Source organism: Mesoplodon mirus (genome assembly GCF_964341445.2).
Source record: "Mesoplodon mirus genome assembly, contig: HAP1_SCAFFOLD_901, whole genome shotgun sequence".
In the NCBI taxonomy this organism is placed as follows: Eukaryota; Metazoa; Chordata; class Mammalia; order Artiodactyla; family Ziphiidae; genus Mesoplodon; species Mesoplodon mirus.
Genome location: NW_028295141.1, coordinates 125,884 through 197,972, shown reverse-complemented (window position 1 = coordinate 197,972; position 72,089 = coordinate 125,884). Strand labels below are relative to the sequence as shown.

The following is a 72,089-nucleotide window of genomic DNA, read 5'->3' as shown; positions in this document are numbered from 1 at the left end:
CTTGCATTTTCAATTTTCTAAAAGTTCAAATCCATGGTGGTTGAAAAAAGAAGAGTAATGTCATATGTTTTCTTGTCCTGGGTAAATGGATTGTGCTTGGTTGAGTGTCTTTTTTTTGTTTTGCCAAAATTTCTTTTTTATTATTTTTATATCTACTATTACTTATTTGAATTCTACTCACTGTTTTTTGTTTTTTCATCTTTATTGGAATACAATTGCTTTACAATGGTGTGTTAGCTTCTGCTTTATAACAAAGTCAATCAGTTATACATATACATATGTTCCCATATCTCTTCCCTCTTGTGTCTACCTCCCTCCCACTCTCCTTTTCCCACCCCTCTAGGTGGTCACAAAGCACCGAGCTGATCTCCCTGTGCTATGTGGCTGCTTCCCACTAGCTATCTATTTTACGTTTGGTAGTGTATATATGTCCATGCCACTCTCTCAGTTTGTCACAGCTTCCTCTTCCCCCTCCCCATATCCTCAAGTCCATTCTCTAGTAGGTCTGTGTCTTTATTCCCATCTTACCCCTAGGTTCTCCATGACCTTTTTTTTTTTTCTTAGATTCCATGTATATGTGTTAGCATACGGTATTTGTCTTTCTCTTTCTGACTTACTGGTTGAGTGTCTTGAACTGCTCAAACTTTAAGGTCCATCATCTCTAATTTCCACCTTACCAAAACCTCAGACAAGAAACAGGAGAAAGGGTAGTGCCATCCGTAATTCATTCCCACCACACCTACAAAAATAATCACAAGGAACTTGTGTAGAATACCAATTCTTTTGTATTAGGAAGGCAGTTTTCAAAATTAAATGGTATTGGTTCATTTGGTTGTTTAATAAATATCTTGCAGAGGCCTATCATAAAGCCAAATACCAAACTGACCATTTAAGTTGCAGGAATTTGTACGGTCTTGATATTTTACTATTTTAAAGTAACAGTTTACATTTGAGTGCTTACCACAATATGTAATACCAATGAGCTCCCTAGAAATCTAAACATTTATAAAATACACCAGATGCTACTGTCTCATGCCTTGCTTTGCAATCCTGGATTGCTTTCTCCTATGGAGATGATGTAAGAAATATAAGCTAGATATCTCTTCTATGGGATCACCAGCCATGTCTCAACTAACTTTTATCAGTGGAGACTCTCAGTACATACATATTTATTTATTATAAAACTCTTCGGTACTGATCATTAGGTAATTCCGGTAAATGTGGGCACGTAATAATAGTTAAGAATGTCAGCCCCATTTCATTTCAGCTTGATCCACTGCAGGAAAGCACAAATTAGATGAAAGCAATTTCCCCAAGAACAACTCACTTCCTTGAGATGAGACATAAACTTGGGTGAACAATGATTTGTCACAATTTATTTTTGAGGGTAGTGGTTTAAAAAAAGTGCTAATGTAATCTTTTCAGAATGAATCCTTTTAAAAATGCATTAATTCTCCAGTGAATATAGCTTATAATTAAAAACCTATACATGTAATTTTACTTTTCTAAATTTTTACATATGACCATATATAATAAATATGGAAATCTTAAAATCTTCATTATCTTTAAAATTTGATGGCCTTTAAATCTGAATTTGGATTTGGTGAGTCTGACGGATTATTCTTAGTGACTCTATTGGGTACCACCAATTCAGATTCAACATTATTTCTGCAAGTCTCAGAAGCATTAAGTTTTGTGAATGGATAGAGGGTATTAACATCCTGGTGGTTTTTCACTACATTGAGATGACCAGAGAACCTGAGTGTGAAAGATCATGGAGAGGAGTGTAACAAATGGCACTAAAGGTATCACTGACTTCTCTCTGTTTACTCAGACTCTGCAGTATATACAACAGAAGGAACAAAGCAGGTTGTGTTGCTGCTACTGTTGCAATGACCAAGGATCCTCAGTCTCATAGCCACTGCAGTCCATTGTTTAAGATGTGAGCTTGTTGTTGCTTATTCAGGCAAAAGTCAGAATGCTTATTTGTTTTATGTCTGTTTTTTAATGAGGGTTTGATTAGACAGCAATAAAGACAAAAGTAAATAGGAGAAATGTTTATTAATAGGTCCCTCCATCCCTATCAACCAAAGAAAAGGCATACCTTAAAATATTGTAGTGAAATGTCTAGGGTGTGTCTGTCTGTGTTCTTGCCACCCTTCACCTTTAAGTAGCTTTTCAAAAATATGTTATAAACAGGTTGCTTCATCCTTGCCCTTTTAGCCTGTTAATGTCTAATTTAAGTAAAGCAGGATGCAATCCCCAGCAAGTTATCTGTTTCTCCTTTCTTGGACCATGCAAATCAAAACAGTCTTCTTCTAAGGAGGGTAGTGAAAAGTTGTGCCAATTGTGTTCATACTTCAGCTATTCCAACGTCCTTTAGTTTATCTTAAATGAGACATTCTCATCTTTGGGCTTTAATTATTCTGTTTAAAAATAAATTTTCAAAGATACTCTGAAGAGAAACTAAGAAAAAAAACAACAAAATAAAAGATTTACCATAATGCAGGTACATAAATATGAACTAAAAATACTTTTAAATTAAAAATTAATCTTTTTTATTTTAAAAATTAATCTAATTAAAATTACAGATTAGGCTGGATAGAATTGATCCATTGCTGAAGCTTAAAAACAAACTAGCTATAAATGTTACTAGTTTTCTACACTGTTGTTACAAGACTTGACTGACATCCGTGATGTACTCTGCAATATTTTTGAAATGATGAAATGTGTGATCCAGAGACTTGAAATATTTCAATACTTGTGTATAGGAATTTTCTTCCATGAACTAGAAATGAAAAAAGTGAGAATGTTTCCTTGCTCAAATCACATTAAGTGGATTCCCTTACATTACTTGCATTCATTTTTAGGATAGTCATAAATGGTTACATAAAATACAGGAATATTATCTGTTGAAGAAGCTGATGGTTTTTATAGTCAATGTATGTATTCAAATGATAAATGTTTCTGCATAATCTCTGACCCAACAATACCATTCCATGCCACTCCAAGAATTCTTCCATCAAAAGTAAAAGCTCCAGGACATAAAGACATGAACCTCTATGCCCATTACCACATTTCTTGAAATCATAAAACTGTTTGGAACTTAATAAATGTTTATCAATGGGTTTTGACTGAATGAAATTATGGCTCACTCATAGTACACATTACTGGGCATCTACTAAAGGTAATATGGTAGTGATATATGCTAGATATCATTAATATAATAGAAACACAATGTACTAAAAGTGTTTTGCAACTAAAAATCACTATACATTGTATGGCTTTAAAAAGGAATGAAATGCTGCTACATGCTATAACATGGATAAACTTTGAAAACATTATGTTAAGTGAAAGAAGCCAGACACAAAAGGACAACTATTATATGATTCCACTTATATGAGGTAGTTAGAATAGGCAAATTATAAACCCAGAAAATAGAATAGAGTTAACCAGAGGCTAAGGGGAGGGGAGAAATAAGGGGTTATTGTTTAGTGCGTACAGTTTCTGTTTGGGATAACAAGAAAGGTCTTAAAATGGATAATGGTAATGGTTGCTCAACATTGTGAATGTACTTAATACCAATAAATGATACACTTAAAAATGGTTAAAATGGTAAATTTTACATTATGGGACATTTTACCAAAATAAAAAATAAAAATATACTATAAAATAAAGTACAAATTTACCTCATACTAGGCATACTATGAAGTTTGCATAAAATTGCACTTATTTTAGGAGCTTATATGGTTATTATCATATTTGGGGACATGTAAAGAAAGCAACAGCTTAAGTAGTCCTCTTGAGTTCTTTCTCTCCATCTTTCCAACCTGGTGTTTTCTAGATTAATGGTTTTGTCACGCCTCTCTTTGAATACTAGCATCAGTAGGAATGCTAGCTAGTACTGGTTTCCTTAAGTATCAGCTAAAAAGTTTAATGTATTTTTATGCTGGTAATTGTTTTAGAACCTGGGAGGGATGTCATTGTTTTCTTAACTTGCCAAAAGCAAATATAGTACTGTAGACAGCATTACTAGAAAGAAATAGTAACTTTGAAGTAGACATATGTCCATCCTAAGCAAACTGAATATATTTCAAAGCAGACCACACCACTCAACTGCTGGCAATGTTCTTCCACATACTTGGCAGTATACTACTCGAAGTCTGAGAACTGTTTCTTTTTTGTAAAAATGATTTTGATTGGAAAACCCTGAATAAATCCTTTGGAATGTGTAACGTTTAGAGCTCCTTCTGGGATTCCTTTTCCATGAATCAAGGTTCTTTGATTCACTATCCTCCTTGGCACTTGCTTCCTAGTCATCTCAGCAGCCTTTGTGCCAGTGCTAATGAAGAGCTCCCAGTTTAGGTCCTAAAGCAGGGAGAACAATAAAAGGAGAACCTCATTTCAAGTACCAGAAATGTCTGGGCTATAAAGGACACACATATTGTCAAAGTAAGCCCAGAGTGGGGTGACATCACCAAGGTCATTCCTGGCTCCACGTCCCCCACAGGAGGAACAACTAACAATTATTTGGAAACAGGACACTATTTGAGAGAATCCTAGAACATGGAGGTGAGGCTGAAGCACCCCCGGGCACCACAGAGACCAAGACAGACTGCATTAGAAGGGTGAGAAAAGGAGCTACACGTTGACCACACTGCCCCTCCCCCAAGCCAGTGGAGCACCATGGGTGAGGTCTCCCCTGAACCTCTGGTTCCTCCAGTAGGAGAAGAGAACTGGGGGACAGCAAGCACCACCACTAGCATTGGGGTTGCTTTGTGGGAGCCACTGCTCTAACCTGCTCCACTGGGATTGCAGGGGAATCTGCAGGGTTTGACCACTAAAAGTTGGACTGTGATGAAGGGGGAAGGGGCATGCAACAGCCAGCACATGGATTGCGACCGATGGAATTCATACCTGCAGTGCCCAAGTAGTGATCACAACTGGCACCTTTGCTTATCTACAGAGCCAGGTTGGTGGGACACTACAACCGGGGAACTCAGCAGGGTACAGATCCACCTGATACGCATCTGGCCCTTGAACCTGGTTTGCCCATACCCAGGGAAAGAGCAGAGTCACAGCCCACCCACTGTGGAGAGTGTCTTCTGGCCATCTGACCAAAAGGGCTGGCAATAAATCCTGGAAGCCATTTGGCCCAGTCGTGCTCCAGCCAAGAGGCAGGCAGCCAGAGCTCATCACTGGCTCTGGTACAAAGCAGAGCCAGTATCAGGTGTGGAGGGATCCTGTACCATGCACAGGCAGGGAGATTAATTCATATCCAAGGCTGAGAGGAGCTCCCAGCTCCTCCCAACTGGGGAGCCTGTTTGAGAAATTAAGAGTCGCCTGGAGTGGTCCCTCCTCATCCCACCCAGGCAAAGGAACTGGGACTAGCCCCATCCCATCTGCTGTGGAGAGTGTCTTCCTGGCCCATCTGACTAGAAGGATTGGTGACAACTCCTAGAAACTGTGCGGCCAAGCAGTGCTCAAGCCTAGAGAAGGGTAGACAGAGCTGATAGTCTGCAAAGCAAAGCCAGTGGCCTTGTTCAGCCACAGAACGTGGAGTGTGGATCAGCTTGAGTTAAGACAACAAAGAGCTTTACTGGCTTTAGAGTTGCTTCTCCTGCTGCACCCAGGCAGGAAATCTAATTCATAGCCCTACTCATCGCTGAATACAGCCTTCAGCACGTCCAACTGGGGAACCTAACCAGAGAACATGGGAAGCTGTACAGCCCATTAAACAGCCCTAGATACAGTGGCACTTGAACAGACAGCACAGCCTGTGGCCTCCCCCTTCTGCAGGGCAAAACCAGTGCCCTCACCTGACCAGGGAATTAAGTGCACACTCTGGCCTGATTTGGGTTCCCAAACAATGAACTATCCAGGCTCTGGGTCCTGTCCAGAGCCAGGTCCTATACAAGCTCTGATTCTCTGCCAGGAAACTAATTCATAGCCCCATGTACTACTACTACTGAATATAATACCCAGTTAAGTCTGGAGGAAGAGCCCAATTATTCAGATATGCAGATACCAATGTAAGGAATCAAGGATCACAAAAATTAGGCAAATAGGACACCACCAAAGGAAAGTAATAAAACTCCAATAACTGACCTTAAAAAAATGAAGATCTGGGCTTCCCTGGTGGCGCAGTGGTTGAGAGTCCGCCTGCCGATGCAGGGGATGCGGGTTCGTGCCCCGGTCCGGGAGGATCCCACATGCCGCAGAGCGGGCTGGGCCCATGAGCCATGGCTGCTGAGCCTGCACGTCCGGAGCCTGTGCTCCTCAATGGGAGAGGCCACAACAGTGAGAGGCCCACACACCACAAAAAAAAAAAAAAAAGAATATCTATGAACTGTCAAAGATTTCAGAATAATCCTCCTAAGGAAGTTTAGTGAACTACAAGAAAACACAGACAGCTAAGTGAAATTAGGAAAACAATGCTTGAACAAGACAAGAAGTTTGACAAGGAAGTAGCAACATCAAAGAAACAGGAACACTAGATTTTAAAAATACAATAACTGAACTGAAGAATTCAATAGAAAGTTTCAAAGGTAGATTCGACCATGCAGAAGAAAGAATCAGCAAACTGGAGGACAGGACTTTAGAAATTACCCAGTGAAAGGAACAAAAAGGAAAAGAATAAAAAGAGTGAAGAAAGCCTATGGAAATTATGGGACACAATAAAGTAAACAATGTTCATGTATGGGAATCCCAGAAGAAGAAAAGAGAGAGAGAAAGGGAAAAAAAGTATATTTAAAGCAATAGTGGATGAAACCTTCCCAAACCTAGGATGAGAAATGGACATCCATATCCATGAAGTCCAAACAAGCCCAAATAGGTTGAACTCAAATAGGGCTACTCTGAGACACATTGCAATTAAATCATCAAAAGTCAAAAACAAAGAAAGAATTTTAAGACCAGCAAGAGAAAAGAGAGAAGTTACATACAAGGGAACCCTGGGATAATTGGATATTCACATGTAAAAGAATGAAATTGGACCAATATCTTATACCACTCACAAAACTAACTTGAATTGGATTAAAGACTCAAATGTAAGACCTGAAACTATGCAACTGCCAGAAGAAAACATAGGAATAAAGCTCATTACATGGGTTTGGTAATGACTTTTTGGATATGACACTGAAAACACAAACGACAAAATAAAAAATAAACAAATGGAACTACATCAAACTAAAAAGCTTCTGCACAGCAAACGAAAACAAAAACAAATCAACAAAGTGATTGAAAAGACAACCTATAGAATGCGAAAAACATATTTGTAAACCATATATCTGATAAGGGTTAATATCCAAAATAAATTAAAAATTCATACAAATCAATAGCAAAAAAAAATTACCCAATTAAAAAAAATGAGCAAAGGACCCGATTAGACATTCCTCCAAAGAAGACACACGAAAAGCCAACAGGTACATGAAAAGATGCTCAATACCACTAGTCATTAGGGAAATGCACATTAAAACCACATTGAGATATTACCTCACACCTGTTAGAACAGTCATCCTCAAAAATGTCAAGAGATAACAAATGCTCGTGAGGATGTGGAGAAAAGGGAAGCCTTGTGCTGTTGGTGGGATTGTAGATTGGTAAAGCCAGTATGGAAAACAGTATGGAGGATCCTCAAAAATTAAGACTAGAACTCCATATATCTAGCAACTCCACTTCTGGGAATATATCCAAAGAAAATGAAAACACTAACTCAAAAAGATATCTGCACCCCCATGTTCATAGCAGCATTATTTATAATAGCCAAGACAGGGAAACAATCTAAGTGCCCATTGATGGACAAATGGGTAAAGAGGTTGTTTTATATATTTATAGATATATACGTATGATATGTATATACACACACACACACTGAAATATTATTCATCTGTAAGAAAACAAAGAAATGCTACCATTTGAGACAACAGAAATGGACCTTGAAGGCTTTATGCTAAGTTAAATAAGTCAGAGAAAGAAAGGCAAACACTATATGATCTCACTTATATGTGGAACCTAAAAAAAAAGAAAACAATCATAGAAAAAGAGATCAGACCTGTGGTTACAGGAGACAGAGGGTCAGGGGAGGGGAAATTGGAGGAAGATGGTCAAAGGTACAAGCTTCCAATTGTAAGATAAATACATACTATGGACATAATGTACAACATGATGACTATAGCTAACACTGATGTGTGATATATAGAAAAATCGTTAAGAATAAATTCTAAGCATTCTCTTCACAGGAAAGTATTATTTGATCTCATTTATATAAATTTGTGTGTTTGTGTGAGAGAGAAGGACAGAATACAAAAATGCAAAAAGAAAAGTTGTAAAGTACGAAGCTGCTTAGGTTTATATCTCAACTATAACAGATAACAATGTGTTTAATTTTAATAGGTACAAATATAAATATTAAGCATAGAACAAGCAAAACGAAAAACTGAGCCCAGCGTAGATGTCCTTAAAGCATTTGCAAAGGAGGGCTTTATTAGGCCCGCGAACACCTGCAATTACAGGCAAAATTCTATGTGTGTGTGTTGTGTATGTACTTGGGGAGTGGACGCATAGCCTTTATTGAATTATTAAAGGGGATGTTAAGACCCAAAAGTTTAAAAAGCACTGGAAAGCCTGACCACAAAACCATTTTAAACTACTCTGATTATGTTTTTATAGTTTTCCTTCACTCGTTAACACTTCAAAGAACAGCATGTGAATGTGGAAAGAATCTCTGCCATTTAGGTAAGATCTCTGAGTCTCAGTGTAAAATTAGCATATAGTAGAAGGATGAAATTATACACCATAGATGAAAGTACCTAGCAGAGCGCTTTAAGACTAGTACTTATTTATGCAAGACATCTTCCCCTGCTTACTTGTTTTCCGTAGAATGAAAGCATACTGAAAGCTGGTACAATGTCTTCTTTAAAGTTTTCTTTTGTAATGCTTACTATGCTTTTTGATACGGATGAGCCAATATCCACTTAAGGGCATGTAAGCTCACAATAACTTTTGTTGAATATAACTGTTTGAATGTACTTTCACTATATTATTATATAGGGATTTTAAACTAAAATGTACCTGCACACACTATTTAGAGCCTAACTTGGATATTAGAGTAGCTGGATATACACCCCTGGAAAATAATAGCTAATTTCTTCACTAAAATCAAATTGCTGAACGTCTACTTTGCATATACATAGCTGGGCACTGTATTATGAGTTTCAGGTAATAAAAAGTTGTTAGTCAAAGACTCTGCTCCCTAGGGTTATTTTACAACAGCAAATCATTTTCAAACTAAAGGATAGACCAAAATAGAAAGTGCCACAGGCATTTAGACAAGGGAGAAACACATCTGAAATGAGAAGGAAGGTGGGTATGGGGAAGGGTTCATGGAAGAGGCAGTGTATGCTGTGAGCAAGGTTTCAACGTGTAGCAGGGTGAGTGAAAGGAACAAATGAAGACATATAGTCGTGATATCATGAGGCACAAACTAGAAATAAACAGCACTTGTTCTAGGCTGGTCATGAGGTAATTTAAGGGGATTAGTGAGAAACTAGATAAAGAGATATCTCTTTATGTATTACTTATTAATAATACTTTTGAACACAAGTATTTAATTTAAAAAAAAGAACAATATAGGGATAGGAGACTAGGAGGTACAAACTATTATTATAAAATGAGCTATAAGGATATACTGCATAGCACAGAAAATATAGCCAATATTTTATAACTATAAATGGAGTATAACCTTTAAGAATTGTGAGTCACTATATTTTACACCTGTAACTTATATAATATTACACATCAACTATACTTCAATTAAAAATGCTATTTTAGTGAATAAAACACTAAGCAGTAAAATTTTTAAAAAAGAACTTAGAAGAGAACTTAAAAATAAAGGCATAAAGAGCAGGTTGAAACAGCGCAGAAATCTGGCAATTAAGAGGCCATTGATAACTTTCAAAATAGCACTTTTTCTACCCATTCTCAGTGGAGGCAAAGCCTTATGAATCCTACTATTTCTTTTTCTGTTTTTCAAAATCTCAGGATAAGTCTATTTCAATTGTAGCTAATGGCAGTAATGCAGCACCAGAAAATGCCTTTTGTAAAGAGAGGGCAACTTTGTGAATCCTAAGTGGGTACTCAAGTCTTAAATTACTGATAACACTGACCACCCACCAGACTACATGTTTTTTTTTTACGTGATTGGAAAGCAACAGATTGATTTCAATTCTATCTTGTCATATCTACAAAAAAGTTCCTACAGTTCATTTAGCAACTAATAGAATACATCCTTCTATTTGGTATTACTCCTCCTTAACACGGGGCAATTAATTTTTCCTTTCTCTGGGAAACGTTTTTAACAAAGGCAATAGAGTCATAAATTAGTTTCGGTTAGGAAATCATACAACTATTTCTACCTAGGGCTTTGAATTTAGAAACTTTCCTCAGAAATTGTTTAAATATAACGAAGTCCAAATTCAGAAATACCTTAAATTTAATTATCTTAGTTGCACTAAAATAACAAATTCTATTTTCTATCTTGTTTTCTTTCTTCCCCAGAAGGCTTCTCCAACCCTAATCCATAACTTAATGCATTCATCTCACCTATACAATCACTGGCAGGTATGATGCCGGCTTTGGCGGCTCCAGTCCCCTAATCCTGACCCATTTCTTGCCAAAGAACTCAGTTTCTTCAGAAACCAAGTAACAGACATTTCAATTTCTAACCATCATTAGCATATTTTCATGTACTAATACTCAACATAAAAACACCTTTCAAAATTACAGAAATTTGTACTGTACTTAAGATCAATTGCACTAACCTGTATTTCATAAACCTTGGGCTACTTTCTAAAAAATGAATTATTATTTTAATATGTTTTTCACTTATTATTCAGAATAATTATTCATATAATTAAATATTTTACAATTAGGTAAGAAAGGTGGAAAATAGTTTTGCTATTCTTGTTCTTTGTTCTCTCTTCTAGTTGGTGTGCCTGAGTCAAAATTTTAGAATATTGAAAATTTACTATTTCAAACCCAAACCACATTTAAAGATAATAATAACAACCAGCCAAAACAATATCGGTCCAGAGGTTTGCATGGTCCGGGGAACAGTTCTCTGAGGGGGCCATTTGGAGTGGGATTTGCCCACCCCCCTCCACTCCTTCTGCCTCATATACTGAAGATAGAGACAAAGAAACCAACTCAACTCTTTCCAAAGTGTATCTATAAATAGAGAATTTGTAATCAGAAAAACAATAACGATATATAATAGAAGTAACATGATTTTTCAGAACCAGTATCTTGTTCTAAAGCAATATTTATAAAAGAAGGTAAGAAGGTTAGCTATAAACCCTGGACCTCTTTTTCATTGGTCTCCTATTTTAATTTGTTAAAATAAAACCCATGGCCTTTTGAGTCAAACTGTCTCTTTAATTTCAGATTTAAAGATAACAAATCTCTTTTTAAATGGAATATTGGCACACAGACACCACACAGTCTGGCTTATTGCAACTGTTCTCTGTTGGTGAAGTGGCACATTTGTAATCCCCACCATAGCAATCTTCACCATTTCACAGAATATCATTCAATTGTACATCCCTAGGTGGGCAACAAGAATGGGCACTTGAGCTCAGCAGCAAAGCGTTTGTGGGGAAATCCTAGGTCAGAACCCCCAAAAGGGGAGACTAACTTGAGGATGCCCAAATAACCTGAGGTTTACCTTGGCCACCTCCCCTGGCTTTCTGACTGCCTGTGGGAAAAGCCTCTCTGGAATCTCTTTTGAGGTTATTGGGGGAATCCTAGGACAAACACACTGCTTGCTTTTGCAGGAGGACTTGCCCCATACCCTACCCAGCTAGGTGTCTCACAACCTAGCTGGACTAAAAAAGCTTCAAGAAAAACGGGACAGACTGACATTTGCATTTCTACTTCCACCTAGTCTTATGCACGTGGAGCAAAATATGTAGGTATAGCCCTCTTTCTCACACCCCAACAGATTCTGCTGTCCTCGAAACCCATCTGGTAGCTGCAGTGACTACAACGAAGGGAGTTATCGGAAACCATGTTGGTACTGGGTTTAAAGGATTTTTCATGCCATGCATTTTGGGGAAGGACACAGATAATAGTCCAAGCATGGTATAAGGCAATGTCCTTTCTGGGTCCTTGAAAAATCAGTCACGGAACAGAGGTGGTGGACAGGAGCTGACAAGAGCTGGCTTGTTAATGAGCACAGCATCCCCGGGGTGGGGGGTGGGGGAATCAATGAAATGATTGACAAGAGAAGATGGTAAATGAAGGGAGAAGTGGGGACAAGTGCTGCTCAACCCAAGCTGAACTCCAGGAGGTAAGTTTCTCCTCTAATTTGAGATTCTTTCTAAAGGTTCAGTATTGAAGGGGGTGTTTGACGTTGAAATGTGCAGACCCATTCTAATAACTGGAAAGGGAGAAGACTGAGGAAGGCAAAAGGAGAGGGAAGATTTCCGATTACTTCTCTAGGCTGCTGACAAGAACCTGCTGCTCGCAAACCAGAAATTAACCAAGCGAAGGTTGAAGGTAGCAACGTAAAAGTGAAACTCAAATTATTTTCCATTCTGAATCCTCTTCAATATCGAAGCGAGTGTGGCACAGCAATGGTTGATTATCTTAAGATTACAGAGGCTGACCGCCTTCTTTGTTTGCCCAGTAACACCGCTCCTCCAATCATCTCAAGCACTTGGCTGATTAATATTTCAATTCCAGTTGCTGCTCCTTTTCCCATTGCAGAAGGCGGCAGGGATATTCCCCTTCTTCCCTCTGTATTACAAACCCCATTACTAACCAAGCAGAAAGCACCGCGCAGTGTGGCCGAGGCTAATAATAGCCGGGCTGCTTACCTTCTCCGGAGGGATCGAATCAGCGCATGTCCCCGCGCCGGCTGCCCCGGGGCCGCAGTGCCGCCGCGCCGGGTCTGTGCTTGGTCAGTTCGGCCGGCCCCCACCCCACCTGCCAGCTGCAGCAGCTGCTCCCGCCGCTCCCGCCGCCGAGCTCCGGCCGCAGGAAGTCATCCCCCGCGCCGGGCCGGATCGCCACATTCCGCGCCAGCCGCGGGGGGAGAGGGGCCTCTCCCTGCTGCGGGGACCGGCTCCTGGAAACTGCGCTCAAAGATCGCTACCCTTCCCGGTTGTAGGGTTATTTTCTAGGAATGCTTTTACAGAAGAAGCGTCGCCGGCTGGTGGACCGAGAGAGAAGAGCCAGAGTGACTTTCTCTGCAGAGCGCCTTACCTCTGAGTGCTCCCCTGTCACTCCCGCGGCATGGACAGCTCCATTCCGCTGTGTGGGTTTTCCACCCTCTTCATCTTCCTTATCTGTATTGTTCATTTCGCTGAATTTGAGAGTGGGATTAGCTTTGAAGATATCATTCAAACACTCCGAAAATATTTTAAATTGGCGACTAGTTTTTCTAAGCCCCTGTAGCAAGCTCCACTTTCCCTCAACACACACACACACACACACACACAGTTACTCGCACGAACACACCCAGCCAAACCACTCACAATTAGGAAAGCTGGGACCTCTCGCCCTCTTGCCTACGTAATGGAACAGGAAACTCCCAAAGGAGTGGGGAAGTAGGACCGGCTAGCGAAAGCACTCGAGGAAAGAGAGAGGGGTCGCCCCAAGATTTTGTTGCTGTTCAGTAGTGTCCTTAGTGGACAGATGTTCCCCCTCTAACCCCCTGGCCCCGCCCCAAGTGGAATGGCTGGTCTGGTGACCGCTGTAACATTTGGAAACAAAGAAGCTGAAGCCACATTAACAGGTGGCTGCATCTCTTTCTTTCCCGAAGGATTTATCAGAATTGGCTTTAGGAATAATATTAGCATATACGTATATAATAAACCCTTTCCTTCTCTCTTTAAATTGGCACCAGCTATTAACAGGTTTCTCTCTCTCTCTCATTTTCCTCCCTCCCTCCTTCCCTCCCTCCCTCTCCTAAGCTGACCAGATCATCAGTTTCCGGACTTAAGGGGGAAAAAAGGCCAAGGATGTGCTCTCTTTACAGCTGAACCAGGGCTTATTTTCCCGGTGTTCAGCCATTCCCAAGTAGAGAGGCTTTTTGACACTAGGGTTCTCTGTGAGTGAACTTCTCACATTCAGCTTGCTTTTGGAATTGCCCATCACTAGGTCCAGGCCAGTTTTATCCTTGGATTTGTCCAGCAACCTAAACAGTATAATTGCACAAGGCCAAGGCAGTACTTTTAATCTAGGAAGAGTTCCCAGCTCTCTGTTTAGCAGTTCCAAAATTAGGAGGTAGTGTAGCAAACAGTTTCAACAAGGCTCAGTAAGAATTCTTGACCCTAGAATGCGGGCTTTTTAAAAGCTGGAACAACCTAATTCATCTCTCTGAGTTTCACTTTCATAAAATTAGACCTCACCAAAGAGCAGGGGATTCTTAATATGTATCAAAGTGTATGTGGAATCTGGATGGGAATATTACATCTTTAATTTCACTAACCTCTAGCTGCAATTTAGTATTTAGCATGTCCTTTAAATCTAAATGCAGACAACAAACCACAATAATATTAGGAGTACCCGTGACTATATCCCCAGCAGATACCACAGACAATTTCCTAAGGCAGTTTTTATAGTTATCTCAAAGTATCACTAGTCTGATGTTACAATCAAATCATCATTACCTTTTTTTGTTTTATCTAATAGACTATATCTATTTTAGAATGGTTTTAGATATACAGAAAAATTAAGGGGATAATACAGAGTTCTTATATATCTCATTCCCAATTTCCTCGATTATTGACACCGTACACTAGTGTGGTACCTTTTTTACAATTAACGAGCCAATATTAATACAATAATATTAACCAGAGTCTGTACTTTATTCAGATTTCCTTGGCTTTTGCCTAGTGTCCTTAATTCCATTTCAGGCTTCCATCCAAGACACCACATTACATTTAGTTATCAAGCCCCCTTAGGCTCCTCTGAGCTGTGGTAGTTTCTCAGGCTTTTCTTGTTTTTGATAACCTTGACAGTTTCTTTTTTAAATGTATTTATTTAATTTATTTATTTTTGGCTGTGTTGGGTGTTCGTTGCTGCGCGTGGGCTTTCTCTAGTTGCGGAAAACAGGGGCTACTCTTGGTTGCAGTGCGCAGGCCTCTCATTTCAGTGGCCTCTCTCGTTGTGGAGCACGGGCTGTAGGCACGTGGGCCTCCGTAGTTGCAGCACATGGGCTCAGTAGTTGTGGTTCACGGTCTCTAGAGCGCAGGCTCAGTACTTGTGGCGCACGGGTTTAGTTGCTCCCTGGCATGTGGGATCTGCCCAGGCCAGGGCTCGAACCCGTGTCCCCTGCATTGGCAGGCGGACTCTCAACCACTGCGCCACCAGGGAAGCCCCAACCTTGACGGTTGTGAGGAGCAGTGATCAAGTGTTTTGTAGCATACCTCACTAATGTAAACTGTCCAATGCTTTTCTCATGGTAAGACTGGGATTATGGTTTATTGGGAGGACAACCAGATAAAGTGCCTTTTTTATAACATCTTATCAAGGGTACATGCTATCAACGTGATTTGCCTGTTGATGTTGACCTTGATAACCTGGCTGAGGTCGTGTCTCAGATTTCTCCACTGTAAAGTTACTCCTCCACCCCTTCCACACTACACTTGTTGGAAGGAAGTCACTATGTGAAGCACAAACCCAAAGAGTGGAGAGTTATGATCCACCTCCTTGAGGACAGAGTATGTACATAAAGTATTTGGAATTCTTCCACACAGATTTGTCTATTTTCCCCTAAACATTAATTTATTCAATTATTGATATTTATTTATATCAGTATAGACTCATGGATATCTATTTTATCCTTTGGGTTATAATCCAATACTACTTTATTTTGTTGTTTGAATTGTTCCAGCTTTGGCCATTGGGAGCGTTTGCTTTTGGCGCCTGTGCTCCTTTGACATACTCCCTTTGGGGTGTGTGAGTTTGTGTGTGTGTGTGTGTATCTGTGTTTAGCATGCATGTTTGTGTGTGTGTTTAACACTTCCTGACTTTCTGGTACCACAAGATGCTCCAGGCTCATTTTGTGTATTTCCTGCCCCAGTCCTAGAATCAGTCATTTCTCTGAGGAGCCCTGATTCCTTTAATTGGAGAGTAGTAATAGAAACCAAGATCTGGGCTCTAGATGTGCTGTTGCTAATGGGCTATTATTTGATTAGGCTCTCTTGACTGAGAGAACAAAGAAATATATATGTACACTAACCCATGTATATACACATATCAGTAAATATTTCTATATATAACTATCTATATCTATATTGAGCTGAGTGTATACTGATGTCTGCAACTATAATGCATTAACGCTGAGATTAGTTTAGCCTCCTCCTCTTGTTTATCTGTAAATTCATACTTCAATATTGAGAAATGTGGCTACCACCATCCACCATCTATTTATTTAATTGTTCAATTTCAGTACACATGTATCAGAGTTGTGAACCCATCTCCCCAACATCACTATTTTTAAGTATAGTAGTTAATAGAGTCTCTGTTGTATCTCGTTATTTAATGAGTTTAAATACCCATTCGTTTCTATATCACAAATTTGGTTTTTAAAATATTCTAATGACTGCACTTAAAGCATAGTAACTAGTTTCTTTTGAGATTCTATGTATTATATTTTATGAATTTAAAAGTGTTATTTTAAGACTCTTTAAATGGGCCACTCCATATTGTCAAAGGGATCCACAGTAAAAAGAAGGTTAGGACCCCAACCTCACAAAGATTATTGTCAGTTTATAATGAGATGATGTGAAATTGTCTGGTGCAAATGTTGAGAGCTCATGCTTGATAAGTGTTAGCTTTGTCCACTTGGGCAGGCTTCTTTCTCCTTTAAAGTTCTAAATACCTTGGAAGAGAGAACATGCTAAACCTTATGGTTAATAATTTATAATGTAGTGGAAGGATTTGCTAGGTATCAGGGTTGGAGGTAAAGGTCCATATAAGGTTGACGGAGGATGAGTGATTCCACTGCAGAAGTTTGTACTTGATATAAATTAATATAAGTGCAAGCAATGTATTTTAAGTTCATTCTAGAGGAGTAGTTCAGAATAGCTTCACAGAGGAGAAGACCTGAGCTATCTTGGGAGATGTTTAAACAGATGAGGAGTGGAGCCGGAGTTGGGAAGGCAAAGGCAGTGTAGCCTTAGAATGCAAATGTTCACAGACATGATCTTGTGGCTTATTCACCATCCTTACCAACCTAATAAGGACACCTGCTGGTAGCTGCATCATCATCATCATCACCATCAACATCATCACCATCATGTTAATAAAGAATGGATATATTTGCCAGGTAGTCAAACAAGCTCTTTGCACGTAGCACCTAGATGTTTTCTACGATCCGCCTTATGAGTTCAATCATTGTAATTATTCTCATTTTTCACATACAAAAATGAAGACTTAGAGAGATTAAGTAATTTGTTCAAATCTTGGTGTGTGCCCTCTCAACTCCATGCTCTTTACCTCTGTGCTTAACAGGCTAGGATGATTTGCCCATATTAAGGGCTCAAATATTGGTTGATAAGTATAATAATCTCATAAAAGGAAAAGTGAAGTAATCTACTTTGATGTTTATGATGCAGTTTGGTGAATGCACTTAAGTGCCAATAGATGAATAATAAAAGTTAGAAACACACAAACATAGAGAAGAAAAATTCATATGTGTATGTCTGCTGGGAACAAAAAATCCTCCTGAATGTCTAACTTCTTAGTAAATATCAGGATATCACATACACATCATTAGGCAGCATCAATGGAGGATCCTCTGTACCCTGCAAGAGGGCACTGTTATAGATGCACAGAAAGAAAATTCATATTTCCTGTACATTATAAATAAGGACATACTATGATCACTCTTCAAGAATGAAGTAATTTGAGTTTTTAAATTTTCCTTATCAATTGGTGTATATGAATCATGTTAGGTGAAGAATTATTGGTTGATTGGACATTTTATGTTTTAATTCTTTACAGAAAACAGTAAACAAATCCTTTTAGGCTTAAAATATCACATTCAGCAAATGAGTTATTATACTGAAGAAAGTGATGAATTCAGTAAAGTGTCTGGAATCTAAAATAAGAAGTAATTGAAGGAACTGGGAATAGATGACATGAAGCAAGACCAGGAGAGAAGTAGGTGGTCGCTCTAAACGATTTTAGGAGTTGTCCTATGAAAAAGGGTTTAGACTGTCCCACACTGAAGATTTTAGACCAAGTAGACAGGTTTAGGTTGATAAAAGGATGAATATTTTGACAAGTAGAACCTTTCAACTATAAAATGGACCGACTGCATTTTAAACTCAAGAACTCCCTGTTACTGAAGTGCTTTAACAGAGGTTGAAGTTAAGCAGTTGGAAAAGTAAGAGCCTTTACAGTGAGGAAATTCTATGATTCTATGGTTTTCAACTCATAAATTTGTGTAGTTCATCCATTTTACTCATTGTATACACTTAAGTATATTGTTCCTTGAAATGGCCATTCAAAGTTGTTTCCTGTGCCACACACTATGAATGTTAGGGTTGGTCCTGTGTAAATCTTACCCCCATTGAATTAGTATTAACCCTAAACAAGCAGCTTTCTTCCATAAGGAAACAAAAAAAGAGGTTCAGAAATGTCCAAACTAAGTTTTTATAAAACTGTGTTATCAAATCTAATTTATCAAAAAACTTCAAACAGGGGCTTCCCTGGTGGCGCAGTGGTTGCGAGTCCACCTGCTGATGCAGGGGACACGGGTTCGTGCCCCAGTCCGGGAAGATCCCACATGCCGTGGAGCGGCTGGGCCCGTGAGCCACGGCCGCTGAGCCTGCGCCTCCGGAGCCTGTGCTCCACAACGGGAGAGGCCACAATGGTGAGAGGCCCGCGTACCGCAAAAAAATAAAAATAAAAGGAAGATGCAGACCTGTATGCTTCAGGATTTTCTCACCAAAACCCCACACAATTTCTTTACTATTCCAGCCAAGTATGGCCTAGCCCTACCCTCATCCCTGTTTTTCTTGGTTTAGTAATAAAGAAAGAGATGGGAATAAAGAAGAGATATCAGGTAGAAAGATATAAAATAGTGGGGAAAATAATATAAGTGAAGTCAAGTACCACCATCATTTACTAGAAGTGAACTTTCAGCACCAGCATTAATATTTTTTCCTGTTATATCTGTAAATGATAATAACTAATATGTACATAACAATTTTCAATTTAAACAAATCTCATTTTTATAACTAACTACTTCGCAACAAGTAACATGCTAAGGCAACATCAATAGATGAAAAACGGTAGTCCCTGGCCCCAAGGAATGTTGCCCAGGAGAACACAGATATATGTAAACAACACAGTCACAATACAGTGTAGCGAGTGCAACAATCAGGCATGCAGAAGTGCAAGGGTAGCAAAAAGGAGCATGTGATCACAACACTAAAAAGAAGCCTGCACAAAAGACATAATATGTAAACTGAGGTTTGAAAAATGAAGTGGGTTTCCCAGGTGCCCCATAGGGAGAAAGGAATTCTTGGAGGAGGGAAAAGCATAAATGAAGACAGTGAATTGTTCATATAATCCAGAAGTGAAGTAGGCAATGGCAGGAGAAATGATTGGACACAGGCGTCATGAATACTTGCATGTCTGCATTTTAGCAAGTCCATTCTAAAGGAAACTTTGAGGATCAACTCGGGTGTGGGGGGCCGCGGGGGGGACAGAACTAGTCATTGCTGCCAGAAACACGGGAACCACTTTCTACCAACCCACCAAAATAACGACTTCAAAGGCAACATGGTATCACAGAAAAGGTTTGTTTTTTTGTTTGTTTGTTTTTAGTTCATTAGGTCTCACTTAAAATTCTGATTCCACGATGCACTTGCTTTGGGATCTTGAACAACACTCATAAGCTCTGCAAGTTTCAGTGTAGTAAGTTTATGTGATTACCTTCATCTGTAATATCCCTGTGTTGCAATCTTAATGGAAACTCAAGTTCAGGTCAAAGACAAGTTTCTCTGTGACCTCTCCTCTGAATTGATTCAAAAGCCGTCTCGCCCGTCCTCATTTGGCTTCTCTTATGGAATCTCATAAAAACTTCTATGACCTCTTTCGGGTTTTTTTGTTGTTGTTGTTGTCTGTTTGTTTGTTTTTTAATTTAAGTATAGTTGATTTACAATGTTGTGTTACTTTCAGGTGTACAGCACAGTGATTCCTTTTTCACATTCTTTTCCCTTATAAGTTATTACAAAATATTGAGTAGAGTTCCCTGTGCCAATAAGGAGATCCTTGTTGTATCTATTCTATGCCTTATTTGAATGACCGTAGCACTCGTTGTCTGTATCATTTTTATGTCTCTGGTTGCTTTGTGACTGAAAATGAAAAATGTCTATTTGTTCATTCCCTGGCCCTTCCTTAAAAATGTGTTCATTTATGTATTTCATATTTATTGACTACATCTTAGACACCGTGTTAACTGCTGGTTCTAGATGTTAGTAAAATATAGACCTTCCTGCTCAAAAGGTCACAGTATTTGTGGGAAAACGAAAAAATGAACAACCTATATCTCAAAGAGCTTTGTACTTCCCAAAGAGAACACACCTAGTAGGTACAATAAATACATGTATCATACATAAATGTATAAATAGTTAATGGGATTAAAAACTAGAGATAACTGCTTTTCGATTCTGAGGAAATGATGATTATATTTCACCAGGAGCTCAATACCACTCTGAGAATGAGGGCTTAACCCCCGTCCTGACTCACTGCATTGCTTTTCTGTATAAAAATACACAAGTCTGTATATGCGCTCTAGAAAAAGGCTTATCTGGCATGAATTTCAGAGAGCAAGAAGAAAACTTCAAAAAGTTCAGAGAAGCATCCAGAAGCTCAGATGATTGGCACTAATACAACTTGCTTGACAGGAAAATAGAGCTGTAAATCTCACAAAATTAGATGATCTTTGAAGAATTTCAAAACCTCCTGCTATTAATTGGAAATCCTAGAAGAACCGCTTCTTTTAAAGCATACTGATAATATGGTTTACAGCTTAATATTCAGAAGGCTATGTTTTGGCTAAGTGAGCTTCAGGAAAGAAGGAAACTTGTGGTTCAGTTCCATCTACTCTGCAACCTCTGGTCAAGACATCTACTTCTGTGCTCAGCCATCTTATCATCTTTGAAATGGAGGCAACTCTAAGAAAACATAGTTACAGAGATGTGGCACAGTTTCATGTGTCATTGTCTTCATTTGTTTCAGAAAACCAATAACATCTAAGCTACTACTGCAAAGAGTACAATGTTACCTGGGGTCATCTAGTGCAGCTCTGTCAAAGTAAAGAAAAGGAAAGGGGCCTAGAATAACTATAATTTTCCCAAGAGGACACTATTATTTTATGGTAACTCTGGGACAAGAACCCTGATCTCTTTGATGCCATTCCATTGTTCTTTCGTTGGGTTCTGAACAACCCAGAGAAAGAAAGAGAAATGAAACTCCTATGTGCTGTGTCACTGGTACAGGACGTGGCAAGATTGGAATTGGAGCACTACATATTAACAGGTATTTGGGGAATTCTTCAAACTAATTAAGATATATACCAGGTCCATAAAAAACAGTATGTTTTCTGAAGATGATTCTGTGGCATGAACAGAACTGGTAACTGAAGGTGTCTGTGTGCTGCAGTTCCAAACAGCATGGATGAATGCTTGTTTTCTGGCACCTTGAAGACTCCATCCCAACATACACATTAAAATAAAATTAACATTTCAACTGGGTCATATTTAATTATGCATGCTCTTGTAAGTCAGCAAAATATTCCATATATCATTTAAGTTGTCACTCATTTTCTTTTTTTTTTTTTTTGCAGTACACGGGCCTCTCACTGTTGTGGCCTCTCCCGTTGCTGAGCAGAGGTTCTGGACGCGCAGGCTCAGCGGCCATGGCTCACGGGCCCAGCCACTCCACGGCCTGTGGGATCTTCCCGGTCCGGGGCACGAATCTGTGTCCCCTGCATCGGCAGGCGGACTCTCAACCACTGCGCCACCAGGGAAGCCCCATATCTGATTTTCGTATTAGGACTCTTCTAATTTTTTATATATATTGGAAAATAACTGATGTCTTTCTAAGGTGTATATCTTTGATTATGTTTTCTATTTTCATAAAGCTTCTTGTATTCTCTACTCAAAACAGGAGTAAATAATGGCTGCATATAACTAATAATGATCAGCCATTTTGTCCAGATTTTTAGATGTGTTGGTATAAAGCTACCATAGTATTCTTTTGTAATTAAAAAAAAATTCTCTCTGTTTTATAGCTAGTCCCATCTCTATCATATTTGCCAAATATGGCTTATTTTATTGGTGTTTGTAAAGAGCAAGCTTTTGGTTTTCTTTGTCACGTTTACTGCTTTTCTTCTCTATTTTTGACTTTTCTCTTGATTAATTTTGTCCTTCCACTCTTTGGCATTTACCTTGTTCTTTTTCTATGTCTACTGTCCATTTCCTGTAGCTTCAAGAGCCATTTTCCAAAACTCAACGAGCTCTGCCGGCTGTGTCATGGCCACTTCATCATATGCCATTAAAACTTAATCTCATACACTGGGTGAAGACTCAGCAGACTTATTTTGCTTTCAAAATTGTTCTATAGCCTTGGATCCTTCTTCTTCTCCTAAATTAGCACTATCATCAGGGAAAATTCTAGTGGGCCTAGAATTCTAGGCTTCCTTTCCTGCAGTTTCATAATCAAAGAAAAAAACATTTCCACCCTTTTTTTGATGTTGATCAAAAATTTAGCAACACTTCTTTGCACTGTATTCAAATCCCCAAATATAAGCAAGCCTTCATGTACACAGGCTCACTGAAATGTCATAACTTTAAACTATGTATGACCTTGAACAATGACCTTTCCAGATACTCCACACTCTTTCTAGGTGTTCAGACTTTTTCATTCCTACAACATCTTTTACATATGGTCGATTTGTGTCATAAGTTCTTCCTCACTCCCACTTCTGAGTATATATCCAAAGGAAATATCATCATAATTTGAAGAGATATCTGTACTCCCATGTTTATTGTAGCATTATGCACAAGAGCCAAGGTATGGAAACCACCCAAGTGTCCATAGTAGATTAATGGAGAAAGGAAATATGGTATATATATAGAATAGAATATTATTCAACCTTAAAAAAGAAGAAAATCCTATCATTTAAGTCAACATGGATAAAACTGGAGGCCACGATGCTAAGTGAAATAAGACAAAGACAAATAGTGCATGATGTCACTTTTATGTGGACTCTAAAAAAATAATGAAATAAATCAACTCTTCCCTCCCTGGACATTTTCCTCAGCAGAATCTAGCAGCCTCTACTATGAGTCTTATCTCTTTTCTTTTTATTGTTTGTACCAGATCACAACCCCAGGGAACCTATGTATTTACTGATGTATATCTACATTACAGTTTACCATTGTTCTTTTCCTTTGTAATTCATTCCTTCCACTTCTGGCCTCAGAACCTCATTTTTACTTTGGAGAAGTCCTTGTGATTCAGGTAGGCTGTGTGTCTCCTTCCTAGGCTGTGTGACTTGGGGCTGGCTAGACACAGTGTTTCACATATACTCTATATGTCTTAAGTACTTATTTCTCTGTTTTCCATCATTTTCCCTCCAAATTTTTGTGTAGTTATTTTTTAATTGACATTTGTATTCCTTTCTTTTGTTTGACTAAGGTACTGTTCAACCAATCTTCTGAGTGCTTAATTTCAACTTTTTTTAATTCTAGAAGTTTCTTTTGGTGGCATTTCACAGATAATTTTTGCTTAAATTGTACATGTTGCCCTTCTTTTAATACATTAATCATAATTTTAAATAATAGTTTCATTGAGATATAATTTACTTTCCATATTATTTAAAGTGTACAATTTCATGTGTTATGCATCTACCACCACAATCAATTTTAGAACTTTCATCCACCCACCAAAAGAAAAAGAATCTATTATAGGTCACTCACTCCCCCATTTCTCCAAACCCTAGGCAGCCACTAATATACTTTGTCTCTACAGATTTGTCTAGACTGGACATTGCATACAAATGGAATCATACAATTACTTAGCATGTTTTCAAGGTTCATCCATGTTGTAGCATGCATCAGTACTTGATGTCTTTTTATGGCTGAATAATATTCCATGGTGTGGATATTACTATGTTTCATTTATCCATTCACAGTAAATGGCCATTTGGTTATTTCCACTTTGGGGCTCTTATGAATAATGCTGCTGTGGTTGGATTTACGTGCAAGTTATGTATGCAGGTCTAGATTTGTTTTTTCAATTAACAGACTATTTCGGAGCAGTTTCTGGTTTACAGAAAAATTAAGCAGAAAGGACAGAGTTCTCGTACCTCCTTAGCTCTCTAGCCAGTTTCCCCTATTATTAACATCTTACATTAGCGTAAGATGTTTGTGATAGTTAATGAACCCATATTGATACATTATTACTAACTAATGTCCATGGTTTACATTAGACTTCACTCTTTGTTTTGTACATTATATGATTTTTGATAAATGTGCAATAACCTGTATCCACCATTACAGAACCATACACAGGAAGTCTCTTTGCCTTTAAAATTCCACGCTTCACCCATCCTTTTCTCCCTCCCCGCAACCTCTGGCAACCATTGATCTTTTGACTGTCTCCACACTTTGGCCTTTTCCTAAATTTCATATAGCTGCAATCATATAATATGCATGTAGCCTTTGCAGATTGGCTTTTTTTCACTTAGCAATATGCATGTAAGCTTCTTCCATGTCTTTTCATGGCTTCATAGCATTTTCTCTTTATTGCTCAATGCTATTCCTTTGTACCGATATACCATAGTTTGTTTATCCATTCACCTATTGAAAAACATCTTGGTTGATGTCAAGTTTTGGCAATTATGAAAGAAACTGTTATAAACATCCATGTGCAGGTTTTTATGCGGACATAACTTTTCAGTTCCTATGGGTAAATACCAAAGAGCATGATTACTAGATCACTGTATGGTAAAAGTATGTTTAGTTTTGTAAGAAACTGCCAAGTACCCTGCTAGCAGCAAATGAGAATTTCAGTTGTTCTGCATCATCAACAACTTTGGTATTTCATTATTTGGATTTTAGCTATTTGAATAGGTGTGTAGTGGTATCTCGTTATTCTAATTTAAAATTCCCTGATGACATGGAATGTGTAGCATCTTTTCATATGCTTATTTGCCATGTGTCTATTTTCTTTGTTTAATCATAGTTGTTTTCTTTTGTTTTTTACCCAATGCCTACTCACTCTTGTCCTCCTGTGTCTATTTATATTGTCTTTTTTCTTTCTTTCTTTCTTTCTTTTTTGAGCTTTTGATCAGTTAGTCTTTTTCCTGGTATGTCCAATTATTTTTTCTATTAAAATTGGGCTTAACTTATTTTAGGAAACTATAAAGATACCTCCACATTCTGGATGTTGTTATTGTTCTCTTGAAAAGATTTCCTTTTGCCCATGGCAGACAGTTACTATAGGGACTGGAAACCTTAGTCCATTCTCAGTTTGAGCTCATTCAAAGCCTTTTTTTCCATCTGTGTGAAGGGTGCTCTATTTCTGTCTTGTCCTTCCTCTACGGGTGTTGCCCTTTGGGCTTAACCGTGTGAAAGTTTGGATTCTCCCTATTCCCAACTACCCTTGTATTTGTTAGGCTTTAAATGTAATGGTTCCCGCAGCCCTGTGAGACTAAGGATACGTGTAGCTTGTCATTCCATTAGTTGTTGCCTTTAGCTTGAGCTCTTGCCGTTTGGCTTCTGTGGTTACAGTCTTTTGAACTCCTTGGCTTTTCAGCTCCTAGGCTGTAACATTTGAATCAGCAAATGCCCCAAGGAGAAAAGCTGCACCAAATGTCAAGCTTGCATCTGTGTTTCCCTTCTCTCCAGAACTTGGCCCACATGTCTTGGTGTCTCTCTAACATTCGGATGCTGGCGAACAGATGTTTTCTTACTGTATCCAGGTTTTCTAAAATTTCTTTAGACCTCACCTGATCTTATGTTATTATTGAAGTATCATCTCAATTAGCCCTAGGAAGAAAGTTTACAATTTTATGTTTTTTTAAATTTTCTATATTACCTCAGTTTCTGTAGAGACCTTTTACCTGATAGTTCAGTCTAGTTCCTGTGTTACCAGTAAGATGGAGATAGGTGGAGGCTAAGAATATTGGGGGGAAAATCACTGATGAATGATATGGCTCGTTCTTTTGTTTTTCCTCTCCTTATTTACTCTGGCAGCCTACATTTGCCCTTCTTGATTTGACCCAGTTGCCCAGATAAGCAACCCACTCTGGCAAAGACATGACTTTACTCTCATAAATGTCTGCATGTTAGGATAAGTTAGATGATGAACACCATGCCAAAGTTCTTTCTGTGACCAGTCAGAATGGCCATCATCAAAAAATCTACAAACACTAAATGCTGGAGAGGGTGTGGAGAAAAGGGAACCCTCTTGCACTGTTGGTGGGAATGTACATTGATACAGCCACTATTGAGTACAGTATGGAGGTTCCCTAAAAAACTAAAAATAGAACTACCGTACGACCCAGCAATCCCACTACTGGGCATATACCCTAATAAAACCATAATTCGAAAAGAGACATGTACCACCATGTTCATTGTGGCAGTATTTACAATCGCCAGGACATGGAAACAACCTAAGTGTCCATCGACAGATGAATGATAAAGAAGATGTGGCACATATATACAGTAGAATATTACTCAGCCATAAAAAGAAATGAAATTGAGTTATTTGCAGTGAGGTGGATGGACCTAGAGACTGTCATACAGAGTGAAGTAAGTCAGAAAGAGAAAAACAAATACCGTATGCTAACACAGATATATGGAATCTGAAAAAAAAAATTCTTCTGAAGAACCTAGGGGCAGGACAGGAATAAAGACGCAGACGTAGAGAATGGACTTGAGGACACGGGGAGGGGGAAGGGTAAGGTGGGATGAAGTGACAGAGTGGCTTGGACATATATACACTCCCAAATGTAAAACACAAACTAGTGGGAGGCAGCCACATAGCACAGGGAGATCAGCTCGGTGCTTTGTGACCACCTAGAGGGGTGGGGTAGGGAGGGTGGGAGGGAGACGCAAGAGGGAGGAGATATGGGGATATATGTATATGTATAGCTGATTCACTTTGTTATAAAGCAGAAACTAACACAGCATTGTAAAGCAATTCTACTCCAATAAAGATGTTAAAAAAACAAAAAGTTAGAGAGTAAAAAAATTCAAAAGAATTGGCCACACTCCTCCAATAGATTCTCTAACCTTTAGCAGAACAGAATTCACACTGAATCTGGTTTATGAGTAAAAGACAAGTCAACTTTAAAGTGGATCAGAGATGACAACATTTCTTTTCCATGTGGCTGCTTTGGAGCCATATTTCTGCTGACCACTCAAAACCTTCCTCTTGCGTATTCTGTGATATATTAGAACCAGGAATAAGGGGTGTTAGTGCTGGAAGCGTCAGACAGTGGTCTGCGATTTAATTCACATAGCCTTTCTGCACCAGACTCTTTAAGATCATTGAGTTATCCTAAGAATTCTGAAGCTGTAGAATTCACGACAGTACATTACAATATGCCAATATTACTATTCTCCTGCTCTGACATTCTCCACTGATGGACAGATGAAGGAGAAGGAAGGGCAGTCAGCAGTAACTGAGAGTAAATGAAACCGGAATATTATAATTCAGTATCATTTGAGTGACTGAATTGGCTGGCAGAGTGTTCTCCAGTTAAGGGTGAGGGAAGATTAATTCTGCACATGACACCACTACTGTATTTATACAAGTCTACTGGGACAGTTGTTTGCCTTGATTTGTTTTCTTCATTCATTTCAGTCAGACAGTTGTGTTGACTGATTTTCCTTTTTGATGTATGAAATGACTGTTTGACTGAATTTACCATTTACTTTACACTAGTGCACTGGAAAAATGATACATTCGTCAAATTGGATTGGCAGGTATGAAAATGTTTACCCCAGAACTAGACAGAAATATAATATTGCCTTCTACAGAAATGTAAGTCATATGCCCTGGATTTTGGGGAAATGTTCCAACTTTAACTATTTTGCCAAATTTCAAAAATGTAGGGTAACTGATCCCATAGTAAAAATAAGAAGATCTGTGAAGTCCAGGTAAAAACAGTTTGGTGTGACTCTGACAATCACATAACACAAAAGAAAAACGTATTATGAGATAAATTTTAGTGATTTTCATACTTATTAAGAGGTGTTTCTATGTTAAACTTTTGAGTCTTATTCTAGAAGTTCTTTAGGAACAAACACTTCAAATATATTCATAGAAAACCCTCTTTATTTATAATTCCATTCTTCCAATATTTATAGTTACTATGACAGGCCATTTCTCCACATCCCATCCCATGATTCTCTGCTCCTATTGAACATTTGGAAATTGGTGGCATGAGCAGGAAAGTGAAGCAGTTTTTGAGAGTACTGAATAATGCTGATTTTATAAAGACTGCTTTCTTCCATTGTTGACAAACTTATTATGGTACCGATGGTTGGATACTACTCTTAGAGATGAAAAAGGTCTTAAGGAATCTTCCATATTCCATTCACCAATCTGTGTTCTTGTTCAAAGCAAAATTAATTCCTTTCAAAATTAACATATTAGCTTAATAATAATTTTTCATCTTAAAATAATCTATCTGTGAGAATGGGAATTTTTGGTGGGAAAAAGTGACAGAAGATGGGACGAAAAGAGAGTTCATAGAAAGACAAAACAGCATTTTTTAAATGGTGGGTACGAACTTCTGTTTCCAACTATATCAGTTTACCTTAGGAAAACATACTAGAAAGGCCAGATAAATCATAAGCAACATTGGACTGTGAGCGTTAGAAAGCTACTGAGGTAGCCATGACCTAGAAAAGTAAAATAGAGAAAGAAACTCACTGAAGTGAGAACAATATTCTGCACATGCTTTTCTAGCCCAGTCATTTAGAAACTACTGATGAAGAGCAAAAGGCTGAGAAACCAAATGTGGCTCCTAAGAGGTAGAAAAGCCAGTAGATCTTAGGACAATGTCATAGGACTAAGGAAACCAGAATTGGAATTGAGAAATAACAAGGAAGCTAGAACTTTAAGGACCAAAATCACAGAGAGAGTAAAGATTCAGAGAGCGGAGCTGGATTCAGCAACAGTGTTCCCTTGCAGTATTTTCCATGTATAATAGGTAGACAAGGCAAGATGCTAAGAAGTCAAACAAAAGCTAACTGAAGTCAAAGCAAAGACTTAGTTGGTTCATAATGCTGAAGAGACAAAATTGGGGTTCAGAACCTATGAAAGATTTGTGGCCCAATGGTAAACTAATGATATGAATTAGGACATTGAAATCTCTACGTGTGTGTGTGTGTGTCTGTGTTTGTGTGTGTGTGTGTGTGTGTGTGTGTGTGTGTGTTAGGAAGGTTGAGGCAACATCTACATTGAACCTTATAAAGAAGGAAAATGAGTATGAAGTTGGTCCAGTGACTGAGGTGATCTTCCCCTCTGCTCCCTACCTAAGAATAGGAAATTCTCTCCTCAAGAAAATACAGTTGACCCTTGAACAATGTAGGGGTTAGAGACACTGACTCCCTGTGCAGTCAAAAATCCACATATAACTTTATGGTCGGCCCTTCTTATCTGTGGTTCTGAATCTGAGGATTCAACCAACCACACATCATGTAGTACTGTATTACTTATTGAAAAAAAATCCATGTATAAGTGCATCTGTGCAGTTCAAACCCAGGTTGTTCAAAGGGCAACTGTAATGTCATTCAGATTCTCTACAACTTGTCATATCCCAAGTCTGGTATTCGCTGAAGAGCCACCAAGACTACCAAGAAAAGGAGAATTAGAATAAAAAACAAAACAGAATCAGAATCATAGATGACCTAAACATTAAAGTTCATACATATTTTGGTAAATATTATCAAGTTCAAGAAAATAGATGACAAGGTGGAGAACTTAACTTGACGACAAGAAACTATAAACTGATTGAAGTTGAACTGATAGAATTAAAAACTATACGAAATTTAAAACTCGGTACTGGATTGGACACAGGTAAAGAGAGGTAAGTGAACTGGAAGATAGAGTAGTAACAATATTAAGACTAAGGCATGCGAAACGAAAAGAATAAAAAGTAGACAAAAGCGCATTTGAGACACATGGGCCACAGTAAATATTTTTTATCATATGTGTAAACTGGAGTCCAAGGAAAAAAGGAGAGAGACATTGGGATGAAAACAATATTTCAGAAATATTAACAGCTGAGAGTTCTCTAAAACTAAAAAGAATATATGGAGCCATAAATTCAATAAGCATTAAAAAATGCAACAAGAACAAATCCAAAGAAAACCACACCTGAGATCACCAGAGTACAATTCATGAATAGCAAAGAAAAACATGACATCTTAAAAGCTGCCCGACGAAAAAGAGAGAGATTACTTTCAAAGGAACAATAGGATTAAGATTACAGCTTTCTTCTCAACGAAACTGACTGGATACTAGAAAATAATGGAATAACATTTTTAAGTGCTAAAGAAAAGAACTGCCCATTGGGAATTCTAGAGGCAGAGAAAATGTTGTTTGGAAGGAAAGATGAAATAAGGAAATTTGCAGACAAACAAAATTTAGAAAATATGTTCTCATCAGAACTGACTGAATTAAATTATACAGGGAGACCCGCAGGCTGAAGGAAGATTATCATAGACGAAAATAAGGACTTTATAAAGAATTATGTATAACAGAAGGAATAAATAAGTGGATAAACCTAAATAAAATCTAACAGCACAAAAAAGTAATAATAAAATATATCAAAAATTAAAATGCATTAAAACAAATGGAAGAGAAAAAGTAGTAAAAGATATTTAAGATCTCAGCATTGCTTGAGAAGCAGTAAAAGAGCTAATAAGTCATGGTACATGTGTAACTGCTACTTATGTAAAAATAACAAGCTAATACAAGGGAAAATGGAATTTGAAGAAATCTAAAAGGAAGAAAGAAGAGCAAAAGGAACATAACAAGGTGGGACAGAGAGTAAACGAGGAGTAAACGGTCTACAAGAAAATACCTTAACTGTAAATACTCAAATTAAAGGACAAGGATTATTAAAACAAAAAACGTAATTCTATGCCACCTACAAGAGACAAGAGTCAGATTGAAAATTAAAGGATTCAAAAATTATGTCCTAACAACAATAAGTAAAATTGAAGAAGATTTTTTAATGTTAACATAAATTTGAAAGCAAAAAGTATCACTGGCGATAAGGCAGGATAATAAAACCCACTGTTACTTTACAAGGAATATATTATAAATCTAAACTTCAATGCAATAGATGAAGGGAAATTCCAAAAAACTAAGTAGAAATAGAAAAATCTAAATTACCTAGATCAGTAACATAGAACCACAACAGCAAATCAGCAGATTAGAGAAGATCTGAATACCAACATTAAAAACTTTGGCCTAAATTTACAGAAAACACTGCAACAACAATGATGGAATATATATATTATGCAGAAAATTATAGGTGCACATGGCACATTTATAAAATTGACTATATTCCGGTTATAAAACAAGACTCCGAATAAGCAAGAAATTTAAAAATATATAACCAATATTTTACCAAATAATTGGATATTAAAAACATACTTCTGATCATTATGTAGGTCAAAGATAAAGTCACAATGGGAATTAGAATTTTATTAATTGAATGATAATGAAAATATGCCATAACCAAACCTGTGGGTTGCAAATAAAGCTGTGGCCACAGAGAAGTTTATGTATTCAAATTATATTTTCTAAATGTAAAAGGGAAAGGAATAAAGCAACTAGAAGATAACCTATCACCCTGAGGTAGGCAGCTCCTGAACTGTACCTGGTGGGGAAGGCAGGGCAGAACTTCAGGAGGCCAGCTGAGAGCACGGTGAACGCCACGTCAGGAGCAGTCTCCAAGAAAGAGCATTTAATGTACAAAGGGATGACTGAAATATTTTTAAGAGCTAGCACCCTGACTCCTCTTAAGGATGACTTAACTTTGCTGGGGAAAAAACAAGAAGTGCTCGATGTAGAAGGGGAATAGCTTTATAATTCCCAGGAGAATCTTGGTACCAGGACCACACAATGAAGAACTTGGAGTCCCCGTGGCTAATCCAGCAGAGAGAAAAGGAGAAACAGAGATGCGAGAGAAAATAAAGGGAACTCTTGGTGCAGTTTGGTGCTGCTGCAGGCCCAAGTCCAGGTATGTGCTCTCTAGCTCCCCATCTTAAATAAAAGCCACCATGTTCCTCAGTCTTTCAGGTACTTAGAATTTCTCTTTAGAACCTGAAAATGGGGTCAGGTTTCCTGTCTGCATTGCTACAGTCCAAAATAGAGGCAGGATGTTTGAAATAGTTCTCTATCTGGCAGAGGAGGCCTTGAAGCTGTGAGCCACTCACTGCAAACCAGCAGGACATGAAAGATTCTTGAGCAGACCTGAAGCTACTGGGAGGCCTTTCGGGAGTTAAATCCCATAGTAAATACTGTACCTTCATTGGCCCCTTCTCCCTCTCTGTCCAGTCTTCCTCCACTCCCATGGGGGCCCAAAGGGGTTAAATGTGCACTCTTTGACTTGTACTTGGTGGTCCCAGAACTTGACTTGGGCTTGGAGACTTCCATGAAAAGTCTGCCTTCCACCTACTGGCTTGGGTTTCTTGGTCTCTCTGCTCCAGGCTAATCCCTTCAACCTGCTTTTTCCATTTCTGCCAATAAGCCCCCTCTCCAGACCTTCCTAATGCTCTTCTGGGGCGGGAGGAGACTTACTGAGGGCAATGTTTATTTCTAGAGGGAGAGGTGACCACATGACCTCACAGTGGTCATCCCCTTGATTACTCAGTTTCTGTCTAGATTAGTCGTGGGTGTCTGTGCACCCCAGCCTCACCCCCAGGAGGCTTTAGATCACTGTCCTTATCTCAGCCCTGAGCCTCTCTCTATCCTCCTTCCCTCTCTCTCCTTACCCATCTTTACCCACAGACTCGCAGACTTTCTGGACCTCTGAGGATGACAAGCACTTCACAGAACCTCTGCTACAGAGCCAAACATACTGAAATGACTCTTTACAAAGCTATTGAAACAACAGAAAAAGAATACATGAGGATTGTTTCTCCTGAGCGTTCAATTACCTAGGGGGCCTTTAGTAAACTTTGATTGATAAATCTAACCTTTCCTTCCTTGGCAATAGTTGATCACACTGTGAGGAAAACAAGTTAGAGAAAGGAAAAATAATATTTGGATTTCAAGGAAATAATAAAGATGCAGGGACTATCTTTGACTTTTGCAAGCTGAGAAGAGGTTTACATTTTGATTATTTGATGGCAGGAATCCCTTTTAAAACAGGGCCAGTCTGCATGATGCATTGAAAAATCAACCTTTTCAAATAGAGCCATAACCCCCACAAGACTTCCTGGTTTCTCTGGGGTCAGATAAACCATCACATTTCACAGTGGTGCCCTGTATATGAAAGTGATAAACATAATCTGGAAGCACGGCAGTGGCTAAAAATATGGAGCTGGAAGGCATTCGTTGAAATGATTTTTTGCTTTTAATTCATTGCATAAAATGCTAATGTCCAAATTCAGGCAGGTAGATCTTACTAACCATCAAGAGCTTCAACCCTGCTAACAGCTAAGTGTGCACTTTTAAACCCTACTTTGACTGCTCTAGAAACTTACTGGGTTTCTTTACTGCCTCTGTTACTATTTCCTTTGTGTCATTTTGCTTTTCTTTAAAAACATAGCTGTATGACCTTGGGGAAGTTATATCATTTCCTTGAGACTTGGTTGCCTTCTCTGTGAATATCTGGGTATAATTTTAGTATTGCTCAATAGAATTTTTGGTGATAATGAAAATATTCTATATCTGTACTATGCAAAGCAGTATTCAATAGCTACATGGAGCTAATAAACATCTTTGAAATATGGCAAATGCAACTGAGGAACTGAATTTTTAACCTTATTTTAAAATTTGTTTCCATATAAATAATGCCACGTGGCTAGCATCTGTTGACAGTACAGATCTACATAATATTTTAAGAACACTCTCCACTCAAAAACTCTATCATTCATTAAGTCAACCTAAATAATTTTGCCCTCTGACAAACAGAAAATAATTTATGCTTCCCTTGAAATTATCTGTCAAGACCTTTATCAGTTAGGGGACATTATATTCTTAAAATTGACTTTGCTTTATGAAACTTTAATAATGTTGGAGTTCTCTGCCCTTGGTACCACCTTTGTGATGATGGGAAATACTGTGGATGATCAAGGACTATTTCAAGAGATCATGGAGAGAAACTGTCTGGATTCAATTTCATTATGAGGATGTTAAAATGTTAAACTACTTAAAATAAAACCCATACTGTTTTTATGCTAAGTTATATTCTACATGTAGCTGGAAAAATGTTAAAAATATTTTTAAAGAACTACACATCTGGGCTTCCCTGGTGGTGCAGTGGTTGAGAGTCTGCCTGCCGATGCAGGGGACACTGGTTCGTGCCCCGGTCCGGGAAGATCCCACATGCCGTGGAGTGGCTGGACCCATGAGCCATGGCCCTGGGCCTGCGTGTCCGAGCCTGTGCTCTGCAACGGGAGAGGCCACAACAGTGAGAGGCCTGCATACCACAAAAAAAAAAGAAAAAAAAAGAAAATTAGAAGTATCTGAAATAAGCCTAAATTCAGAGTTAATCAGATTGGCCTGCTTTCTCAGGGGGACTGGAATTCACTGCTCTTTCCCCTCAACTCCCTGATGTCAGTGGCACTTTCCACAGATGAGGTGGCCTTCTCTGCCTACTGCGGAAGCTCAGTTCCCCCAGGCCCACTCCCTGTCTGAATCCCACCCTCGAGGCCAGGTGCCACCCTTCCCAGAACATTCGTGGTCTCATTTCAGTTTTTGACCTGCTCAGATTGAGTCCCTGTAGACTCTTTCTCAGCTTGAAACCTGATCTTCAACCCCTTTCCCTGACCTCGATGGTTACCTTCCTACTTTAGGTCTCAGGTGCTTTAGCTATAAAATGATATAGTTGCCCTTAATTCTAAAGTCTTCTTTCTAAAGCTCTACAATGTGGTGGCTCCTTGAAAATGTTTCTCTTTGTTGGTTTTAATTTTGTAGAGAATTAAAACCACAGCTACTCTAAAAGACGGTATGTTACATTGGATAAGGAAAGTGTGTTTTTGTAGTTAGATTAACAGGGATGGAAGACGACTTAGCATGTTTTAAGATACTCATGATCCATTCTCGTGAGAGTCAGGAGAAGAAGGGGAAGAGAGTTAATAAAATACCAAACCATTGTGACAAATTAAGTTAACAAAGATGTAGCTGATTAGTTACTACTTGAATAAGCCACACATATCCAATTCAAGTTTTCCTTTATTTTTCTAAGGAGGGATCCCAGTGAACTGAGTCCCATGTTCAGGAACTCCACGTTCAATGGCTTAGTCTTTAAAAACTGTTATGTTGCTGGAAGAAGAAATATTTCCCATCAAGTCCTAATTGATGTTTAGCTATCACGCACATTTGAAATAAATTTATTACTTTGCCTGATCTCAGTGTAATACATTCCAAAGGGCCAAAGATAACACGAAAATTTATGGAGTCTCCATCTTCTACACTAAAGTGTGCAATAAATTACATAATATTGGGCCGTGAAATTCACAAGCCATAGAAACCACACCATTAGCAATGTATACAGTGGTAAACAGCAGGTAATGATAATCATATAAAACAAAATAGACTGTGTGTGTTGGCACTGCTGCCAATAAAGCAATCATTAAATGCATTCATATGCATCTACGCTAGGTAAGCTCTTTGAGGGCAATTGCTATGAATTCTACATACCTGTCAGGATATTATATAGAGCCCAGTTTCTATGGCCTTTATTCAGAGAGGCTGAGAAATGGTTACTGTGGGTAAATTCAGACCTTTTCTCAATATAGAATTTGGTCAACATGCATTCTGAACAGCAAAATTTCACACTGCTTTCAATTTTCCTACAGTAATTGCCACCTCAACAAATGCAGGATTAAGTATAATGGATTATAAGAAGTTAGAAAGGAAAGATGGAAGAAAAGAAGGAAGGTAGAAAAAAGTTGCGTATGGAGTACATCAACATTTACGTAAAGACTGGACCTAAAACTAACCTGAGGTTACCCTAAACTATTAGCGTATGACATAGAAGCGTAAGTGAAAAAATAAAAAAAAAAAACAGCAAGGAAAACTCAAAGATTCTTTGTTTTTTCACTTTACTGCATATACACGTCCATCTTAAACAATCTATATGCTTATATCCAATAAGAGCATTGTTTTGCAAGGCTATTTGGGTTCTATCAGCATGTGAAGGTCGGACAACTCAACTTTAGCAGAGTTAGCCTTCAGGTGAATAATTGCTTCTTTCAGGTTGTGAGCATTTCAATTTTCCAGAAATGTTCCCCAAAAAATGAAAACTAAAAGAGTCCTAGGACAGCGTCCTTTAGAAGTTTTATAGTATCAAGGTTTTTGGAGGAAGAGTATCCTTGTCGATTATCAACACAATGATTCCAAGCAGGTCAATTTATGCTGAGAATATTATATAACAGACCCCACTTCACCTCCATTATACTGACAATGATCTTCCTTACTTCAACCTTGTGCTTCTTAGTAAAGTTGAAAATACTGAGCCAAGAACAGACAGTGACAATGCCAGAGACTCAGATGTACCTATAAGGTGCCTTCAGACAACATCAGCCACCCAGGCTAAAGTCCTGGTTTAAAACATCCCAACATGAATGAATCTCAAAAACCATATGCTGAGCAAGTGAAGCCAGATCAAAAGGGCACCTACTGTATTATTCAACTTACATGAAATTCTAAACTGGGCAAAATTCATCTCTAAAGATAAAAATCAGATCCGTGGTTGCCTTGGGGTGGGAGATGGGGATACTTTTGCAAAAGCCTAGGAGGAAACTTTCTAGGGTTTTAGAATTGTTATCGATCTTATGGGGGTGGTAGTTATACAAATGTGTACATTAATTAAAAGTCATTGAACCGTTGACTAAAAATGTCTGCATTTTATTGTGTGTAAATGATACCTTAATAAAGTTGATTACAAAATGAACCAAAAACAAAACAAAGAAGAAGAAAAACCTCTCAAGACCTCAAAGGAAATACACTGTTTTCTTCCAGCGTACCAGATTGGAAATGAGGCACTGGTCTGTTCTACCCTCAGATTATCCCGAGGATTATCTAGTCTATTTTAAAGCACTAGAGTCCCCTATCAGAAAAACTCACCGCATGTTTAATTACTTTGATTTCTTCTCTGCCTCTTCTCTCACACGGTGAAGTCATTTACGGAAGAAAAACCAGCTTTTTCCAACTTTGCATCATCACATGTTCTTTCCAAAGCTACTATTTATGAAACAAAATTTGGCTACACTTTGTAAAAATCTAGTTTTTTGAGCCTGACAAATCTTAACAGTTAACCTATTGCCTCCTTTGGAATTTGGGAAAAAAATTATTTTGAAAATGAATAGCTGAGATTTGACATTTTTGTTTTTTGTGATTTTCTCTTCCCCTAAGAGAGAAGTGAGTAGGAATGAGAAACACATACATAAAGAAAAAACAAGTTATCTTGCTGCCTTTGCATGGTTATAATTTATAGGAGGCCCTTTTCAACAATAATCTATTATCAGAATCAATAAAAATAATCTCCATGAAGGCCAGGCCAGGATATTTGTCTCTTTTTCAGCAGATTGCAATACAAACCACATTCATGGATATGCTTCTTCATGATCTTTGTAATACTGTAACAGCTGACCATTTCCTCATGCCTCTTCACCTTAACTTAAACCTGGTTTTTCATTAATGACCTCACATTTCCTTCTCTATCACTTGGTTGTCGGCCTCTTTTCCAACTCCAACTCCAACCCGCATTTCACTCTGGAACCAAAGGAAGACTCACACCTTCCTGCTTTTTAGTGGTACCTCAAGGTCATTACCATATTGTGATCACCCTGAAGAACAGCCAGACAATTGTTATTGCAGAGCCATCTGACAGTTTGTAGCTCTAAAAATTAACTAAGGACCGCATTTGTCAAAAATACCCTAGTTTAAGATTTTGGTAATATAGCAACAATAATTCCGAAGTCATTTATGACGATCAGTGTGGGAAGCACCTTCCTTTGGGAAGATCCTTTGCCATACAATACACTTACCCTGTCAGGTACTAAGGAAGCACGGCCGTGGAAATTAAACTTTTGTGGAAAGAAATACTTGGCTTCGAGAAGGTTTGAAGTTCATACATTTTTCTTGAATTAGATTCCCCATTAATTACATTATCCACAGAGAGGTAATTATCAGAATTATGTAAGCAATTAAGGAGATGCTACTCCACATTCTTTCAGCTTGTTGACCTTTCTCACTTTATTTCATGTGGCTATCTGAAACATCAGTGATTGACATGTCTTTCTTTTTTTTAACAGATTTCTGTGTGTGTGTGTGTGTGTGTCCCCATGATGAAAACATCATTAAAATAAAATATCATGAATAGCCTCTTAAGAAGCAGAGTCTACTTAAAGTCCTGGAAAATGTGAAAGCACTAATATTCATGGACAACTCTACACTCTGAACGCTACTTCAAATTTTATTGATCTCTATTTTGTCTAGGAGTTTTTCAAATTTTCTACCATGATCATTTGTTAGTTTTATAATTACATAATAAAGGCATTACATCATACAATCTTTTGTTATCCATTGCAGTTTTAAAACTATTCCTTTCCTTGTCCTCAGCAGATGTGTCATAGATTATTAGTACACAAGCAAAGACTTTCAACGTAACAGTACTTTATAGTGAGAAGAACTATACTGAGCTATCTCTATCCTAAGACAATGCACTAGGAAAGCACTAGGAATTCTTAAGCACTAGGAATACAGAGACAATCAAGGGGCAAGTTCCTTGCCTTCGAGTATACATAATCATTATAGCAAATGCTTAAATAGCACTTAGTATATAACTCACCACAGCAGTCTTATTATACTCCTTTTAAATAGGTGAGCAGAGGAAGCCACAGGGAAGTCATAGGGTAAAGCCAGAATTTGAACCTAGGTAGACTAGTACACTGTCCACATTTTGGAGGAACATTTTGGCTCCCAAATCCTAAAGCCATTCTGATTATGCCTGGGTCATCATGGGGACATCATCGGAACTACCAGAGGACTGGCAGAAATACCAGTGGTCTGGCCAGCTTATAAATTAGAAATTATACAGAATCCAAGTTTATTTTTTTGTTAAGTAATTCCTATGAGGTTTTTGGGATGTCAATGTAAAGTCCTTTGATGTGTAATCTTTATCCATTAGATAGGGAACAATGCCAATCCCCATCATAAATACGTTCCCAATCTGACACTGAAAATCCACTGTAGGGCATAGGACCTGCAAATAGGATATGAATCACACACATCCATCCACTCATTCAGACAATCCACAAATATTCATTTTTAAGTCTACTATATGCCAATAATGTACCGGGCTCTAAGATGCTAAACCATGCTAAATGCTGAAACAGACATACTCAGTTCTGGCCCTCCTGGAACTTATGACCTACAGAAGTGCCTTCATTGTAAATAGTCAGGACTCAGCCAATGCTATTATCATCAGCAGGTGACCAAATGATAGAGCTTGCTTTCTAAACAAGCTCCACACTCTTTGCTTCCAACATTTTTGCTTTCCTTCAAGCCACATAATCCAGTGGTCAGTTTCTCCCAGTTAGTGAGGTTTGGGGAAAATGTACCCAGTGAACAATTCCTTGTGGCCTCACTCTTTCCTCACACTCTCCTCTGTGCTCTTGAGCTAAAGAGACCTGGATTCAAGTCACTTGCTCTAACCTTATTATTTTAAAATAGGGCTGCTCCTGCTTTGAGGATTTCCACGGGATCAACACAGTAGCAAAGCAGCACTGAATCAGAAGCAGGTACATTTCAAAATGACAGCTCTAAAAATATCCACTCTCCTTTTGTTCTCCTCCTATCCCTTTGCTCTGAACACCTCTGCTCTGAGGCTTTGCCTTTACCCTTCTCTGATTACTGCGCCAAAAGGGTTTCCAAGAACCGGGAGTATTTATGGTTTCACTTGCTCCCAAGTCCTTGGTGGAAAAGGATGCTTGCTTTCTGATTCTTACTAATTCCACACTCACATTGTTAACACAAAAATCATCATTTAAAAAAAAATTTCCCCAGCTTCATATTTCATCTGGGCCAACACTGAAAGAATATTTTCAAAGAAACAATATCCTCTCTCCTTTGCTCTTCTGAGTTTCACATTTTTACCTCCAGTCTCATTTTCAACCCTTATTACGGGATGCATCACCAAAATAGAAGAAAGTTCTTTCTGCTTTCCCTGTACCAGCCAATTATTCTACTTTGTTCTGTCTCTAACGAACAGAATGCGAAATCAACACAAAGCCTGATTATGCGACCTCTTCCAAGGGAAAGGTCTGAGAGTTGTCTATTTACTAATGAAGCTCAGTGTGTATTAAGGGTTGACTGAAGCAATCATCAGGAATTTTCATCCCTTAAATTAGTGTTTTCCACCAGAGGCACATCGTTCATTTCAGATAATATAACTTTTAAGTTCAGGATACAACTGGACAAAAGAAAAGAAAAAAAAGTAACCAACACAACATTTGCAGTAATAACACAGTAACAGCTATCATCCTTCCCTGAGGAATTCAGCCTACTTTATGGACACAATTTAGTACAAACTCACAAGAAAGCTAACAAAGCCCAAAACTACTTCACAAGAGTGTAGAGAGGTAAAGGTCAAAACTTATTACTGCCAGGCCCAGCAGACAATGGCACCTACCGGAAAGAGCACAGGACGGGAAAACCTGGAAGCCTGTGTTCCAGTTTCGGTTATTCCTGTAAGCATTGGTATGATCTGAGTGAACTCAGCCTGCCCTGCTTTTTCCGTTTATAAAAACCTACATCATCCTCTCATTAGAATGAAATGCCGCATCTGAAAAGTTGCAGATCTCTTTAGGAAAGAACCAAAACTCATGTTTCTAACCAAAATGGAATAATTCAGTCAATGGAGACATAATAAAAATCTGCCATAAAGCAACTGTTTACTTGAAATCTATCTTTTGTGGTGTATTTATATGGGTAAGGAGTGTAAGGATATCATAAGTAGAGTTACCAATTCTTCCAGAAATCAAGGTCATTGAGTTCAGATTTCAACTTTGACCTTGACCCAGGCTTACAGAGATGTAACATGTGCCAATACCTCATATCCACCATACATGGGAGAAACAAGGTATGCAGACAGATCTTCTTCTAAGTATCCCATATGTAGTGGTTTTAATACAGGGTCTCAGATTCGTTGCCATTCTTCACATCCAGACGTGGGCCTTTCCCCTTGAATTTGGGCAGGCTTTCCATGGCTTCAAACAGTAGAGCAGGGGTCAGTAAATTATGGCTGGTGGGCCAAATCTAGGCCTCTACCGGCTTTTATAAATGAAGCTTGATTGGAACACAGCCATGTTCCTTAGTATATGTATTGTTTGTGTCTGTTTTCACATCACAGCAGCGGAGCTAAGTAGTTGCAAAAGAGACTGTATGGCGTGTAAAGCCTAAAATATTGACCGCCTGACACTTTATGGAAAAAGGTCTCCAATGCCTGCAATAGTATAAAGTGATGCTATGTAACATCTAAGACTAGGTCATAAAAGGTCATGCAGCTTTTGCATGATTCTCCTGGAATGCTTCAACCCTGAACGCTCATTCTTGGGATACTCTATCTTGAATCCTAACTACCACGTTATGAGAAGTCCAAGCCACATGGGCAGCCATCTATAGGCACTCCAGGCAACAGTGCTTGTTGGGCGCAGTGTTCAAGTCATCCCATCTCAAGGGCCAGACATGTGAATTAAAATTATCTAGATGATTGCAGCCCCAGCCATTTGAATCCTCATGAGCTGAGGTTTCAGACATCAGTCACAGAGTAGAGACAAGCCATCTCCTCTGCGTACTGTTTGAATTGCTGACCCACAGAATCTGGGCACATATTAAAATTTTTGTTTATTTCATCACTAAGTTTGGACTTCTTTATTATGTAGCAATAGATAACTACAGCACTGTGTCTGTACACAGGAGATCTACATTTCACAGAGCACATACTTTTATTTATTTATTTATTTATTTGCTTTAAAACAAATTTAATCAGTTATACATATACATATTTTCCCATATCCCCTCCCTTTTGCGTCTCCCTCCCTCCCCCCCATCCCACCCCTCCAGGCGGTCACAAAGCACCGAGCTGATCTCCCTGGAGCACATACTTTTAGATGTGAATGTTGACTGCTCAATTTCTAAGAAGAACGTATACACACATATAGGTACAAAATAGTTATGTATATGTAAATATTAGACCTATATAAACTAATCTATATTATCCATAAAATGAGGGGCCCTTGATAATGGCTAACATTTCTTTTCAGTATTTATTGTGTTCCAAGAACTGATAAATTCTTGCATTGTATGAATTTTCTCTTTTAACCCTCATAGCAACTCGCTGAGAGAAGTAATGTTATCTCTATATTATAGATGAGAAAACTGAGGCAGAAACAGATAACATGCTCAAGAGTACTCAACAAGTAAATTTTAGAGTCAAGATTGGAACCCAAGTTCTCAAGGTTTAGATCCCTTACTCTTAGTCACCAAGCTATATACTGAGTAAGGAGATGAAAGCTGAAGCCATTACCTCATGCTCAAGAAGTTAGACAGAAACTTAGCAGGCATGGTTGAAAGAAAACAGGACTTGGAGTCGTAAGTCCAGAGCCTGAGTTATGAAATGAATTCTCCTCTCATCTAGATATAGGTTTGTTTTTAGAAAATGAAAAAGATCACTGCATATTTTGATGGTTAATTTCTGTACTTAATGATTACAAAAGAATGGAATTTTACCAGGGAGCTATTTTGCAATGACATAACTTATTGATTCAAAATCAAACCTTTATTATAAATTCTTGATTCAAAAGCAAGTCTTTATTAAGTCTCCGTTGCATCAGAAGTCTTTCCCATTCTTCATTTCTTTTAAAACCCTTTCCTGTCTACTCTTGGCCAAAGCTTGAAGCCTAATTTAACATTTGGAAATAAAATAATGAAATAGTCATAACACAGCAATTCCAATGCCTACTGAAATGGAAGCTCTAAATAATTTTTCAGATAATTTAGGAAATTAAAAATATTTACATCATAGATGCAAAGAGATAAGTTACTTGTGTAATAAAATAAATGGTGAGACAAAAAGCTTCTGGTCAAGTAGGTTTGTTTAAATATGAACACTAATTTGAGCTCTATCCCGGTGCTAAAACCCAGTGACAGGTTGCATACAGTTTCTAAAGGGATAGTTCAGTGCATTGGGTCAAATTCATGCCCTAAAATGTGGTATTATTAGTAGTACTAGAAGACAGAGTGTGACTGTCTTCTTTGGGACATAGATAAAGACCCCAAGTTAGACAATATCAAGGACAAGTTATGTAGAAGAAGATATTATCTCAGTCCTTGGAACATGTCATCCAGGATTGAACAAGAGGTAGATTTATTATGAAGTACATGAAGCCAGAGACAGTAAGCAATGAGTGGTAGTTGGTTAAAATAGACAGGTTTTAGAAGTAGAGGCAGGGATGTAGAAAACAAACTTAGGGTTACCAGGGGATTGTGGTGGGGAGGCTAAATTGGGAGATTGGGGCTGAAATATACACACTGCTATACATAAAATAGATAACTAATAAGAACCTGCTCTTCTTATTAGCACAGGGAACTCCACTCAATACTCTGTAACGGGCTATTTGGAAGTGACTCTAAAAAAAAATAAAAGTGGATATATGTATATGTATAACGGATTCACTTTGCTGTACACGTGAAATTAACACAACACTGTAAATCAACTATATTCCAATAAAAAATTTTTAAAAAATAGGTTTTAAGAACCATAGTCAGGGAGCAGTGTGGATTGGAAAGACCTGGCAAGAAATATTTCTGCATCCTCAGACAATGCTCCCCAAGCTGGCTATTGCAAGGGTGAGCATTTAAGAGATCTTTGACATAAGGAGGACAGGAGATTAACAATCAACCCCAATGTGCATGAATTATTCTCCTCTGTGTTATCAGAAATCAGATGGCATCCTAGAGCAAGGGTCAGCAGATCTTTTCTGTAAAGGGTCAGATAGTAAATATTTTGGATTTTGTGTACCATACCTCTCCGTTGCAACTGCCTATCTGCTGCTGTAGCACAGAAACAGCCATGCACCATACGTTAATGAATGGGTGTGGCTGTGTTCAAGCAAAATGTTATGTACAAAACCAGGAGTCAAGCGAGATCTGATCAGTGGGCCAGAGTTTGCAGACCCCAGCTCTGGGTCAGTGTTCACAGCTGAATGAGTCATGAGGCCTTAAGTTCCAGTTCTCATTGTACTACTTTCTACCTGGGTGAACTTGGGTTCATCCTTTTATTTATATGGGCCACTATATTAGTCAAGCTTCTCCAGGAAAACAGAACCAACAGCATGTGTATACAATGTGCCCATATATATTGATAGATCTAGATCTAGATATCAATATTGATACCTAGATCTATATCCATATCTATATAAAGATAGAGAAAGAGAGAGAGAGATTTTAAACAATTGGTTCACACAATAATAGAGGCTTGGTCAATTCAAAATCTGCAGGTTAGGCTGTCTAGAGACTCTAGGAAGAGTTGCAGTTCAATTTCTGTAAATCTTCTGGCAGAATTCCTTTTTGCGACAGGGAGGTCAGTCTTTGTTTTATTAAGAGCTTCAACTGATTGGATGAGGCGCACCCATACTATGGAGGATAATCTGCTGTACTCAAAGTCCAACACCAATTTAAATATGAATTTCATCCAAAAACACCATCACAGAGACTACCCTGGTGGCGCAGTGGTTAAGAATCCGCCTGCAAATGCAGGGGACACAGGTTTGAGCCCTGGTCTGGGAAGATCCCATGTGCCGTGGAGCAAATAAGCCCGTGGACCACAGCTACTGAGCCCGTGCACCTAGAGCCCATGCTCTGCAACAAGAGAAGCCACCGCAATGAGAAGCCTGCACACCACAACAAAGAGTAGCCCTCACTTGCTGCAAATAGAGAAAGCCCACGTGTGACAATGAAGACCCAACACAGCCAAAAATATAAATAAATAAATGAAATTGTAAAAAACACGAAAACACCATCACAGAAATATCCAGAATAATATCTGACCAAATAACTGGGCATGGTGGCCCAGACAAATTGACATAGAAAATTAACCACCTAAGCCATAGTTTTGTCATCTTTTACTGAGAAATTTGACTTATCTGAACTATTTTGATAACTAGAAGATACCTTCTAGAGGTAACACCCTCAGGTTTTTACATGGTAGGCAGCAGAGGGAAAGAGCCCATTTGTCCAGTCAGATGACACCTAAAGATAAAATTCTGTCTTCTCTTTCCAACCCACAAGGATGAATGCCAAAAATACATCACTTATATCTGCTTTAGCTAACATAGGATAGGTCTGGAACAGACCTATGCTCCCAGTAAGCCTCATGAAATGCTATTTCATGAAGGGGAGACTTTACTTGCTAAGATTAGAAGCAAAAGAGGGTGGTGGATGAAACACTGCCCAAGGATATAAGTTCATGCAAGGAAGCAGGAGAGAGAATGGGTATCCGAAGATGTGCGCTCTAAGCCAACACTAATTCCACAGCATCAGGTTATAATTCAGGGAGCACAACTGCTGGGGTTTATTTCCCCCTCTTTTTTTCCCCCAAAGAGGGACAAATCAAGCATACTGACAAAGGAAGAGCATTAGTCACCACAGATAAATTCCTTTTTAGAGGTGATCTTGCAAATAATTTGGCTCAGTGTAGACTATGATTTGGTTCCAAAAACCATAAGCTAGAGCATTTCATTCCAGGTCCCTCCTCAAATATCCATGATAGGTAGAAATTTGGCATCAGTAGTCCTTGAAATCTCCCCAGGTGATTATAATATGCAACCAGGGCCGAGAATCTGGAGACGTAGAGAGAATTTAAATTCAACTTTAGTTAAACAGTAAAACGAGCTCTGACTCTACTGGCTGGAGCTAGAAAAGGGATATGCATTTACTGGGATGAGAAGATAAAGAAAACCAGGGAGTAAATCAAATGCTTTACACCTGTGCTTAGCTAATTGTTACTCAGATAATTCAGACAATCTTACAGCACCTGAACCCTGAAATTCCTTAGTTCTGTTTAAAAAAAAAGTAACTCTTCAAGTAACTGAACTCTGAGAATCATGTAAATCATAAAGAAAAAGAAGAAATCTTATTTTTTGAATTAGTTGATTTCATATATACTGTTTCACTTTCATGATGTTAACTAGTTAGCTTTCTTTCCATTTTATGTTTGAGGAAAGTAAGGCTTTAAAAATCTCAGTAATTTTCTCAAGGTCACTTGTTAAGGGTGTGGTAGGGAGCATAATGGCTCCGAAAAATGCCCTCACCCTAATCCCTAGAACCTATTAATATGTTCCCTTACATGGTGAAGAGGACTTTGCAGATATGACTGAAGTTATAGACCTTGAGATAGAAAGATTATCCTGGATTACCTCATGGAACAAATCTAATTGCATGAGTCCTTAAAAGTAGAAAACCATTCCCAACTGTAGAAAGAGAAAGAGAGACATGTCCTAATAGAAGCAGAATCAGAGCGATTCAACATTTTGGGTTTTCTGGGTGGAGAAAGGGGACTCTGAGTCAAGGACTACAAGTGACCACTGGAAGCGGATAAAGTACAGGGAACAGAAACACCCCTAAGAGCCTCCAGAAAAGAATGTAGCTCTGCCAACACTTTTTTTTTCTTTTTAACCATCTATATTGGAGTATAACTGATTTACAATGGTGTGTTAGTTTCTGCTTCATAACAAAGTGAATCAGCTATACGTATACATATATCCCCATATCTCCTCCCTCTTGCATCTCCCTACCACCCTCCATTCCCGATCGCACCCCTGTAGGTGGACACAAAGCACAGAGCTGATCTCCCTGTGCTTTGCGGCTGCTTCCCACTAGCTATCTATTTTACATTTGGTAGTGTATATATGTCCATGACACTCTCTCACTTCATCCCAGATTACCCTTTCCCCTCCCTGTGTCCACAAGTCCACTCTCTATGGCTGCGTCTTTATTCCTGCCCTGCCCCCTAGGTTCTTCATAACCATTTTTTCTTTTTTTTAGATTCCATATATATGTGTTAGCATACCGTATTTGTTTTTCTCTTTCTGACTTACTTCACTCTGTATGACAGTCTCTAGGTCAATCCACCTCACTACAAATAAATCAATTTCATTTCTTTTTATGGCTAAGTAATATTCCATTGTATATATCTGCCACATCTTTATCCATTCATCTGTAGATCCTGCCAACACTTTTACTTTACTCAATTGAGACCAATGTCAGACTTGTAAGGTAATAAATCTACATTGTTTTGAGTCACTATATTTGTGGTCATTTGTATGGAAGCAATAAAAAACTATTACAGGGGTCCTACAGGAGCCAGGCTATATATTTATACTTAAGTATTTCTGAAATGAATTTAACCTTGTGATTGACAGCAGCTTCCAAGGGATCCCACCACACACCTGAGGCAAAAGCAGCCTAATACAAAGCAGTGACAGCAGCAGGTCACTGCCCCACACTTGGGGTAGAGGGGGACTCGATCTACTGTAGCAGCAGCATAGCCTGAATGGGAACCCATCCTCCTGTGGCACTAGTCCCATCAACATTAGTCTAATCTGCTAGCACCTGCTGCACCAACAGACCCAACATATACAAACCCTCCAACTCAGCAGCATTAAGTGAGCCAGACTCAGTGTTTCCTGAAACTCATATCCAATGGCACTGGAAAGCCCAGATATCACCTAATGTTATGAAAACATAAAAAAAAAACAATAACAGAAGACTGGGAACTTCAGAAAGAAAAGGGGAACAATGGAATGGGTGAAAACAAATGGGGTATATATAAGAGACTATCATTAGCCTCATGAGTTTCTTAAATACTATCTGATGGTCAAAGCAAATATTATGACACCATCTGATGTGGTTCTCAATGTAGAGAAAGGAAATACTACAGAAAATCATACTTTAAAACTGGGGAATAGTAAGAGACTAAATGGAAGTAAAATTTTGAAACTTCACTTGAAGTAATAAAACACTGATTCCCGTAGGCTATGGTAAGTTACATATGTATACTGTGATGCCAAAAGCAACCACTAAGAAAACTATACAAACAGTATACACAAATGATTATAAATAAATTAAATTAAAATGGACTTATTAAAAAATGTTTAAGTAACCCACCAGGCAAAATAAGAGAAACACAGGATTGAGAAACTAAGGTAAAAGACAAAACAAAAAATAAAATGGTAGACCTAATCTTTAACATAGCAATAATTACCTTAACTGTACATGATCTAAATAACCAAGTCAAAGACAGAGATTGGAAGAGTAGATTAAAAATTCACAAGCATGATCCAACTATATACTGTCTATAAGAAGTTTACTTTAAACATCATGATATAGGTAGTTCAAAGTAAAAGGAAGATAATGATATATCATGTGAACGTTAATCAGAAAAAGTAGGAATGGCTATATTAATATCAGATAAAGTAGACTTCAGAGCAAAGGAAATTATTAGGGGCAAACAGGGTCATTACATAAAGATAACAGGAATAATCCACCTAGATGACCTAATGATACTAAATGTGTGTGCACCAAACAACAGAACTTCAAAATACATGAAGCAAACACTGAAAAAGTAGTAAAAGGAGAAAATTTTAAATCCACAATTATTATTTGAGACTTCAGCACAGCAATTTATAGAACTACCAGAGAGAAAAATCAGCAAGAATATGGAAGAAATGAAAACATCATCAATCAATAGGATATAACTGACATTTAAAGAACACACTCAGTAACAGCAGAATACATATTCAAGTGTCCATGGAATATTCACTCATATACTATATACTGGGCAATAAAAAGAACCTTAGCAGATTTAAATTGTAATGTGCCTAAGTGTTGGATGCTAAGACTCAGAGGTTTTCTTATTTCTTTCATTTATATATTCATAAAAAAATTAGCAGATTTAAAAGAATTAAAATCATAGAGTATGTTCTCTAGCCATAATGGAATCAGACTAGAAATCAATAACAGAAAGACAACAGGAAAATCTTCAATCACATGGAAACTAAACATCACAATTCCAAATAACTCATGGGTAAAAAAGACAGCACCAAGGAAATATTTTTTAATGCATAGAATAAAAGAAAATGGAGATATAACAGATCAAAGTTTGCAGAATGAAGTGAAAGCAATGCTGAAAGGGAGGTTTATAGCACTAAATTGGGAAAGAAAGTATTTCAAAGCAATAATCTAATTTTCTATATTACAACAGTAAAAAAGGAAGAGGAAAAAACACTAAACAAGCAGAAAGAAGAAAATAATAAAGATGAAATAGAAATCCATGAAACTGAAAACAGGAAAATAGGGGGGAAAAATCAATGAAACAAAAGGCTGGTTCTTGGAAATAAACAATCTAATCAATAAAGATCTAGCAAGACTGATAAAGATAAAAAGATGGATGGCACAAATCACAGATATCAGAAATGCAACCAGGGATACCATGACATATCCTGCAGGTTAATAAGGGACAAGTTGCTATGAACAAGTCCACACTATAAATTCAAAAATGTAGATGAAATGGGCCAATGCTTCTACACTCAAAACTACCAAAACTCAGCCAAGATGAAATAGATAATCTCAATTTTCCTGTAACCATTAGAAACACTGATTTTTCATTTAAAAACTCCCAAAAGGAATATTCAGGCTTAGATGTTTCACTTTTACCCAAGACATAAAGAATTAACACCAATTTTACATGATTTGATAAGAAAGATAAGTAGAAGGAACAGTTCCTAATTAAATTTATGAAGCCAGTATTACCTTGATACCAAAACCGGACAGGGATAGGATAGAAAGAAGAAAACTACAGACCAATATTTTTTTATGAAATTGGCTGTAAAAATCCTCTGCCAAATATTAGAAAATTAAATCCAGAAATATATAAAAAGAATAATATACCATGACCAAGTGGTATTTATTCTAGTTATGCGAAGTTGGTTAAATATTTGAAAATCAAACAATGTTATCCACCATATCCAATAGATTAAAGGGAAAAGTCATGTGATCCTATCCAATAAGGCAGAGAAAGCACTTGACAAAATCCAATCCCATTCATGATTGTAAGAAAAGAAGAAAAAAGAACTCCAAGCAAACTAGGAATAGAAAAGGAACATACTGAAACTCATAAAGATGATCTACAAACAACCTATACCGACATTATATTTAACTGTGAAAGACTGAATGCTTTCTCTGTAAGATCAGAAACAAGGCACGGATATCTGCTCTCACCACTTTTATTAAATATATTACTGGAGGTTCTAGTAAGAAAATAAGCAAAAATAAATAAATACATAAATTTAAATGTTAAAGTTTTAAAAAGTTCATTTAAAAGATAAAAGGACTATTCCTACTATGTTGAATAGGAAGGAATATATCCTACTGAATGTTGAAGAGTAATATATCCTATTATATTGCCTAAGGAAAAGTAAAACTGTCTGTGTCTGAAGAGGAGATGATAATCTAAATGGAGAAAATACCAAGGAATCCACAAAAAGCTTGAGAAATAATATTAGTTTGTAAATGTTTTAGAGTACAAGATCAACACAATTTTATCACATTATATATTAATAACAAATGTGTAGAAGCTTAAATTAAAATATGTGATGCCATTTACAACTGACCTAAATAAATACTTAAATACAAGCCCAATAAGACATTTATAGGACCTCTATACTGAAAATTACAAAATGCTGATGAAGAAAAATTTTAAAGTCCCAAACAAATAGGGAGACATACCTTGTTCATGGATTAGAAAACACAACATAATAAAGATGTCAATTCTCCCCAAGTTAAGAGGCTTAACACAATTACTCTTAAAATGCCCTCAAGGTTTTTGCGGATATAGACAAGCTTTTTCTAAGATTTGTATGGTAAGAAGAGGCTGAAGAATAGCTAAAACAATTTGTAAAGGAAGATTAAAATGGGAGGAATTAATCCACCCAATTTCAAGACTTCGCAGTAATTTTGGAGGGTAGATACATAGATCAATGGAATGGAAGAGAGAACCCAGAAATAGACTGACATAAATACATTTAACCTGTTTTTGACAGCAGTGCAAAAGCTATCAAGGAAGAGTAGACATTTCAAAACATGGTACTGAAACAGTTGGACATCCCTCGACAAAAACAAACAAAAAATGAACCTTAACCTAAACCTCCACACCTTACACAAAAATTAAATCAAAGTGGATCATAATCTTAAATGTAAAAGCAGGACATTTTTAGAAAAAGAAATAGGAGAAAATCTTTGGCATCTAGAACTAGGTGAATAATTCTTAGACTTGACACCGAAAGTATGATCAATAAAAGCAAAAACTGATAAATTGGATCTCATCAAAATGAGTTAAAAATGCTTCATAGAAGATCCTTTTAAGTGGATGAAAACTCAAATTACACAGTGGGAAAACATATTGGAAAATCCCATATGAGACAGATGACTTGTATCTATAATATACAAAGAACTCTCCAAACAACTTAAAAAAATCCAACTAGAAAATAGGCAGAAGACAGGAACAGACATTTCATGGAAGAGAATATACACATGGCAAAGAAGCACATGAAAAGATGCTCAACATCATTAGCATTAGGGAAATGCAAATTAAGACCATAATGAGATATCAGAGAATAACTAAAATTATAGTGACAACATCAAATGCTGGCGAGTACGTAGAAAAGTTATATCACGTCACTGGTGGAAAAATAAAATGGTTTAGCCACTCTGAGAAACAGCTTGACAGTCTCTTTTAATCCTAAAAGTAGATTCACCCTACAACGCAGTACTTGTACTCTTGAGCATTTATCCAAAAGAAACAAAAACTTAATTAAGTTCCCACAGAAACTTACACATAAATGTTCAGAGCAGTTTTATTTATAATAGCCCAAAACTGGCAACTACCCAAATGTCTTTCAATGGATGAATGTTGAAACAAATTGTGATAAAATCTTATGATAGAATACTACGGAGCAACGAAAAGGAACAAATTATTAATATATGCAAAAATTAAAATGAACTTCAAGGGAATGATGCTGAAGAAAAAATTTTTAAAAGCCAATCTCCGAAGATTAAGTAATTCATGATTATGTTTACATATTATTCTTAAAATAACAAAACTGTGGAGATGGAGAACAGATTAGAAGTTGCCAAGGGTTAGAGATGGGGGTAGAAGGTACAGTGGGGAAACTTTGTGAGGTTTTTGTGGTCCCAGTACAAATAATACAGCACTCTTGGTTTTAATCCCTAAAGATGTTTAAAAACAATTCCTAATAAGAATTGTCCAGATATTTAGCAATGGCAGATTACAGGTATAGCTCCCCAACATGACAACTTCAAAAGAGATTGTACTAATTCAATGCATATGTTAATTTTTAAAAGGCCAGTCACAGTACTTAAATGGTATATATCTTAACGATATTATTCTAAGTATCTAGTTATACCAGATGGACTAGCAGGATTTTCTGTACATTCAATCTTATTTAAGACAGTAAATCTTATAATAAGACAGTTAAAAAAAGAAAAAAAAACAAACCTCAACTACAGTTGGATATTCTCATAGGAAGATGAGGTGAAAATATGTAGCAGTGGTTCAAAAGCTTAAGCAGTGGCACCTAAATTTGGCTGCATATTAGAATCATCTGAAGCACTTTTTAAAAACCCTCACACTGACTGTTGGTCATCCTAGACCAATAAAATAACTTTAAATCTGCTCAGACGATGCCAGTGTCTAGCCAGAACTGAGAACCAGTGGACTAAGCAGAAGGGGATGTTTCTACAAAGATTTCTTAACAATAAGTCCTTTCACCCAATCAGATTTACCTTCCCACAAAGGGGTAAAGAAGGCTAGATGTTGTCCATACTTGCTTCGCTTTAATTAGCACTTGTGACTTGCCCAAATCCTAGATCATGTTTCCCCTAAATTTCATGTTATTCCCTAAGTTTTTCAAATCCAGGGCTAAGGGGTTTGCCAGGATGAGATTTTAAGTGTTCACACAGGGGAAGTCCCTGGCAAACCAGGACAGCGGTCACTCTACATTGAATTGTAAAGCATCCTAAATAACCCTGCCACTGCTCCCAGATACTAGTCTGTGCCAACCAGTGGAGAAAAGGCATTCTCCATTACTACCACGGCAAATGCTGCTGTACTTGCCTTGGCTACTCCCTATCTTTTCCAGGCGCCACTCCCCTTCACCTGCTGGTGGACGCTTTGGCCAGCTGACAATGCAGATATTTTCAAACTTTAAGGTGAATAAAAATCATATGGAGGGCCTGTTATAACAGAGATCACTGAGCCCCACTAGAGTTGCTGATTCCATAGGGCTGGGATAGGGCCCTAAAACTTGAATATCTGACACATTATCAGGGGACGCTGGTAAAGCTGGTCAGGTTGTTACCGAATGCAGGTTCATGTGTCTGAAGCACAGTGAGGCCAAACAAACCTAAAGGTTGGAGTCTGGAGAAGAGAAAGGTTTATTGCAGGATCGAGCAAGGAGAGGGGTGGTCCGTGTTCCAAAACCCCTGAAATCTCCAAAGGATTTCAGCAAAGCATTTTTAAAGGCCAGGTGAGGGAGGGACATCCCAGGGCATGTGATCAGCTCGTGCACAATCCTCTGACTGGCTGATGTTGAGGCCACAAGGCAGGTAACATTATCCATCCTTAGGTGCCAGAAGGTCTGGGGGCTACATGCTCATGATCATCAAGGAGTTCATTTCTTCCATTGGGTGGTGGTTTTTAGCATCTGAAAACTCAAGAAATATGCCTGAGATACTATTATCTGAGTACTTCAGAGAGAAACTACAATAGAGGATATGGGGGATGGGTCTGTCCTAGGAAGGCCCCATAGGGTACTGCTTGGTTACAAGGTGACCATACTTTGAGAACCACTGCTCTAGTGGCTTGGAATGTTAAGAAAGTAATGGAAGAATCCCTTCCCAGATCTAGATTCTAGTATCACCAGCTATTTTGGTGGGAGGAAGGGTAAGTTTTGTCCTTGCTTGGACTTCTTGTTCATTTATATCGAAGCCTATTTGAGGCAGTGCACTCGGCAGTCCTGCAGATCTGTCTTTTGCTTCAACAGTGTTTGGAATGAACAGACCCAGGGACGCTCCTTGCTCCAGCCCCCGACCACCCTCCAACCTTTCTTCCTTTTGCAACCTTTGGAATCAGACACTCAGCTATCCTCAGCCTCCAGGACAGGCCAACACCAGTTTTTGAGCTTAGCTCCTTATCACTGATCAACCACGAGTTCCCAGGTTCGTCAGAATTATTCCACCGAGGTGGAAGCCGCCGCCCACCGCCTGTTCAACATGCATCTGTGGACACTTACCTCTCTCTGAGCATCTATTTCGACAGCAACAATGGGACTCTGGACAGTATGGGCCACATTTTTCGCCAACTGGCTGAGGAGAAGTGTGAGGGCGCCCAGCGCCTCTTGAAAATGCAAAACCAGTGCTGCGGCCGCGCCCTCTTCCAGGAGGCGCAGAAGCCTTCTCAGGATGAGTGGGGTAAAACCCAGGATGCTGTGGAAGCCGCCATTCTTAGGGAGAAGAATCTGAACCAGGCACTATCGGATCTGTGCGCCCTGGGTCCTGCCCGTGCAGACTCCCAGCTCTGTGACTTCTTGGAGAGCCGCTTCCTGGAGGAGCAGGTGAAACTCATCCAGAAGATGGGCGACCACCTGACCAACCTCCGCAGGCTGGCTGGTCCGCAGGCTGTGCTAGGCGAGTATCTCTTTGAAAGGCTCACCCTTGAGCCAAACAGGAGTCTCTGAAGTCCAGCCGCGTCTGAGGAGACCCTCTGGCGTCAGAGCTTCTGCCTGAAGCCCCGCTCTGCAGCCACTAGGCAGCTTTGTAACCGCCCTGGAGCCCTCTCCCAAGCCTTGGACCAAATGGAAACAGTAACGTTTTTTGCAGAAGGAAAAAAAAGCCTATTTGAAATACAAACAGAACAAAGCGAAAAAAAGAAATATATACATATATTCACGTTCTTTTAACATATGAATTGCCCCACTTTATCTGTGTGAAATAAGTTTGTTCCCATTATTGGGCTGGTTCTCAAGCTTTGCTGCTCGTTTGAATTACCTAAAGAGCTTGGAAGAAAAACATTGGTGTCTGGGTCCCAGCCCCAGAGATTTTGATTCAGTAGGTCTAGGGAGGAGCCTGGGCACGGGGAGGTCTCAGAGTTCCCCAGGTGATTCTAATGTGCAGCAACTTTGTGAACCACCTCTTGGCTTCAATGCAGCTAGTCATCAGATATTAAATCTAAGACACATGGACTACTAGTGCGTGAGCTCTGTTGCTAGGTGTATTCCATTTTCTTCCTCCTGGAAGATTCGTGCCAGGGAAAATGATTGATAGTTGTGTTACTTCTCTGAAATGGATGGAAATTTCCAATTAGCGTGAACAGGGGAGGGTGAATGGGTGAATGCAATAAGGTGTATCATTTACGTATTGCCCTATGTGTATGGCTAGAAGCTTTTGCAACTGAGGTTTCATGCTAATGGTAATGCTTGTCCTCCTAATGCAGCTGTAAACTATTTACCCCTCCCCACTGGCCCACTCTCAAGCTTCACTCCCGTTCCCCAATACACAAATGTGCATCAATGCGCTTGAGACCAATATCAACATACTGACCTTCAATTCTTCTACTTTGCAGCTTCCCTCTTATCAGGAGATGTCAGCATTTAGTGCAAGGACAAATGCTTGCCTCTTGAGGAGTAATGTAGACAAAGCCTCCAAGAGACAAATAGGCCTCAGGGAGGGGGAAAAAGTCTTTCAAAAAGGTTGATGCCCAGAGGAGGCATTTTCAGTCATCTCAGCTTAGAGGTCAAATATCCAAAATTAAAAAGGTTAAAAAAAAAGAAGAAGAAAGCAAGGAAGAAAAGAAGGAAACAATTTTCTTATCTCATAGTAATAAGGCAGTTTTCCTTAAAAAAAAAAGACTTAAGCCTTAAATTCTCTTTCCTAATCAAAATGTGCTTTTCCATCTTTAGACTATTCCTCTTATATCCTGTATTATTCATGATGTTTAATTCTTGAAATAGCACATGGCTGAAAACAGAAGCTAACCTCTTGTTCACTATGAATTAAATCTTCTTTTCCTAGGACCCGTCTACAATGTACAATTTGGGGTTGGCCAACATAATTATTTTCTCTGAAATACGTTACAGCATTTTGCCTTTTCAATATATAGTTATACAATACATTGTTAACACAACATATTTAATATAGTCAATATAGTAAATACAACTATAACACACATGATATGATGCCACTTTGGTGGTTTTCTTCATCCATGTAATTCTGAAATTTGACAGTATAGTTTTCATATTCTAATGAGCTGAGTATTACCTTTGCAAGGATAGAAAAATAAAATAAATTCATAATATTCTTGTGTGGTTTGCCCCTGGGGTGGATTACCCTAATGGGGGAATATTTGAGCCTTTCCCCAAGTCATTAAAAATCCTCCAGCGAGCAGCCCCTTGTCCTCTCCAGGGAGTGGGGGGAAAGGATCTTTAATCATAATAATCCTGGGGGGAGAAATCTCGGAAATAAGACATCTGCTTCTGTGCCTTGTTGTTTTGCAGAATAGCAATGATTGCCTTAGCAGCTTCTATTGCCATATGTATACAATAAGTAAATGAACAGAAAATTGAATGAACGCATAAAAGAAGGATAAACCCACCCAGCTTAACAAACCCACTCTCTCACCTGCTGTGCCCCGAAACATGAAAGAAAGAATCACGGGATCATAAGGATTAATAAAATAACAGTCTCTGTTAACAATATTGACAGGAGGTATAAGGACAATTTGTGTGATGTGGGACCAACAGCTTAACTAACTGCTTAATTCTTTTTTTTTAAGGGCAATTCATTCATTTATTGTTTAAAGATTGCAAGACAACATCTGAATTTTTGTAGCACAATTTAAATGTTTTACAGAGTAAAACAGAGTATAAGCAGAGTATAATAGCAAAAACAATTAGTTTCCAGTAATATCTATATCTCTATTCAGAATTAAGTCTTCCACAGACATGTAACCTGGAAACAAAAGCCTGTTACAATAAGCAAAGCTTCAACAGAGTGGCTACTTTTCAGGCCAGGGAAAGGTTCATCCCTATAGGAGGATGATGTGCTATGTAAAATGGCTGCAAGGTCACAGCCTTGAGAGCGTTGGAAGTCTAGTATCCTATTCCACATTAAGTAGTTCAGGGAACTTCAAACGTCCGTTCATCTGCAACCAAGCTGGCAACCTTTAACTGCTATTTCAAGCAGGTAAGAAATAAATGAAAAGAAATCCCTACATTGATGTTCCTTGATTTACACTGTTAAATGGTTCATTAACATGTAATTCTGGCTAAGAATTACATTTGAGACTCCTTGCCCAGATTTTGGTTAACAGTACAAATCTTTCAGAAATTCATGTTTTTATTAATCAATAATTTGTCAGCTAGGATACGTTCAGGCATCAGCTGCAACTTCAAAATAGGTGCACTGCCTCAGCGCTTTGGAAAGACATAATCTAAAACACTAATAGCAGACAAAATATCTGTTACTAGACAGCATGTGTGCAGGACAGCAAGACAGAAACATATTCATATGTGCCGCGGACCAGCCTCAGAAAGAGGATTTCACCGCCCAGGGTCAGAAGGGACGGGGTAAGGAACTGAAGTAGCACCGACGAATGGGGTCAGAAGGACCAAGACAACTGATGGTTGCAAGGCAAGTTTTATTATGCTACAGTTGCAGATTATATAGACTAGAAAAGGGAAGTTTGCCAGACGGTGGTTTATATTATCTAATGACTGTCTCGGCTCAAGGTTAACTTCCCTGGGAGAAAACCCATAAACCCAGAATCATCCAAAATAACCTGCACGTGCAGGGTGGAGACAGATTTGCTTGTCTCATTTTCCATTCTTTCTGATTTCTGGGCCCTGGTGATTTATCTCCCATGGAATGGAACAAGGAGGGGAACAAGTAGGGACAGTCCCTTCGAGCAGCGGCGGCATGCCTGGCATGTCTGTAGCCTGCTCTCAAGGCTGACTGCTTCCCACAGGTCCCCCTTTTTTATTTTTGAAGTTTTGCTGCAAAATAATTCCATGAACCTTAGTGCCGAGAGTAGTATACTGTTGCATGAGGATACGAAACAGACATGAGAAGATTATTATCAATAATAGGCAAATTATGGCCAGGGTAATAAATCCTGACAACCCTCTAGTAATCCACGACTAAGGGTTTAACCACTTTAAATGATCCAGTAAAGTTTGAATTACATCTTCTGGTGAAATATCATCAAGATGTGCATTTTGTATATCCTGAATTTCAGCATTTAATTTCTTAAGATCAAGACTAATATTATCTGACCAAACACTCAGCAGATGCATTTTTACTTCTTCCCATTCCCAAACACAGTCATTGTACTTGTAAGAAATAACACAAATCCACGTATACTTTGCATGACAAGCTAAACGCATCCTCAATTTTAATGCTGCCATCTGATCTCCAATCCTCAAAATTGCGTTTTTAAATTCATCTAACTTGTTATTAATCTGTAAATCTATGTGACTTTGTAAAGATTAAGCAAGACTGGTATTTTGAGATAATTGATTAGCAAAGTGAGCATGATTAATACTCTGTGAAAGAGCAAGACGGGCAGTAGCCGCGGTAGCAGACAGAGCAGCCAAGGCAAGTAAACTTATTATTAGCCACCCAATAAAGCGTCTCCTTCTCTGCAAGGCTTTGGAGAGTTCCACCCATGCCTGTACTCCAGTATCTTCATACCAAGGTTCTCTCAGATGTACAGGCACCATAACATATATGGGTTGCCTTAGTATAAGCACAGATTGTGTTCCTGCAGAAGGGAACATACAACTGCTAAAAATACAATGAACACAGCTAATATTATATCCTCCTTTGGAAGAATTACCAATGTTAATAGAACCAATCAAAAGTGTATATGGAGGAGCAACACAAGTTATAACAGGTGTATTGGAATAAGTTAGAGCTAGTTTCCATATATCCCAGTTCTTTTGAAATGTGATAAACCTATCTATGATGGGAATAGAAGAGAGAAGAATTGGCCCCTTGGTATGATCTGTAGTACACCATATTTGGTTATTATTCCAAGATGCATTGCAACATTCAAAATTGGATCCAGCAAAGTTAATGGTCATAAAAGGAGGAAATTGAGGTTTTGATTTTCTGTTAAGAATAGTAACCTTATGTCCAACTATAAGTATCCCTTGTCCTCCAAGTAAATGCTTCATACAGAAATAATTTCCTGAATCTTCACCTGGAACCTTGGCTATAGTAATAGCGGAATCCCGAAGTGGTGAGGCATATGAGATTCGACCTCTAATATTAATAGCTTGCCCATTTTTATACCAAATGATGGTATCCTTAAGATCCTCTCGTCGGCTGGTAGCCGGGCCTGTAAGAGTAATGTTGGTTCCTGTAAAATGAAGGTTCATGAAAGCAAAACAGTGTAATAAATGAGTGATAACATGTTTAGTAGCTTCTCGGGTCTGTGCTGTAGCACAGAGGAAACCAGAATAAGTATCAATAGTGACATGAACAAATTGTAATTTCCCAAAAGACGGGATATGAGTAACATCCATTTGCCATAAATGACTAGGTGATAATCCACGAGGATTAACACCATAATGTGGAACAGGAAGGTGAGGTAAGCACTGTGGGCATTGCTTAACAATTTGTCGGGCGGCTTCACGAGTAAGGGAAAATTCTTTGCGTAACGTAGCCGCCGACTGATGGTGTAAAGCATGCGATTGCTGTGCTGCTTGTGAAGCAGTTTGATCATAACTTACCATGATATGAGGGTGTCCAGGACATGGACCATGAGTATCAACAGTATGAAGATAATGAATGCAATACCTTAGCCATTCTTGACAGCATGACGAACGGAAAGGAGGAGGACGGTAAATTGGGATATGTCCTGCTTTAGGGAAAAGAGATTGAGGAGGAAGAGGAACTTTAACTTTATTTTTGGGAGGCAAACGCACAGGATAAAGATCACGTGTAGATCGAGTTAAAACATCTGCAGTCGCATTAAGTTTAGACAATGGACCAGTCAAGTTAGAATGAGCACGGATATCCAGAGCTGCAACACGACCATCGTGGGAACGAACAAGCTGTTGAAGCAAACGAAAAGAGGATGATAATTCAGGGTCATTAGTATGTCCTCTGGTCGCAGTCTCCAGAAGAAATAATAAGCTGATAAGATAGTTACTATCAGAAAACAAATTAAAAGATATAGAAGGCAAATGTTTAAAAGCCATAATGACAGCATACAGTTCAACACGTTGAGCTGAAGTCAAGGAAGTTTGTTTAATGAGTTTGGTTCCGTCGTCAATGATTACAGTAGCCACTCCTGAAGAAGAACCGTCTGTAAAAACCAAAGGTACATGAGGAATAGGCTGTTGCCTAATTATAGAAGGAAAGATATAACAGTTAACTTTGTCGAATTGGATCAATTTATCAGCAGGGTAATGGCATTCCAAGGTACCTAAAAATCCTGCAAGAGCAAGACCCCATTCATTACTATGTTGAAAAAGCCAATTTTGTTGACTAACTGAATAAGGGATAATAATTTGAGAAGGTTCTATACCCAGAAGTTGTAAGCATCTAGTTCTACCTTGCATTATTAGCTTACTACTAAGTTCAAAATAAGGGTTAATAACCTTAGAGGATGTAGTTTTCATATGAATCCATTCAATAATTCCAACAGTTTGCCATAAGATGGCAGTAGGCACATGAGGTGTTGGACAAGCAATTAAAGAAATTGGCAGGTGAGTATGCATTCGAGTTAATTGTGCAGAGCTGATAGCTCTATTAACTATTTGTAAAGCTTGAAGTGCTTCTGGAGTCATAGAGCATGAAGTAGAAGGATCTGAGTCACCTTTAAGAATATCAAACAAAGGCTCTAATTGAGCAGTAGTAAGTTTTAAGGAAGGCCTTGGCCAATTAATATCTCCAAGTAATTTTTGAAAATCCTTTAATGTTTTTAAATTATCAACTCGAATTTGCAGTTTTTGAGGCCTAATGGTAGTGTTATCAATATATTTTCCCAAATAGAAAAATGGAGATTGTCTTTGAATTTTTTCTGAGGCAATGACCAAGCCAAATGATTGTAAGGATTGTTGTAAAAATTGAAAAGCAGTCTCTAATAAAGAAATATTATCTGTGGCTAAAAGTATATCATCCATATAATGCATGAGATATAACGTTGGAAACCTTTTTCTCACAGGAGTTAAGGCCTGAGCCACATAGTTTTGGCATAATGTAGGACTATTTGCCATGCCCTGAGGCAATACTTTCCATTGAAATCTCCTCATGGGTTCCTTAAAATTTAAGGAAGGCAAGCTAAAAGCAAAATGTTTTCTATCTTCAGGAAACAAAGGAATAGTGAAAAAAACAATCTTTTAAATCTATAACTAAAAGATGATAATTGTGTGGTATGGCTGTTGGAGAGGGTAGGCCTGCTTGAGGAGCTCCCATTATTAGCATAGTTTTATTAACAGCTCTTAGATCCGGTAATAACCTATATTTTCCAGATTTTTTCTTGGTAATAAAAATAGGAGTATTCCAAGGACTATTGGAAATTTCTAAATGCCCTAATTGTTCCAGTACTAATTGTTCTGCAGCTTCTAATTTCTCCTTTGTGAGGGGCCATTGGCCCACCCATACAGGGTCATCACTCAGCCAAGTAATTGGATCAGCAGTGAGTGGAGGAGAATCCAAGGCCCCTAAGAAAAACACAAACCTTGTCTATCATTTTTTATTTTCACATCAATAGGATAGACAGTTCCTTGTTGATTTGTTCCCAGCCCTTTTGTGGGAAGAAATCCTTGATCCAACATCATATTAGAGACTTGAGAATTTGGACTATAAAGTAATACTCCCATTTCTTTTAATATATCTCGGCCCCAGAGGTTTAAAGGCAGCCTAGGCAAAACATAAGGCTGGAAGTATCCTGAATGGCCCTCACTATCTTGCCATAATAATAACTGACTACTTTGCATAGGAGAAGAACTCTGTCCTATTCCTTGAAATTCTGTAATAGTAGGACTAACGGGCCAATGTTTATGCCAGTGAATCTGTGTCATAACAGAGACATCAGCTCCAGTGTCTAACAAACCTGAAAAAACCTTTCCATTAATGGTTCATTTCCTTTCTGGACGTTCTTTCCCTACCTTCTGAATCCAGTAGGCAGCATTAGATGATCCAAAAGCCTTTGTGTCTCTCTTTTGATGTTGTAAAATTTGTCCATGAGGTACAAAGGGCAAAAGTAGCAATTGTGCAATTTTATCCCCAGGAGAAATCATTATTATATTTTTAATAGTTTGTGCCATGATTTTTATTTCTCCTTCGTAGTCACAATCTATGACTCCTGGCATAATAGTTAAACCCTTCATGGTGACACTACTTCTTCCCAATAATAGTCCCATCAAACCCTTGGGTAAAGGTCCATAGATGCCCGTAGAGAAGGCCTGAGGACCCATTTCAGGAGTTAATACATATCGGGCAGAGGTACTGTGGTCCAGTCCTGCACTTCCTGCTGTTTCTCTGGAGAGCAAATATATGGAATGTTTTTGTTTTTGGTTAATGTCTGATTGATAGTTTGAGGAGGATACACAGACATTGCCCCTATTATCTGTTGGGGCCGGGGAAGGCCCCGGGAGGAGTTTCCCGACAGTGGTGTTCCATCCTTGTGGGCCACTGAGCGACAATCTCATGCCCAACGTTTTCCCCTATTGCATTTAGGGCATAAACCAGGGATTTTCTGACCATCTGGAGGGTTTTGAGTAGGGAAGGAAGGACCAGGGTTACAGTGAAAAGATCTACATTCTCCAGCAAAATGACCTGCCTTTCCGCATTTAAAACTAGTCTTTGTTCTCTTTGGATTGTTTTTAAACCCCACTTTAGTTAATGCTGCAGCCATAGCAGCACCCTGTATACAAGCAGGCCCAATGTCTGCACAAAGGCGAATATAATCCTTCAATGTTCCCCGTTTTCTCCAAGGTCGAATCGCAGCCTGACATGCATTATTAGCGTTTTCAAAAGCAAGTTGCTTAACTACAATTGTACCAGTGAGTCCATCCACAATGAGCCTCCCCACCGGCTGTAACAATCTATCTACAAAATCAGCATATGGTTCATCAGGTCCCTGTCTAATTTTTGAAAGATCCTCAGTTTTGTGTGTAGAAGATAACTTCCTCCAGGCTTGTAATGCCAAATGATTTATTTGAGGATAAGCAACAAAGGGATAAGTTAATCGATCTTGTAAAGAAATATATGGTCCTTCCCCAATCAGCATATGATAATCAACTGGAATACCATGGGTAGCATTCTTTTCTGCTTGTTCAGCAGCCCGTTCATAAAAATCAAACTTCCATATTAAATAATCTCCACCATTTAAACAAGCTCGTGCAATAGACTGCCAATCAGCAGGGGGAAGAGCTTCTCCTGTAATAGTGTCAACCATAGCAGTAGTAAAAGGAGCAGTGGGCCCATATTGAGCACAAGCAGATTTTAAATCTTTCAAAACTTTAAAAGGAAGAGCCTGATGCTCCCTAATAGCCTGTTGAGGATTATTAGGATCAGGTCTTTCCGTGACAGGACAACAGAAAATAGGATCTTCTCCTCGTTTTATTGCTGCTTGTACAGCACGTTGCAAGGGACTGAGCATTTTTACAGATGGAGAATTTTGAGGAAGACAGTCCTTACTAATCTGCAGCTTTTGCACTGACTTATCTATTATAGCCATTAGAAAATCATCCTCAGGATATTTCTCTCTTTTATGTTTAAAAGCCTCATCTGTTAAGTCAAAATATTCCTCTTCATCTGAAATATTTAAATTGATTAGCTCTTTCGGTTTAGGAAGTGGCCACACAGTAGCTGATAATACAGTCTTTTCTTCTGTCAGAGGCTTATGTTTTTCTAACTTTACATTCAAATCAACACTATCATGAGAAGAACCTAAACATATTTTTATCAGATTCCACAAACTAAATGTAACAACGGCAGTATGAGTAGGCCCTCGAGACTCATAATAAGTTTTTAAATCTTCTCCAACTTTCTGCCAGATTTCTATGTCACAGAGCCGCCATCAGGAAACCAGGGAGATACATCATGGATATGCTGCAAAAATTCAGTCAACTGTGAGGTAGAAACTTTATTACCCCGAGCTTGAAGCATCAAAAGTAAAACCGGAGCAAATAATTCACGCTCCTTTGAGCCCTTTTGCCCCATCTTATTTTACTTCTGACTGTTGCCTTATGCCTCTATTAGTTTCACTTTTACTCGTGTCCACACATATTTTGCATAAGGGTTCTCTTACCTGCACTTTCTTTCTCTTTTCATTGGCTTCACGCTTCAGGTCCCTGTTCGGGCGCCACTTGCCACGGACCAGCCTCAGAAAGAGGATTTCACCGCCCAGGGTCAGAAGGGACGGGGTAAGGAACTGAAGTAGCACCGACGAATGGGGTCAGAAGGACCAAGACAACTGATGGTTGCAAGGCAAGTTTTATTATGCTACAGTTGCAGATTATATAGACTAGAAAAGGGAAGGTTGCCAGACGGTGGTTTACATTATCTAATGACTGTCTCGGCTCAAGGTTAACTTCCCTGGGAGAAAACCCATAAACCCAGAATCATCCAAAATAACCTGCACGTGCAGGGTGGAGACAGATTGGCTTGTCTCATTTTCCATTCTTTCTGATTTCTGGGCCCTGGTGATTTATCTCCCATGGAATGGAACAAGGAGGGGAACAAGTAGGGACAGTCCCTTCGAGCAGCGGCAGCATGCCTGGCATGTCCATAGCCTGCTCTCAAGGCTGACTGCTTCCCACACATATGTTGGCTTGTTTAAGCCTCAAGCCCTCGATCCTTTGATGAAATACAATAATTTCATTCCTATGGTTTTCAATACCAAAAACTCAACCTCCAGGAGGGCTAAAGTCTAATTTGTACTCCAAACCAAGTAGCAGTGCAGTTCGCTACTACTGAGGCTGAATCCATAAAGACTTCAAGACCACGACCAGAAGACAAGTTATTATATATAATACCCTAGAAGGCCTGAAACATAATTATCATATACATAGCTGGTCCTTCAGAGCTTTTCACCTATAACATGTTTTTTGATGAAAGTTATTTAATGTACTGGAGATAACTGTGACTTACTGATCAAATATTTGAATACTTATACTTACCTGGGATTTCATTTCTGCTGAAAGAAAAAGGAAGAACAGGACTCACCTAAAAAAAAACAATCTTTAGAAATGAAAGTAAAAATCTTATCACACACTCTCACTTTTGGAAGCAGCATAGAGGGGCAGTCAACGGTAAAACACTGGTGAAATAGGTCAAAACTCTAGGCCAAAAATCCATTATTATTATCGTCAGTGACAGTACCACAACTCTGCCCTTCATAATTAATAAGCACTCCTAAGAATCTTCATTTGGCACCAGATGATGTGTTGAAGAGAAACACTCTGGGAGGTTGTGAATCACACTTGGTATTTTGTTAGCCAAGTTACAGGAGAATTTTTAAAGTGGGGGGAAGGGAAGAAGGAAACGGACCAGAAAAAGAATTGAAGCCATCATCTACAGACCAACAAAGCACTGAGAGTTCCAAACATTATGTCAGACACTAAAGTGACTGATAGAGGCTCAAGTGGTTTATAAAACCTATAAAAAGACTACACCAGCAAAGTTCCCATTTATCTGTAGAGTTCAGAAACTAAAACAAGGAATATTTTAGCTTAAAACCTTATCTCAAGAGAATCATATACACTTCACATGAATAAAAATACCTGAAACCAAACATTTTTAAAAGCTCCAATACCCAAAATATAAAGAAAAAAATTAATTCAGAAGACTCAATCAATCCGTGATAATCACAAAACGGCTGGGCAATCTCTATCTCCCTTCCACACTAACCATCCATCCCCTGGGAGACCAAGGGAGATCAGACCTTCCAGACTTACCTTCCAGACCCTCCAGACACCTGGCTGCTGCAAAATTCGATGGAGACTCCTTGTGGAACAGCAGTTTCGCATCTCTTGGGTCTCTCCCTATCGTGATCATGCAGGAAGCAAGTCTGGCTGTGCTATTTCTTATCATTGTCTGTCACCCATCTGCACCATGATATGGAAAAAGTAGTTCCCTTTCCCCCAGAAGGTTGAGGCTCAGCTACAGGGGTAATTCTCCTGGGCACACAGTCATTATTTAGGCCGACTCAGTGACTTCAACAGGCTTAATCATGTGATCAGGTTTGTTGCCAGCTGCATAATGCTCCCACATGTGTAGATAGAGCCGCTCTAGTTCCATTGTGTATTGTTTGGTGTTGAACAGAGGGCTAGATGTTCTCTGCTTCCAGACTTTGCCACGAATTTTCTTCAGGTATTCGAGATCAGTTCCCAGTTTCACAGCTATCTCTTCATATTCTTGCCTATTTTTAGCAATCAACTCAAGACAGCCTAAACAAGTGAGCTGGGAACCTGCAACTCGGGAAGCAAGAGTCTCTCCTGGCATAGTCACCATGGGGGTCCCTGCCCAAAGGACATCCATCCCTGTGGTGTGGCCATTACAGAGTGGAGTGTCCAAGCAGACATCAGCCAGCTGGCCTCTCCGAACATGTTCCTCTTTAGGAGCAACAGGGGAAAAAATGATACGGTTCGGGGGAAGGCCCATATTTTGTGTGTACTGTTGAATATTAGCTTCTCCTGCTGCTGGAAAATGCAACAGCCACAGTACACTATTGGGAAGAGTTGTATTACTGCTGTCTGCGTTGTCTTCTCCATCAGGACATTTCATCTTGACTATTTGCACATCTGATAGACTATCAAGAAATGCTTGGAGGCCGATGCCATTCAGCACAATCCGATTGTCATAAATGTGCCCATTGGACTTAAAATCGATGACGGCTTTTTTCTTCAGGTGAGGGAACATATTAGCATGATCACCAATAAAGAACGTATGGGGCATATAAGCCAGTTTCTCAGAATACTGCTCAGCAACTTCAGCAGGTGACGTTTCCTGATCAGTGATGATATAATCCATGAAAAGCATGCCACTAGTACCAGGGTACCCCAGCCACATTGCCTGAATAGGAGCTGGCCTGAGAGCAAAGAGTTCATTTCGAGCACACCTGCTATAACCATTCATATTTACAAGGATGTGTATACCATCTTGATGGATGCGATCAGCTGCTTTCCCATTGCATGGAATCTGAGAAAGATCAGTGAAATGATTGGCTTCTGCCATCACCTTCGCTCGGAAGTTTGTGCCATCATGTGGGCTCAGGGCATAACAGAATATCTCAAATTTATCAGAATTGTGCATGCCTGGAATAGACTGCATAAGGTGAGAAGTAGGATGGTTCCCAAAGTCAGAACTCACGTATCCTACATGCAGTCGACCGTCACTGAGCTTCAAGTCTTTTGGATGTTCATACGGTGGTTTATGAAGGGCACTTATATTAGCCAAGCAGAGGTTCCCATGTCTCTCAGCAATAGCCTTTCTGAAACCATGAGGAAGAGGATAGAGCATACTATGATGAGGCTGCACAGAAGGCAACCTATTCTTCTCCAACTGGTCAGCCACAATGCTGACCAACTTCTTCATTCGCTCATCATAGTCTGTCCAATCACAGACAACCTGCAGGCAATGAGCCAAATTACAATAAGCGTCAGGAAAATCAGGTTGAAGCTTCAGAACAGTGCGATAAGAAGCAATTGCTTCTGGAATATTCCCTGAATCCTGGTGAATGGAAGCCAGATTGCTGTGGGCATCCGCAAATGCAGGGTTGATCTGAACGGCACGAGTATAACACTGCAAGGCTCCCTGAACATCCTGCATCTCCCATAGAGTGTTTCCCATATTACAGTACTCATCAGCAAAGGTAGGACTGATCCGAATAGCCTCCTTATAATGCATCAGAGCTTCGTGCAGTTTTCCCTGCTGCTTCAATACACTTGCTAAATTTGAATGGGCATCAGCAAAGTCTGGGCAGAGCTCTAATGCTTTACGATACAAGCGAGCTGCCTCTTCACTGTTTCCCTGTTCTCCTTTGATATTGGCTAGGTTATTCAGAGAGTCTGCATGGGTGGGACACAGCCGGAGAGCTGTATGATAACAATCTTCTGCTCCAGCAACACTGCCCTTCTCTTTGAGAGCGTTGGCTAGGTTGCAGTAAGCATCAGGGAAATGTGGTTGCAATTCAATAGCTCGCCTGTAGGTGTCTATTGCCAGATCCATCAGGCCTTGCTCATAGTATACACAAGCCAGGTTGCCATGTACCACTGCATGATTTGGACTCAAGCTTAGGGCACGAAGGTAAGCTGCCACAGCTCTGTCAAAAATCCGTGCCTCATTGAAGACATTTCCTAAATTGATATAAGCATCCAGAAAATTGGGGTCAAGGGTGACAGCCTTTTCAAAGTGATGAATTGCAAGCCAAATCTCCCCTTGTGCATTGAAAACACAGCCAAGATTACTCCAAGCTACTGCAAAGTTCGGTTGCATCTCAATTGCTTTCAAATAACATGCCTTGGCTTCTTCTAAGCCACCCAGGGCTTTGAGCAGGTTCCCCAGGTCACTGCGAACACAGTACAAAGAAGGATTGTACTGAAGAGCAGAGACATAAGCTTGTACTGCCCCTTCCATGTCACCTGCTGCTACCAAAGTGGCTGCCAGGTTAATATAACCATCGATGAAATCTGGTTTGAGATGCAATGCATGCCGGTAATGCTCAGTTGCTTCCTGCAACTGCCCTCTTTCCTTGTACACATTCCCCAAATTCGAATAGGCTTCTGCCAGAAGAGGGTTCTGTTTAATTGCCAGAGTACTAAAGTGGGCAGATCTGTCCAGCCTTCGACACTGGAAGTGTATAGATGAAAGTAATAAAAGTACACCAGTATTGCCTGGCTCTTGTCTCCAGAGCTGCATGCAGTGTCTCTCAGCTGTCTCAAAATCTCCTGCCTGATATTCTCGATGTGCCAGCTCAGCTAACCCTTGGAAGGAAAGCATACGTTTCGTTGGTTCTGTGCTGTCGGCCACGTTGCCCACGGAAGACGCCATCTGGAGCTTCTGGAGAGAGTGAAAAAAGGGAGTAATTGAGTCCCGCTGCCGCCACTACTGGCAAGAATGTTTCTAGTGGTAGCAAACACGAGCGCAGCAGCCGTACCACTGCTTTGGCACGCTTAAGCAGCGGCAACAGTTACAGGCACCGAACCTTAGGAACTATGGTTGGCCATCTACCTCTCATGCTCTTGAAATCTTAATTCTTAACCCTGCCCTCTTCCACCATTTTTCTCCTAATCAGGGAATAAAAATTACCTATCCATTTGCCTTAGAAGAAATCAAAAGTCAGTAGGCCAAACACTTTTTAAAATATTGTTTTCTGTCCAGTTGGAAATGAAATACATGATTGACTTTTCTTCATCATTCATATAGTCAACGTGGAAAACATTAGGGCCGTGAATTTCAATACAGTAAGATGAGAAAATTTTAAATTGGCCTTCCCAAACCACTAATAAGTAACCGATGTTGTATAGAATGCTAAAATCTTAGAGACTGAGTTTGATATTTTAAAAGTTCTGCAAACATTAGCTAATTTCTCCTCATCAAACTTCTCATGCCTCAAACCTGAGTATTACTTTTTAAAAGATAAATTTATTTATTTTTATTTATTTATTTTTATCTTGGTTGCGTTGGGTCTTCAGTGCTGCGTGAAGGCTTTCTCTAGTTGCGGTGAGCGGGGGCTACTCCTTGTTGCGGTGCCCGGGCTTCTCATCACAGTAGCTACTATTGTTGTTCCACAACTCTATGGGTTCCTTTTGAGGTCCTACGAAGAACCCTAGAAATTAGTTCATGTAATTATAGGTTTTTGCAAAATTGTCAAAAGTGAGATATTTTAATTTCCATCAGGTAAGTCCAGCGTCTATTTCTTTGTCAATTTTCCTTCTATCATATTCTGCTATGTTGGATCATATTGGATTGGTCACAGGCTTTTTTGAAATCTGGATAAGGAGATGTTTTAAGTGAGGCTATTATGTGATTTTCAGACACCACCATATGTAATTGACTATATAATATCCCATTACAGGAATAACTTTCAGTACTCTTACTGACTACTCTACTGACTTAACTAGCACAAGACACAGAAGCATAAGGACAAAAACCACCTTACAATATAGCCATGTCTTGCACTTCACAGCTCTCAAAGCATGTGCGTGTGAAGAAGAAAAAAGAACTGAAAAGTATAAAACCAGAAGTTATTCTGTGGAAAATTATTTCAATCATCAGGCATGTGAAAGATAAGTCAAAGATTCAGTTTTCTTCAATGCTTAGTCAAAACGGAAATTTCCTTCTGTCAAGAATATACTCCAGGGCTTCCCTGGTGGTGTAGTGGTTGAGAGTCTGCCTGCCGATGCAGGGGACATGGGTTCGTGCCCCAGTCTGGGAAGATCCCAAATGCCACGTAGCAGCTAGGCCCGTGAGCCATGGCCACTGAGCCTGCATGTCCGGAGCCTTTGCCCCACAACGGGGAGAGGCCACAACAGTGAGAGGCCAGCATACTGCAAAAAAAAAAAAACCCCAATATACTCCAGGGGCTTCCCTGATGGCACAGTGGTTAGGAAGCCACCTGCCAATGCAGGGGACACGGGTTCGAGCCCTGGTCCGGGAAGATCCCACATGGTGCAGAGCAACTAAGACCGTGTGCCACGACTATAGAGCCTTTGCTCTAGAGCCCATGAGCCACAACTACTGAGCCTGCGAGCCACAACTACTGAAGCTTGTGTGCCTAGAGCCTGTGCTTTGCAACAAGAGAAGCCACCGCAATAAGAAGGCTGCACACCGCAACAAAGAGTATCCCCCGGTCGCTGCGCACAGCAACGAAGACACAACACAGTCAAAAATAAATAAAGAAAGAAATAAAAGAATATACCCCATCAATAATGTGTGTAATGGAATGGTGTCAATGAGTAGTTTATCAGAATTCCTGTAATGCACAAACCTATAGCAGTACTGAAATCAGTAATGCATTTATAATAGTAAATACTTATGAGGAAGTAATCCATAGAGGTTTTCTCAAAGTTAACATTGAACATTAATGCGACATTATCAATAATAAATTGTGATGCTGAAATAAACTTTTCTAAACTATTAATAACTAAAAGCAAACTCTAATCAACCATGTGAAAAGAAATCTATGTCTATAAACTACAAAGTTTATTTCTTAAAATTTTATTTCTAAAACACATAAACTGTCATATGAGGAGGCAGTTAAAGAATATATAGCTACAAGAGTGGGGAAAAAGTTTTATAGAGACACATCTGGCAGTAGTTAATTTTCAAATGTCATTTTTCTAGATTTTGTGACACCTATAGTATTGATATTTGAAAGCATTTAAAAAATTGTACTTTGAAGATTTGCTACTTCCAGGTAGAGTAAAATATTTTGAAGCAAAACAACATTTCCACTGAGAAAAATTTAAAAAGCCAAATAAAATAGTCAGCATTCAATCAAAAAGTTCTAGACATACCAAGACATAGAATCATATGACTAAAATTCTAAGAAAAGAACAGATAATACACAAATATTTATATAAGATATTGTGTATATTTATCAGGAAAAGTCTTTATCAAGAAAAGACTTTAAAATCATCAGAATTAATATTACATTTTATTTATTTGTATATTTTATTTATATATAGATATTTATATATTTATAT

General features: G+C 38.8%; 1 protein-coding gene and 1 long non-coding RNA gene across 2 annotated transcripts; one reads left to right on the top strand and one right to left on the bottom strand.

The window, feature by feature from the left end:
- Nucleotides 1–4,067: 4,067 nt before the first annotated feature.
- LOC309797703 lies at nt 4,068–8,163 on the bottom strand. The gene is made up of 2 exons (XR_014292778.1): nt 6,109–8,163; nt 4,068–4,368 (listed from the first exon to the last, which is right to left on the bottom strand). It is a non-coding gene; the product is annotated as an uncharacterized lncRNA (long non-coding RNA).
- A 4,738-nt stretch (nt 8,164–12,901) lies between these two features.
- Nucleotides 12,902–55,106, top strand: LOC309797705 (ferritin light chain-like; the record flags this gene model as incomplete). The annotated part of the gene is made up of 2 exons (XM_082646149.1): nt 12,902–13,085; nt 54,430–55,106. 2 exons carry the CDS (start codon nt 12,902–12,904, stop codon nt 55,104–55,106), a joined length of 861 nt encoding a protein of 286 aa, XP_082502275.1.
- Between the last annotated feature and the right edge of the window lie 16,983 nt (nt 55,107–72,089).